General features: G+C 44.3%; 2 protein-coding genes across 2 annotated transcripts; one reads left to right on the top strand and one right to left on the bottom strand.

The window, feature by feature from the left end:
* The first annotated feature begins 13,515 nt into the window (after positions 1–13,515).
* LOC132382801 (guanylate-binding protein 1-like) lies at positions 13,516–25,248 on the top strand. The gene is made up of 9 exons (XM_059953260.1): positions 13,516–13,687; positions 14,164–14,288; positions 14,864–14,973; positions 16,029–16,213; positions 17,045–17,290; positions 18,858–19,138; positions 19,486–19,698; positions 20,990–21,092; positions 24,863–25,248. Exons 1-9 carry the CDS (start codon positions 13,516–13,518, stop codon positions 25,246–25,248), a joined length of 1,821 nt encoding a protein of 606 aa, XP_059809243.1.
* Positions 25,249–35,313: 10,065 nt separating this feature from the next.
* Positions 35,314–69,707, bottom strand: LOC132382800 (guanylate-binding protein 1-like). The gene is made up of 11 exons (XM_059953259.1): positions 69,431–69,707; positions 52,174–52,407; positions 51,566–51,678; positions 50,840–50,949; positions 45,373–45,560; positions 44,298–44,543; positions 42,472–42,752; positions 41,688–41,900; positions 40,316–40,403; positions 37,886–38,178; positions 35,314–35,328 (listed from the first exon to the last, which is right to left on the bottom strand). The coding sequence occupies exons 1-11, from the start codon at positions 69,705–69,707 to the stop codon at positions 35,314–35,316; spliced, it is 2,058 nt and encodes a 685-aa protein (XP_059809242.1).
* Positions 69,708–72,089: the final 2,382 nt, after the last annotated feature.

The following is a 72,089-nucleotide window of genomic DNA, read 5'->3' as shown; positions in this document are numbered from 1 at the left end:
CACAATGTTGATGGTCTTTGTATTTTCCAAAAGAGAATGACAAAATAAGAATTCTCCTTTGATAGCATCAGCATAACAAACAAAAACAAGGAGCTGACTACATTGAGAAATGTCTGTAGTTTCATTCTGAATAAGAATTGTGAGGTTGCCAGTTCCTCAATGACTTGCTTCAAAATGATGAAAGAAATATCATCTATTCTCGGATGTCAGATCATTTGTTCTAGGCCTGTACTCACTGGACTTCAGAAGAATGAAGGGGATCACATTGAAACCTATTGAATGTTCAAATGGTCTCAATAGTGTGGACATGGAGGGGATGTTTCTTATGGTGGGGAGTCACCAGAGGACACAGCCTCAGAATAGAGGGAAGCCCATTTAGGCTTGAGATTACAGAGAGAAGACGAGACATTAGGCCTGAGAAGAAACTCGATCAGCCATGATGGAATAGCAGAACAGACTCGATGGGCCAAATGGCCTAATTCTGCTACTATATCTTATGATCTTATAAGGGATCTGGTTCCAGATTTTCCCTCTTTTCTAGTTCACAGACCAGCTTGTCCATTTCCAATACACATGATTTTACTAAATTCTCTCCAATAGTGTGGGGAGAACATATACGTCAACATATATAACCCTGAGAATCATTTTTTTGAGGGCATACTCAGCAACAAATATATGGAATAATAACTATAACAGAATCAATTAAAGACCACTCAACAGAATAAAGGAAGCTCAATTTAGATCAGAGATGAGGAACTTTTTTAGCCAGAGTGGTGAATCAGTGGAATTTGTTGCCACTGTCGGCTGCGGAGGCCAATTGTTTAAAAACAGAGGTTAATAGTTTCTTGATAACTAGTCTCTCAATATTCTCAATGATATACAGGAGGGGTTAGAGTGGTCTCTTTTTGAATGATTGTAAGGATCTCAACCCAGTGGCTCCTCCAGGACTGTCCAGTCGGACACTGCCCCAGCCACTGAAAAGGCCCAGCTTACGTGTATTCACTCCCCATTCAGCTTAGGGAGACTACCTTCAGACACCGTGTACTTTTGTTTCTTTGCTGGTCTGCAATGTCATTGAAGTTGTGGAATCTGTTGTATCAGATCCCTTCCCATCTATTTTCCCTAATATGTTTCTATCCTGAGCTATACAACTAATCATCTTCCTTTGCAACCAGCCTTCATTATGGAGTAGAGTTCCCGTTATACTTTAACATACTGTTCAGGGCTTGCTGTCGCATTCTCTCGGTGTGCTCGGCTTTTGCTTTTACTGTGGGTCATGAGTGATGCAGTGGCAGGTGCGGTCACTTGGGTCCTCTGCAAAGACACTGTTACCAGGTACACCTGATCTCTTGCTCTGTCTGTGTGTGGTGAGATGGGAGGGGGCTATGACGAGATGGTAAGTCGTATGCTTTAACCTGAGTCCAATGATCCCACTGGCTGCGTCGATATGTCTGCACACAAACACAGCTGTGATTTCCTAGAAGTACCATCTGTGATCCTATCCATCTGTGGGCAAACTCTGCCTTTTCAATCAGCACCCTCATCTTGATTTAATCACCTGGCTGTGGGAGGATTACCTCCTTTCCCTCTGGTTCTCTCTGATCAGCAATGTACTGCAGTGATGAAGTGTTTTGAGAGGCTGGTGTGGAAGCATATCAGCTCCTGTCTGAATCGTGACTTGGATCTGCTCCAATTCACCTACCAAAGCAACAGCAGATGCTATCTCATTGACTCTTCACACAACCTGGAATATCCGGACAGCAAAAATGCATACATTAGGATGCTCTTGACCGATTACAGCTTGGCATTTAACACCATCCTAACCTCAAAACTAACCAGTAAACTCTAAGTCCTGGGCCTCAATAACCCCCTTGTGCAATTGGATCCTGGATTTCCTCACTTGTACACCCCAGTTAGTTTGGATTGGCAAAACCATCTCCTCCACAATCTCCATCAGCAGAGGCACATGGATGTGTACTTAGCCCCCTGCTCTATTTGCTTTACATCCATGACAGCTCCAACACTATAACAAGTTTGCTGATGACACCACTGCTGTAGGCTGTATCAATATATCACTGCTGTAGGCTGAATCAGCATACAAGAGGGAGATTGAAAACCTGGCTGAGAGGTGTAATGAAAAAACCTCCCGCTCAAAGTCAATAAGGCAAAGGGACAGACTTAGATTTCAGAAGAGGGAAAACAGAGGTCCATGAACCAGAGGATCAGAGGTGGAGAGGGCCAGCAACTTAAAATTCCCAGGTGTCACTATCTCAGAGGACCTGCCTTGGACTGATCATATAAATATTATTGTGAGGAAAATATGACAGCACCTCTACTTCCTAGGTTTGGCATGTCATTGAAAACCTTGGCAAACTTCAATAGATGTGTCTGACTTGCTGCATTACAGCCTGGAATAGGAACATCAATGCCTTCAAAAGATAGTGGACTAGGCCCATAAACCCATGGGTAAGTCTCTCCCAACCACTCCCGACTACATGAAACATTACCATGGAAAAGCAGCATCCATCATCAAAGATCCTGACCACCCACATCTCTGCTTGCTGCTGCCATCAGGTAGAAGGTACAAGAGCCTCAGGACTCGCACCACCAGGTTCAAGAACAGTTACTATTCATCGACCATTAGGCACTTGAACAAAAGAGGATATCTAACCTCTTTTAAGGTCTATGTTGTATTGTTATTTCATGTTCGTTATCTATTGCTATTTATTTGTATCTGCATTTGCACAGTTTGTTTCCAATTACTGTTCTATAGATTTGCTAAGTATACCCTCAGTAAAAGAATCTCAAGGCTGTACGTGGTGATGTGTATGTACTCTGATATGAAACGTTACATTGAATTTTTGAACATTAAACTTTTGTGTTGCTCGATCCTTCAACACTTCAACTTGGTCACAGAGGTCCTTCACATACAGAGACAGAATGACTTAGTAACTTCCAGGCTCACCACAACCCATAATCACCCCAGAAGGGAGTCGCATTGCTCGCCCCATCAATAATTTGTAGAGGTTGAGACCCAGCGTGTAGTTTGAGGTTGCTTGTAATTTCTTCAGGATTCCTGGTTGATACATCAACCCATGTTTTGCCTGTCTCTGCATTAGTTAAGGTAGGTTTGATTGTTTGGTTCATTCTTACTACCATTCCTGACCTCTGAGGGTGGTATGGTACATGGAACCATAGTCAAATCCCTAACAGCTTGCACATTTCATTCATTGCTTTCCCTGTGAAATATGCTCCCCGATCCGAGTCCACCTGGACTGGAGTTCCCCCAATAAAACCCTGAACTAGAATCCATGTAGCTGTGCTGGTGGTGCAGGCCCTTGTTGGGAAAGCCTCTGTCACCAGGTGAAATGATCCATGATCATCAGACAGTTGTGTAGGTTTTCACAAATGAAACAAATTGAGGTGATTTATACTTAATGAAAACTGGAACACATTTCATTGAACTCCAAAACCTAAACACAAAAGCACACTAAAAATCCTTACATAATCACATCAGACCAGCCTCTTAAAGTGAAACCTCAACTCAAAGTTGGTGGTTGTGAACTATGTACATTTCTCCCAGTTATGTTACCCTGCACAGCCTCCTTCCCCCGCCCCACAACCAGAATTCATTAAAACTGGTATAGTGAGCCTATCTGCAGGTCAGACAAGCTGCCCACTCAGGCCTTGTGTTCCTTGGGTGGAGAAACAGCAAATGCGTTTGGCTCATCACGAGGTATATTGACACACTGGATCTCCCAGTGGCCACACATTTTAATTCCACGTCCCATTCCCATTCTGATATGTCTATCCATGACCTCCTCTATTGTCAAGATTAAGCCACACTCAGGGTTGAGGAACAACACCTTATATACCGGCTGGGTAGCCTCCAACCTGATGGCATGAACATTGACTTCTCTAACTTCTGTCAATGCTCCTCCTGCCCTTCTTACCCCATTCATGATATATTTAGTTTTTCTCCCCCCTCCTTTTTTCTCTCTCTTTCTGCCCATCACTCTGCCTGTTCTCCATCTCCCTCTGGTGCTCCTCTCTCTCTTTCTTTCTCCCTAGGCCTCCCGTCTCATGATCCTTTCCCTTCTCCAGCTCTGTACCCTTTTTGCCAATCACCTTTCTGGCTCTCAGCTTCACCCCACCCTTTCCGGTCTTCTCCTATCATTTCGCATTTCCTCTCCCCCTCCTACTTTCAAATCTCTTACTATCTTTCCTTTCAGTTAGTCCTTACGAAGGGTCTCGGCCTGAAACGTAGACAGTGCTTTTCCCTATAGTTGCTGCCTGGCTTGCTGCATTGCACCAGCATTTTGTGTGTATTGTTTGAATTTCCAGCATCTGCAGATTTCTTTGTGTTTACTTTACAAATCCTGGGAACGTTGGTTTAAGTTGAGATACTGAAATACATTTGGTTTACCCCTCTTAACTTCGATACGTAAAAGATTTTTCCCTCCGTTCCAAAACACAGGAGAAGCCACCATAAATAGACAATGGACAATAGGTGCAGAAGAGTGCCTTGTCCCCATATCCCTTAATTCCTCTAAAGTGGCCTAAGGGGATGGTGGTGTGCATCCTCCAAATCTTACGGGAATAGAATAAAACCATGGGCAAGAGATTCAAAGCAATATTGCTGACTTTGTTTTCTTTGCTGCAGTAGCCGTTGGTAATCTGATGTAAAAACTGATAATTAATAAATAACAGTACAGTATATACATGTGCGTGAGAGAGACTTTATTAAGATCAATGCAATTGTGTGATTAGGCTCCATAGAATATTAGTAAACGTTGAAGAATTATACTTAGTGTAATCCCAAATGAAAAGGTATCAGTTTTGTTGGATCCCTGTAATTTTTGATCCCTGGTTCTTTTTGGAGTTCAGGAACAAACAAGAAATTTTGATTCATTGATTCTTCACTATCATTCATTTTTATGTTTAAACAAAGATACAGGAGAAGTAATAAGGCGCATGAGAGACGAGAGAAATTAAACAGATTCAATAGATCCGATGACAAGATGGCACCTTTGAAAAATCTATCACCTTTATATTCACGGTAACAGAAATTCCTTAGATTACAGAATCCAATCTAAATCAAATTAAAACAATTATGCAGTGTAGAATGAGCTAATACTTAGCCAACTAAAAATGAAAATGGTAAACCATTATGTAACTGATATACTGCTTTCTGCCACATACTGTGAAAAATACATGGGTTTGATAAAGATACAAATTGTTAAAAGTATAAATTATGGTTTTGTTTTACAGTCATGATTAAAATTATGATTTTAGTCTTGCATTAATCCAACTAATATCTTATAAAAGTTATAAATAGCAACTGTTTCCAACCATATTGAATACACATGCAAAATAAAACTAGCTTTTTAGTCAGTTTTTAGATACATTTTTTAAAAATGCTACTATATGTACAAATTTCTGTTGGGAATAAAGAGTGTGTTCTGGCATTGAACTTCCTTTCAAACCATGGTAAGTATCAGGGATTTAATGGAAGTTGTGGTGGTAGATAGTGATGCAATGTTAGACTTCATATATTCTCGCCTCTCTGCAGTTTAGCCATTTGTGGCAGAATACCCGGTTACAGTAGCTGCTGTCTTCATGCCACCTTTTATAAGTATTATAATACACATGGGTCAGAGGAAGGCAACCATACTGGTGCTGCATTCCCTTGTTGGGTAAGTCTCTACCTACTGCGTGAAGTGATCCATGACCATCAGACTGTTGCTTCTGTCCCAGTCTTTTTGCAAGGGTCCCATACAGTCTATCTGGATCTTTTACCAGGGTCCTCCCAGCACTGGCTGGTTTGGAGCCTCACCTTTATGCCCTCCACAGGGTTTTGCTGTGCAGAAACATACAGGAGTGACAGAAATTCTCAAAATTGTCACCCATCCCTGGCCAACACCAGTCCTGTCAGAGGGTTATCATCCTGCTCTGCCTTCTCTGATGCAACACCCCATGACACAAATTCAGTAGTATCTGCCACAGAGATTCCTGCTTCCCTGTGAGTCCAGATTCCACCTGGAGCCTCCTTTGCTCCCTTTCTCCTCTGCCTTCACCTCTCAGTTTCTTCCTGCCCCATTGCAATTTCAACTGTCTCTTGTTCATCTGCTGCCCTCTTCACACTGATGTCTGCCCACTCATTTCCATTCTGCTCCTTACTCTCCCCTTTCTGGTGACCCTTTACTTTAATCAGTTCAAACTCTGCTGGCAGCTTCACTGCTTCTAACAGATCTTGTACCTATGCTGAATAACTGCTCCTGTTGAGGTTACATATTCTCGATGTCCCCATACCATCAGATAATCATGCACCACCCCGAAGGAATATCTGCTGTCTGTGTATATATTTAATTGTCTCCCCTTGCAGTAGTGCAGTGATTCTATCAGGTCCAGCAGTTCCATCACATGAACCGCCTTGCAATACTCCTCCAGCTAATTTCTCACTGAATGGTGAAAGGACTAGATAGGGTGGATGTGGAGAGAATGTTTCCATTGGTGGTGGTATCCAGAACGAGGGAGCACAACCTCAAAATTGAGAGACGACCCTTTAGGACAGAGGTAAGGAGGAGTTTTTTAGCCAAAAAGTAGTGAATCTGTGGAAAGCTATGCCACAGACTGCAGTGGAGACCAAGTCCATGCGTATATTTAAGACAGCAGTTGATTGTTTCCTGTTCAGACAGGGCGTCAAAGGATATGGTGAGAAGGCAGGTGTAAGGGATAGAGTGGGATCCAGGATCAGCCATGATGGAATGGTGGAACAGACCTGATGGGGTGATTGGCCTAATTCTGCTCCCATGTCTTACAGTCTTATGTTTCCTTCACCACAGCCCACCCAGATAGCTTCCTATCTATGTACCTCTGAGACACATTTATAAGAAAATCCTCCATTTCCCTTTCCAGAGATGTTTCTTTTACTCCAATATCTTCCTCCTGTGGTTTCCATTTGGCACTCGTGTGCTTCACAGTTTGTTAGGATGGTGCTTATGGGGACATTTACTCTTACTGTTCTCACTGACTTGTCTGTAGGATGAGAACTGTCTCCTAACTGCCCTTCTGCTGTCAGTGACTGCTCTCAGCCTCCCCGTATTCAGGAGCTCTAGAATAGTATGGGGAGTGTGTCGTATGTGTTGTCCCATCATCACAACTGGGTCACTTACTCATACAGTCTAAAGTTGTTATGCAGCAGGGAAATTCTGCTACAACATGTGCCTGTTTCATTGAATATTATGCCACTGGCCTTCTTGTGCCCCCATGGTCCTGCATGGTGTTGCAATTCCCTCCCTCTCTGCTTCAGTGGGGGTGAAAGGGGTGAACTGCATCTGGTAAGACCCCATGCCCCCTACACCCATTATGTTTACTGGGCAGGGTATGAAGCTGGTTGCAGAACATCTGCCATCTGACATGTCCTTCCTCCCATGGGAGATCATGTGGGAAATCCTGCCCCCTGACACTCTCGAAGTTCCACATACTGCTAGTGTCTTCCATATTGAAGACTGATGTAAAATATTTATTCACCTGCCAATTCCTTGTCACTAATACTATAAATTTCCAGTGGTCTGATCTCCACTCTCACCTCTCTTTCACACTTCATGTATCTGAAGAAACTTTTCATATCCACTTTATTATTGGCTAGCTTACCTTTACATCCCATCTTTTCCTTCTTTATGTCTTTTGTCATTTCCTTCTTTAGGTTTTTAAAAGCTTCCCAATCTGCTAGTTTCCCACTAATTTTTGCTGTATTATATGCCCTGTCTTTAACTTTAATGTTGTCTTTGACTTTGCTTGTTAGCCATGGTAGTGTCATCTTGCTTTTAGAATACTTCTCCCTCTTTGGAATGTATACATTTTACGCTTTCTGAATTGCTTCCAGTAATTCCAGTCGTTGCTGCTCTGCCACCATCCCTGCCAGTGTTCTTTTCCAATCAATTTTTGCCCACTCCTCTGTCATGCCTCTGTAAGTCCCTTTACTCCACTACAATACTGATACATCTGAGTCATATTTATCAATGGGGTGTTGACTGCATTCATACCTATGCAGACATCTCTTTGATATGGATGTCTCCCGGTCTGTGACTTACTCTAAATATTGTGGTCTTTGAGTTGTATTGATGGAATGGGATGTTGATTGCATTCATGTATATGCAGACATATATCAGTCAATTGGATGTCTCCTGGTCTGCAGTTTACACTAGAATTCAGCTTCAGGAAGACCAGTGCTCCAAACCATATTTTAAATTCAATCTACATTCCCTACTCTGATCTGAAAGTTGTTTGCCATTGAAATTAATATTTCCTAAGGTACCCTAAATCCAGAATACTCCGTAACAATAGATTCTTTATTAGTCAGTGCAAGAAGGGACATGTGGAGAGGCTGGAGATTGGGGCTAAGGGGGAAATGGATTAGCCATGGTAAACTGGCAGAGGATTGGGTCAAAAGGCCCAACTCTGTTTTATGACTCTAATAGAACTCAGTAAATGGCTCTAATAGGAGGAAGGCATGAACATCAATTCCTCAAACTTCCAGAAATTACTCCCACCCTTCACCATTCCCGTTTTGCTCTCTCAACTTATCTCCTTACCAGCCTATCTCCTCCCTCTACTTTTCCTGCTCCTTCTTTTTCTTTCATGGTTTTCTACCCTCTCCAATCAGCTTCCCCCTTCTCCAACCCTTTCTCACTTTCAGCTATCAGCTTACCAGCTTTTTTTTTAAACTTCATCCTTCTCACTCTCTTCATTTCACCCATCACCTACCTCCTTGTACTTCTTCATTTCTTCCTCCCTACCCTCACCTTGTTCTAACTTCTCATCTATTTTCTCCAGTCCTGATGAAGGGCCTCAGCCCAAACCTTCAACTGTTAACTGTTTTCCATAGATGCTGCCTGGCCTGCTGAGTTCCTCCAAAATTTTGTGAGTGTAACATCCAAACACTAACCCTTCCTACCTACACAATGCCCATATCCCTCCATCTTTCTTTCATCCATTTTCCTATCCAAACATCTCTTAAAAGCCTCTTTTTATTTGCCTCTATCACTATACCAGGCAGCGCATACCAGGCATCCACCACATTGAGTAAAAATTACTCCTCACATCCTCTTTGAAACTACCCCCTTCAATGTATGACCTCTTTCTTCCAAACCTGTCTACTTTATATTTGCCTCCCATTATCTTAGATCTTTCACCTGATCTCCCCTCAGTCTCCATCATTCCAGAGAAATCAACCCAGATTTATCCATCCTCCTGAAATAACAAATGCCCTCTAAACCAGGCAGCATCCTGGTCAACCTCTTCTGCACCCTCTCCAAAGCCTCAACAATCCTCCTATATTGGGGAACCAAAACTGTATGCAATACTCCAGATGTTGCCTGACCAGAGCTTTATAAATTTACAACACAACCTCCTGAATATTGAACTCAATGCCTCGATAATAAAAGCAAACATTTCATAGGCCTTCTTAATCAGCATTGTGACCTGTGTAGCCACTTTCAAGGAACAAGTACTTTGATCTCAAGATATCTCTGCTCAGCAACACTATTAGGGATCTTGCCCTTAACAGTATGTCACTTTGCATTTGCCCTTCCAAGGTGCAACACCTCACATTAATATGGGTTAAACTCCATCTGCCATTTCTCAGCCCATATTTGCAACTGATTTATATCATGCTATATTCGCTGCCAGTCTTCTACACTATCCACAACTCCACCATACGTAACCCTCTACTAACCCTCCCATTTACAGTTTCATCCAAGCTATTCATATATTTCAAAAATGTTAGAGATCCTAGAACAGATCCCATGGAACACCACTAATTTCAGTCCCCCAGCTCAAGTAATTCCCTTCAGCCACTATCCTCTGTCTTTTATGTGCAAGCCAGTTAAATCCAAACAGCCAATTTGTCAGGGATCCTAATCTTCTGGATTAGCCTCCCATGAGGGACTTTGTCAAACGCCTTACTAAAAGCCATGAAGACAACATCCACTGCCCCACCTTCATCAGTCTCTCTCGTCACTTGTCAAAAAAAAAATCAGTCCAGTTGGTAAGACATAACCTGACCCACACAAAGCCATGCTGGTTCTCTCTAATTAGTCCTTGAGTTTCCAAATGCTCCTATGTCTAAGAATTTTCTCCAGTAATTTCATTACAACGGACATGAGACTCACCTATCTATAGTTCTGAGGATTTTCCCTTGTTCCTTTCTTAAATAGAGGTACAACACTAGCCACTCACCAGTCCTATGAGATCCCATCTGCAGCTGTAGAGGGCACATAGATACTGGTCAAGGCCCCAGCAATATTACCTCTCGCCTCCTTCAATAACCTGTGGTAAATCCCATCAGGTCCTGGGGACTTATCCATTTTAATGCTCATGAGGAGACCTAACGCTTTCTCCTCCTTCAACTCAAAATGCCCTAATGTATGTATACTGACTCCTGGTCCTCCATATCCTTTTCCTTGGTAAATACAGAAGCCAAGTACTCTTTAATACCTCACTCACTTTCTCCACATCTAAGAAGGTGTTTCATCCTTTATTCTTCAGTGGTCCCATTTGCCCCCTAGTTATCCTCTTGCTCTTGATGTATGTATAGAATGCTTTGAGATTCACCTTAATTCTACTTGCCAAGGACTTTTCATGGCCAGTCCTGACTTTCCTAGTTCCCTTCTTTAGTTCTTTTCTGGGTTCCTCAGACTCCTTGTGTGTTCAGTTTGATCCTGACTTCCTAGGCTTTATATACTTCTCCTTTTTCTTCTTGAATAAATTCATCACCTCTCTAGACATCCAAGACTCTCTGATCTTTCAATCCCCATCCTTCCTTTAAACATATCTTTTCTCCTCTCTGTGCAATTGATCCTTAAACACCCTCTAAAATTGTCAGAAAAAAAGATATTCCCAATTAACTCTTCTTAGTTCCTACTGTAATGCCCTTGTATTTTGCCCTATCCCAATTTAAAATTCTCCTTCAAGGACTTTCTTATCTATAACTATCCTGAACGTTAAGGACTTGTGGTCATTGTTCACCTACTTAAAGAACAGTCACCTGGCCAGACTCATTACTCAACACCAGGTTCAGTACGGCCCCTCCTCTCATTGGACTATCCACATATTGATTTAAGAACCTACCTGGATAACAAATTCTACCCCATCTAAACCCTTTACATTAAGAAGGTCCCAGTTTATATGAGGGAAGTTGAAATCCCCCATTACAACAACCTGGTAATTTTTACACATTTCCTTAATCAGATTACATCTCTGTTCCTCAGTGTCTCAGTGGCTATTGGTATAGTACAGCCCTATCCATGTGATTGCACCCTTTCTATTCCTGAGCTCTACTTGATAGACTTAGTGTCTGATCCCTCCGTGATGTCAAGTCAAGTCAAGTCAATTTTTATTGTCATTTCGACCGTAACTGCTGGTACAGTGCATAGTAAAAATGAGACAATGTTTTTGAGGACCATGGTGTTACATGACAGAATGCAGTTGTGATATTGTCCATGAGTAGTAGCACAACTCCGTCCCTGTTTTACTTCCTCCTCTATCTTTTCTGAAATTCGGTACATTAATCACCCATTACAGTCCCTCTCTCAGCCATGTTTCAGTACAGACAGACAGACATACTTTACTGATCCCGAGGGGAAATTGGGTTTCGTTACAGCCACACCAACCAAGAATAGTGAAGAAATTTAGCATTATAAAACTATAAATAATTAAATAATAACAGGTTAATCATGCCAAGTGGAAATAAGTCCAGGACCAGCCTATTGGCTCAGGGTGTCTGACATTCCGAGGGAGGAGTTGTAAAGTTTGATGGCCACAAGCAGGAATGACTTCCTATGACGCTCAGTGTTACATCTCGGTGGAATGAGTCTCTGGCTGAATGTATTCCTGTGCCTAACCAGTACATTATGGGGTGGATGGGAGTCATTGTCCAAGATGGCATGCAACTTGGACAGCGTCCTCTTTTCAGATACCACCGTCAGAGAGTCTAGTTCCACCCCCACAACATCACTGGCCTTACAAATGAGTTTGTTGATTCTGTTGGTGTCTGCCACCCTCAGCCTGCTGCCCCAGCACACAACAGCAAACATGATAGCACTGGCCACTACAGCCTCATAGAACATCCTCAGTATCTTCTGGCAGATGTTAAAGGACCTCAGTCTCCTCAGGAAATAGAGATGGTTACAACACTGTAGTCCTATGTACTGTTTACTAGCAGGAATGGGATGATAGCATGGATGAATGAATGTCTGAGGATTTGTAGCAGTGTACAGGGTTTCAAGTTCTTGGACTCAAGCACCACTGGTAATCTGGAGGTTACTACTCTGGACATCTTTCTCGTCAGCCTCTTTCTTCACTCCATATACTCACTGCGTAGGATATCTTCCCATTTTCTGCCCCTGGCATTGATGCCAATATGTACCATGACCTCTGGCTCTTCACCCTTCCCCTTGAGAATATACTGCAGCCACTCCAATACATCCTGGACCCTAGCAGCCAGGAAGCAACACACAATCTCCTTTCTGACCTCTATAACTATCGCACTGCCTGACTTTAAGTGTCTTGGCCTGAAACATCAATGTTTACTCCTTTCCATAGATGCTGCCTGGCCGCTGAATTCCTCCAGCAGTTTCTGTGTGTTGCTTAGATTTACAGCATCTGCAAATATTCTCATGCCTGTGAAGCCAAAGCCTTCCCACTCGATCACTGGCACACTCCAATAATAGCCACTCTGCTTGACTCAGTCTTCCTATTATTTGCACCTGAAACCAGGCTTCTTACCACGCCTGTGAAACCGGCAAAGATGGACTTGTCAAATCTGGGCCTTTTCTACACAGTCCTCTCTCCCGATTTCTGTAGGACTACGATAGTCACATTCACCGTACGTGAGCAACTGAAAAATTATAGTTGAAAATCAGTAGGTTTGTAAAAGATATTGGTTGATAGTTTGTCTCCAGAGATGGAGATAGAACAATCAAGAATGTGAAAGGAGGTGCCAGAGATGTACTAAACGAAATTAAGTGCAGGGTGGAAGTTAGAGACAATATTGATATAATTAATGAGCTCAGCATGGGTAAACGAAGCAGCACCAACACAGTGGAGGAAGAGTTGGGGAGTAAAACTGGGCAAGGTTTTGAACATAGACTTTTTTACATAGCCGACAAAGAGGCAGGCGTAGCTTGGGCCCACAATAGTGCCTCTAGCTACCACTTGAGGAACCAAAGAAAAACCTTTTCAGGATCTGTGGTAGAGATTTAAGGGCTGGGTTAAATCCATGTATTGAGAATTGGTTTATACTATAGATTAACAGACCCTGGTGAGTAAATTAAAGTTTGTGATCTACTCCAGGTTCGCGGAATTGAAATGCGGTTGTTTTGCTGATACCTTGTCTGTTTCATTTCCTGTGATTCAAACTGTGTGTGATTCCCTTACTCTGACTTTGTAGATATTTTGGGAAAGCACTGTCAGATGTCAGTAATCTGGGACACTGCTGCCACCAAACAGGAGATGGAGAAACCCTTGCAGCTGGTTTACAACAAGGATGGGAAGCTGCAACTTAACCCAGAGGCTCTGAAGGTTCTCCAGTCCATTGAGGATCCAATGGTTGCTGTAGCTATGGTTGGTGCTGCTCGTACAGGGAAGTCCTACCTCATGAACTGTCTCGCGGGAGACAAGAAGGGTAAGGGCAGTGGCTGTAAACTTCCACCTCTAACCTTTCACTATCTGTCTTGCAGAAATCATCCTGAGACCTGGGACACACAGAGTACACTTGCATTGTCAAGCTGTCAGTAGTGGGAGATGTACTAGAGACATCCATTGGTGTCACTTTGGTGTTCCCATCACTGTTTTGGCCAATGGATCTAGAGAGGTCTGGGGAATTTAAAATGCATGCTTGCTTCATATCTCAGATGCTGAGAGCACACTGGGTCTTGTTCATGGCAATCAGAGTTACTTGCTGTAAAACTGACTCTACACTAACCATCAATCATTCTTTTTCATGAATTCTACAAAATCCCTTTTTTAATTCCCATGCTCCCATCAATTTCATCCAAACCCTATCCCTCACTCAAAAATGTGCATATCTTTGGGCTATGAACATAATAGATTCACTTTTCTACTCACAAACTTTACCTTTCTGTCTCTCTCACTCTGCAGGATTCTCAGTGGATTCAACCACACAGACTCACGCCAAAGGAATCTGGATGTGGTGTCGCTCCCTCCCTGAGAGACCCAATGAGGTCCTCCTGTTGTTGGACACTGAGGGTCTGGAAGATCCTGAGGTCAGTCCCTTCTTTACAACTATCCCCCTCCTCAGAACAGTGGTTTCATTACCAAATGGGTAACCCACAGAGGAATGACCCACAGACCAGAGTACAAATCTCACCACAGGCAGTGTTAATGATTAAGTGCTGTTTACAATCTAGATTTAAAGTAAAAATGAAATAATTAACTAACATTGTCATCTCAGGTTCATTCTGAGCTTCAGGGAAGAATTCTGCTGTATTTTCCATTTGAACTGTATGTAGTCCAAGACCATTACCCTCTCCAAGCCCTGTCCCCACTCACCCCAATTCCCATCCCCATACTCCCAGGTGAAATGGATGTTAAGGTACCATGACAGTGTATTCACACCAGCACTGTTGTGGTGAGCACTGGCAGAGACTCTGTCTGTAAGGCTTCCCTTGGCCATACACCTGCCACTGGTGGCATTGACAGGAAGGATGCTGTGGAGGGAAGCCTCACCCACCAATCTCTGTAAGCACTGAGCATGAACCACCTAGAACTGGGATGCTTATTTATTCAACTGATCTCTGAGCGGGAGCTCTCACTAACCGCTCGTCTGTTCTACTTGCAGGGAGACATCGACAATGATAATTCCATCTATACACTGGCTATCCTTCTGAGCAGCATCCTCATTTACAATGGTCAAAAAAACATCGACCAGCGATCCCTGCAATACTTACAGTATCCTTCACTGGTGTCTCTCAGTCCTTCTCATTCAGGGTGATATCTCTACAGTGACCTATGTCTCTCAGTTCCTCTCTCTCGGGTATAAATACTGTGACCAATGTTTCTCAGTCCCATTCTCTTGGGGAGATATTGTAGTCTGATCAATTTATCTCAGTCCGTCTCTCTCAGTGGGATATCTGTGCACTGCCTGATGTTCCTCTGCCCCTTACTTCTGGCATATTTCTTTTGTACACTGACCATTGTCTCTCAACCACAGAGTCATTGAGTTATACAGCAGGAAAACTATCCCTTCAGCCATGCTTCTCCAAACCGACTAAAATGTATTCACAACCTGATCCCATTTTCCAGTACATTCCCATATTGCTCTGAATTCTCGTCATCTTCAGACCTGTCCACATATTTCATAAATGTGTCTAATATACATGCCTCACCCATTTCCTCTGCTAGCTGGTTCAATATAATCACCACCCTCTATGTATAAATAATTACATCTCAGTTATTTATTAATCCTTTCACTCTAGCCATAATACTATATCCTGTAGTTTTCATTTCCTCAACCTTGCAAACAAAGACCACAGACCCTATGAATGTCCTTCATGATTTTGTTATTACAGCTGTGAGATCACCCCTCAATCTTCTATCCTCCAAAGAAGAAAGGCCACGGTGTCTAACCTCTCATTTTTATGACTCCTGGCAACATCCTTCAACAGTTTCTTTACTCTCATTTTGGTTTAATCTAACCCTGCTACAACCACATGATCAGAACTGTACACAGTACTCCAAGTGTGACTACACCAATGTTCTGTACAATCGTGGTGTAACCACCCATTTCAAACTTAGTGCACTAACTGCCCTGTGCCGTTCAGCCTCTCTCTCTCTCTCTCTCTCTCTCTCTCTCTCTCTCTCTCTCTCTCTCTCTCTCAGGGGGAAATCTGGGGACCAGTGAATCTCATTTCTTCTCTTTCTCGGGGCAGATCTGTACAGTGACTGACATTCCACACTATTTTCCTGCCAACACTTCATTCCTTTATCCTTGATGTCATTCCTAGTTTTGTGACTGAAATGTCGAAGCAGATCCTGTTGAAGTCCCAGCCCAATGTTTGTGACAGTTGGGACTTCGTCCGTTTCTTCCCTGAATTTGTCTGGCTGATCCGTGATTTGACACTGGATATGCACATTGATGGGGAAGATGTGACTCCAAATGAGTACCTGGAGCACAGCCTGAAACTGGACTGTGAGTATGTGGCAGTGCCAGTCTCTGAAGAGATGGGGCAAACTTGGAAAGGGGCCAGAGAAGGGAGGGAGCAGAGGGGAATTCAATGTGTGAGGGGGTGGTGGAGGAAGGGGCAGCCCATTACCTTTGATGATCTGTGCTCAAACTCTCCAGTGTCTCCCCAACCCTTCACATCTCTCACTCCCCACTTACTCTGCATTCCCCTGCCCTGTTCATATTCATATATCCTCAAAATTCCCTGGAGGGTTACATAATTGGGAGAAATGTGGATAATTCACAACCACTGACTTTGTATTGGGATTTCTCTTGTGATGACATTGTTACATAAGGAGTTTCAGGGCATTTTTGGTGTTTAGGTTTTGGAGTTTAATAAAATGTGTTACAGGTTTCATTAAACTTTAAACACCTCACTTTGTTTTGTTTGCGAAAACCTACAACCAATTCCCATGACCTCACAATTCCCTGGAATAACCTGATGCCAGGGTACAGTGTCCTCTGGTTTGAAGGTATAAATGCACCATTCCCATCCAGCTGACAACTCCTTCCCATCACAGTTTCACATGATTGGCAGGGTGCCACACTCAATCAATATGATTCACCGCTACACTGTACGACACCAATGTCACATCATTCTCCTCCATGACAAGTCACCCATGACCCAACAGCAATGCAATGCCCCTCCCACACATCCTGTCCCTCACCATTACTGTGTCTCCTCTGTTTCCTTCCTGTCCTTCCCCTATTCCTCTGGGTAACAGTCACCATGCTGGGAATGGGAGAACAGACTCAGTAAGGGTGATTCCTGCCTGAATCCTAGTTCTTTTTTTCCAGGTGAGATCAGTGAGCAGGATAAGGAATATAATGAACTCCGCAGGTATATCCGCAATCATTTTCCCTCACGTTGCTGCTTTGCATGTCCCACTCCCACATTCCGGAAAAAACTCAAGCAGCTCCAGGAACTGGAGTACAAGGATCTGGATGAGGATTTTGTCAAGGAGCGGCAGAAACTCATCAATTACATTCACACCCACAAGAAAGTCAAGAGAGTTCTTGGAGGTCAGCTGGTCACGGGCAGGAGTGAGTAACCGGGCAAAACTTCACCACCTCTCTTCAGTATAAAACACTAACCTGGCATGAGAAAATGTGCAGATGCTGGAATTCTGAAGCAACACACACAAAATGCTGGAGGAACTCAGCAGGCCAGGCAACATCAATGGAAAAGAGTGGACAATCAATGTTTTGTGCCAAGCCCTTTCATCAGGACTGGAAAGGAAGGGGAGATATTTAGAATAAGGAAATGGGGTGGGGAGGAGGGAGAAGGACAAGTTGGCAGGAGATAGGTGAAAGTGAGAGAGGGGTAGCTATAAAGTAAGGAGCTGGGAAGTCAATTGGTGAAAGAGATAACGGGCTAGAGAAAGGGGTATCTGATAGGAGAGGACTGGAGACCATAGAAAAAAGGGAAGGGGGAGGAGCACCAGATGGAGGTGATGGGCAGGTGAGAAGAGAAGCAGTGAGAGGGAAATAAGAATATGGAGTGGTGAAAGAGACAGGGGTGGTGGCAATTACTGGAAGTTCAAGAAATTGATGTTCATGGCATCAGGTTGCACACCTTCACTCCGTCTGCCACCAAAAGCAAGATTTCCTGGTGGTCACCTATTTCAATTCTACCTCCCATTCCCTTTTCAACATGTCAGTACATTGCCTTCTCTGTTGTCATGATGAGGCCAGTTTATATTCAGTCTGTGTGGCTTCCAACCTGATGGCATGAACATAAATTTCTTGAACTTCTTACTTGCCCATCATCTCCCTCTGTTGCTCCTCCCCCTTCCCTTTCTTCCATGGTCATCCTCCTACTCTATCCCTTTATCTCTTTCACCAATCAACTTCCCAGCTCTTAAAGTCACCCCCCTCGTCCTCTCCTAGTATGACCTATCACTTGCCACCTTGGACTTCTTACTGACTCCTTCCCAACCTTCTTATTCTGCTATCACCCCTTCCTTTCTATTCATTATGTAGGGTCTTGGCTCAAAATACACACCTGGAATGGGAATATACAATTTGAGTACATGGGATTGTGGATAGTGAGATTGAATGGGAAGGTATTGGGATCCCATTGGAAGTGTATACAATGGAAGGGAATGGGAAATGGGCTGAAATCCAATTGGAAGTGTGTACAATTGATGTGAATGTGAAGGGGTGGGATCGCACTGGGAATACTGATGATACAAATGTGTAGGATGGTGTGGGATACTAGCATGAGGGTAGAGGGTAGAAGTGAATGGAAAGAGATAGAGTCCACTGTGAGTGAATGGGAAAAGGGTGGGTTCAAATTGGTAATATCAACTTTGGTATTGAATGAAAAGGATTGGGAGTATTGACTGTGGGATTGGATGGGAAAATCTAGTCCCATTGGGATCATGGACTGTGGAAGTGAATGGGAGCAGGGTGGGGGTCCCATTGGGAGCATAGACTGTGGGATTGAATGGGAAAGGGCTGGGGTCCTATTGGGAGTATGAATGATGGGAGAGAATAGGATCCCATAGGAAGTAAATGAGAAACGGTTGGGTACATTGGGATATGGAGAGTGGGAATTGAGAGTGTGATCAGATCTCTAGGCACTGACCTCCAGAAACATCCCACACAGGATTTGTTGAATTGATCAAGATGTACGTGGACATGATGGCGGATGGGGTCCTACCGTGTGCGGAGAACTGTGTCGCCAAATTAGCGGAGGTGGAAAATGAAGCAGCAGTAGATGAAGCCTTCAAATTCTATGATAATGAAATGAGAATAATCTCAAAATCTGACTGTCTTACTATGAGCAAGCTCATAGAGAATTACAATATGAAGAGCAGAGAGGCATTCAATATCTTCCATAAAAGATCTATGAATAACAACTGTGGAAAATACATCCAACAGCTGGAGGTGAGCTTCTAATATTCGATGATTACCAACTGTCTCATCTCTGAACACCAGTCACTGGACCCAACCCATACAGACATATACTGAGAGACAGAGAGCATAGATAACATCCTGAAAGTGAGGGACTGAGGGACACCAGATAGTATTATTGCTCCAAGTGAGAGTGGTGAAGACACACTGGTTTGTATATAGATCACTTCTTGTCAGTGTAGAGATCTCTCCCTGAGAGAGAGCAACTCAGAGACACAGTCAGTGTGCAGATCTCCCCTAAGAGAGAGGGACTGAGAGACACTGGTCTGTGTACAATACTTGGTATCCTACTTTACTGTTCATCTTTCCTTCAATCCCAGAGGAAGATGCATTCCACTTACAAGTCTGTCATGGCCAAGATCAAGGAAACCTCACAAGAGCAATGTAAAATACATCTAGCAAAAGAATTGGCATCAATAAAAGGAAACCTGGCATCTGGATATTACCAGAGGGATGATGGTTTCCAGGAGCTGAAGGAGGATCTTGATAAGGCCATCAAGGAGTATGAAGAAAAGACCAAGGACGAAATGGAGGTGTGTTCAATATATTACAGCAAGGAATTTACTTTTCAATTCTCATAGCTTTTCTTTCCTCTGCCCTGCATGGATTCAGAAAACCCCCCTCTGCCTCCTTCCATGTCACCCAAAAAATGTGAATTTGCTTTCCTCTCTCTGACATCTGGAATGGGATTAACTTGATGGAGTGAGTCTGTGATTAGGTAACCAGTTATGGCAGGCTATGGGAGGAGTTTCATTGGGTGCGGTTTGTCAGTGATGGGGGTTAGTGCCTGTGAGGTTGTGGAAGGGGTTTCTGTGGGAAGGAAGAGTGTGTGATGGAGGAGATGTTCATGGGATGTGAGTAGTTTCACTGGGTGGAGGGGCAGTAACAGGGCAGAGAATCCATGGGCTGTGGAAATTACCTTTTAATGCCAGTTTTCAAACACTTTCAATCTATCCCTTAAAAAAAAACTTAACCTTCTGCTTCCACTGTGCTTCGATGGAGAGAGTTCCAAAATTCAGTCATGCACTGGGAGAAAAATGTTTGTCTCGTATCTCTGTTGATCAAGCTATCTGTTTCTCTAACTCAGCTTTGTGAATCATGACCATCTCCCATACTCTACCCATCCAGTCTGTGACTTCTAGTTCTGGGATTTTCCACAGAAGTGTCTAGTCACAACCTTTCCTACCTTCTCTAATAAGGTAATCTGTCCTTCCAGGTATCAGTCCAGGAACTCATCTCTGAACTGCTTCCAGTGTGTTATTGATAAAGGAGACCTGTTCTATCCATATTCCACATGTAATCTCACAAAAACCTGATTTAACTGAAGATTTTCTATTTTACTTTTGTTACACACTCTCTTTCCCACTTACTTGCACACAAACATTTTGTGAACCTTGCACCAGGACCCCAGATCCCTCTACATCTCAGAACTTAATTAACTCTCCCATTTGGTTAATATGCTTCTACTTATCTTTCTGCTGTAATGGATATTTTGCATTATCCCACATTGTGCTTGATTTGCCTGATCCTCAAACATTCACAGAACCCACCTCTATTCTTCGTCACCTCTGTGTGTCATTCTTACAACTTGTCCTTGTGTCACCTAAAAAATTTCTGCCTCCATCCAAGACCACAATATAAATTGTATATAGTCTCCAATCATGGTCTTACTAGTTTCCTGTAGATTGGGAAGAGGAGTTTCCTAATTGTGTATCAATCCCCAGCACTAGATGTTTGACAGTGAGAACCTGTCTCTGGTCCCTTGTGGACAGGTGTGGTGGGAGAGAACTGGACGTGAATGATTGTATCTTCTCTTCTCTGTAGGGGTGTGCTGTCCTGACCCACTTCCTGAAAGAGGAAAAACATCATCTAGACCAAATACAAAAGATGGACAGCAAGCTGGGAAAGGAAGAAAACCTTGTCTCTGGTGAGAAAATAAATAAAATGCTCAAAGAACTGTGGGATTGTAGGAAGTAAGGCAGTAAAAAGAGGAGAGCTCAGTGGGGGGGGGGGGGGTGGGGAGAAGGGCTGGAGATACTGGGAGGCATGGGATACCAGGAGTGAATGGGGTAGTATGGTAGAAAATGAGGAGCAGTAGGACACAGTGGTGGCATGAAATAATAACATTACAGTGGCAAAGGCAGTAAACACAAATATCCAATGCATGTTAGAATAGATCAGTAGGTGTGATCAGCAACACTGGGGCTCCACAAGGGACTGTCCTGTCTCCCCTTCTCTTCACCATCTACACCTTGGACTTCAACTACTGCACAGAGTCTTGCCACCTTCAGAAGTTTTCTGATGACTCTGTCATAGTTGGATGCATCAGCAAGGGAGATGAGACTGAATACAGGGCAATGGTGGGAAACTTTGTCACATGGTGTGAGCAGAATCATCTGCAGCTAAATGTGAAAAAGACTAAAGAGCTGGTGCTGGACCTGAGGAGGGCTAAGGCACCAGTGAGCCCTGTTTCCATCCAAGGGGTCATTGTGGACATGGTGGGGGATTACAAATACCTGGGGATATGAATTGACAATAAACTGTACTGGTCAAAGAACACTGAGGCTGTCTACAAGAAGGGTCAGAGCTGTCTCTACTTCCTGAGGAGACTGAGGTCCTTTAACATCTGCTGGATGATGCTGAGGATGTTCTACAGGTCTGTGGTGGCCAGTGTTTGCTGTTGTGTGTTGAGGCAGCAGGCTGAGGGTAGCAGACACCAACGGAATAAAAAAACTCATTCGTAAGGCCAGTGATGTTGTGGGGGTGGAACTGGACTCTCTGACTGAGGTGTCTGAGAAGAGGATGCTGTCCAAGTTGCATGCCATCTTGGACAATGACTCCCATCCACTCCATAATGTACTGGTTAGGCACAGGAGTACATTCAGCCAGAGACTCATTCCACCGAGATGTAACACTGAGCGTCATAGGAAGTCATTCCTGCCTGTGGCCATCAAACTTTACAACTCCTCCCTCGGAATGTCAGACACCCTGAGCCAATAGGCTGGTCCTGGACTTATTTCCATGGCATGATTAACCTGTTATTATTTAATTATTTATGGTTTTATATTGCTATATTTCTTCACTATTCTTAGTTGGTGCGGCTGTAATGAAAACCTCGGGATCAATAAAGTATGTCTGTCTGAATAGGACTTGCTTATTGAGTAGATAGATCAAATTATTCCAGACAATCTTGAGGAGGATTATGTAGAATGCATCTGTGATAGCTTTCTGAAACAGTGTGTTACTGAACCTACAAGAGAATCCACTATCTTTTTCTCATCCTGGGTAACGAGAGTGGAGAATGATCTTGTAGTTAGAGATCATCTGGGAAAGGGTGATCAGAGTATAATTAATTCCTCATACAAATGGAGGGTCAATAGTTTGATCAAAAACCTGGTGAATTGTGCTGAAACAAAGGTGAATACAATAGGATGAGAGAGGATTTGGACAATGTAGATTAGAAACACAGGCTACATGGTGGGACAGTGGCTGCTGGAGTGGGATCCCAGTACTTACACTGATCATGGCTGTGGGTGATGGGAATGGACAAAAGCTGTGGGACACTGACCCCTCTCATGCGGCAAAATAATGGTGCTCCAGTGGTTAGGAGAATTCCCAGTGATTGTGGACAGTCTGCCCATTTCATAACGATGAATAATTTCCCTGGACTTGTTTACAGGGTTCAGAAACTGTGCAAAGGGTTGCAGTGAGGAGACTTGTTCCTTTTTACCTCAGGATGTGGCTCCATATGGACTTTCAAAGCCAGGAACAATGAGGACATCCTTTAGTCTGACCCCTGATGAGGAGAGGGTCCCTCCCCTGTGGTCACCACAGGATCAGACTCCCCTGAGTTGTCTGAGGATTCCTCCACCACTGATCCTGGGGTTAGGATAGTGTTGGAGATGGGACAAGCTGGTGGCAGATTTACTGCAGAGTGAGGAATGCATGTGTCAGCGATGAGTGGCTTCTGCCTGGAGAGAGACAGGTACTTGTAGTAGTTGGGGGTTTTGGTGTCCATTGACTGTGAGAAGATGGACTGTTGTGTGACTTGTATGATAACTCCTCTCATCCTAGATCCTGCAATAAGCCTCCACTGGCTATTGACTTTAGGTTGGAAATGGCAGAGCTCACGGGGTGTGTCTGTAACATTCTCCAATACACCTGCTGCTGTGCTCGGACAACCACCGGTTGTGGACAAAGCTCATTCTATCATACATGTGGGCAGGGTCCACATACTGGAACTTTAACAGGCTGGAGAACAGCCCATTTGCAAGGTCTGTTCTGACTTAGAAGGACAGCAGAGGAGCTCCCCTCTCCAAGGGTCATGGGCAAAGCTGACATTTGTCTCTTCTGTCAGGAGTATATCTGGGTGCTGACCAACGAGTAGAGAAGATTGAGGAAGAGGACAGAGATGAGACTTTAAAAATGTTGTTGTTGATTGCATGTATATTTGTAAACAATAATCTGAGCAATATCTAAAAATCTTTGTTAGAAGCAAAACAGTTTGAACACTGATGTCCTTCTTCAAAGAAAGGGATTCCCTCCCTCCTTTATTGATCCTGACCTCACCCACATCTCTTCCATTTCCAGATTATTCACACTTACCCCATCTTCCTGCAACCTGTAACAGTGATACAGTTATTCTTGTCCTTGCCCACCACCCCAGGAGTCTCCGCATTCATCTCATCATCCTCTGCAACTTGCACCATCTCCAATGGGATCCTACCACTAAACATATCTTTGCATCCCCCTCCCTCTGCTTTCCACAGGAATCCCTCCCACCACAATTCCTTTATCCATTCATCCCCATGGACCCCCAAATAATACCGTCCTCCATGCAAGCAGCCTAAGTGCCCATACACCTCCATCATCTCATTCACGGCCCCAAACAGTCCTCCCAGGTGGGGCAACGCTATAGCTGTGCATCTGCTGAAGTCGTCTATTGCTTTTGGTGCTCCAGATCTGGCCTCCTTTACAATGGCGAGACCCATCGTAAACTGGGGGACTGCTTTGTCAATCATCTCTGCAACAGCCGCCTCTAGCAGGTCTTCCCAGTGGCCAAACAATCTCATTCCGTTTCCCATTCCTGTTCTGACATGTTGGTCCATGGCCTCCTCTTGTGACAAGAAGAGGCCAGGCCACCCTCAGGGTGCAGGAACAACACCTTATGTCATGTCTGGTAAGCCTCCAACCTGATGGCATGGATATCGATTTCTCCTTCTGATAAACAAACATCCCCCCTCCCCCACTCCTTCTAATCCCCACTCTGATCTTTTACTTCTGTCACTTGCCTGTTACTACCCTAAGTTCTCTCCTCCTTCCCTTTCTCCTATGGTCCACTTTCCACTCCTATCAGATTGCTTCCTTTCCAGCCCTTGACCTTTCCCACCCACCTGGATTCACCTATCACCTTTGAGATAGTATCTTTACCTTTCCCCTCCTCCATATTCTTATTTTGGCACCTTCCCCCTTCCTCCTCAGTCCTGAAATTGGGACTCTGCTGAAACGTTGATGGTCTATTCATTTCCATAGATGCTGTCTGACATGCTGAGTTCCTCCAGCATTTTCTGTGTGTTGTCTTGGGCTGAACAGTGAATGAATCTCCCTCTGAATGTCCTGTCACACACATCTCAAGAAATGACCACTTCAACACTCTCTGCATGGACTAACCAATTCATCCTCTGCCCCTTTTGTCAGCTTGGGAAGAGGAACTCTCAAGGGTGAAACAGGAGATGAAGAAGATGGAGCAGGAGAGGAAGGCGGCTGAGGAATGCAGGCATAAGGAGATCAAGCAGCAGATCAGGAAGAGGATTGAGGAGGGTAAAAAGTGCAGTGAGGAGGAACTGAAGGAAGCCATGGAGCATACGAGGAGTGAGATGGAGAAATACAAAGTCGAAGGCAGGGAGGAGGATGCCGAAAGGGCTCAGCAGAGATACGAGTACCTGAAAAAGAAATATGAAGAGCCAACAGAATGGAGTTTCATGAATTTCATGAAATTTATAAGGGAGCATGCTCCTGATATTATTGATGTGCTCATGATTGTGATGGTTGCTGTAGCAGAATACAGAAGGGTGTCATCATAAAAGATGCGTACATTTAGAAATGTGCCCACAGCACCAACCCTGTGACGTCCCAAACAGCTTCCGACCACCCCCCCCCCAGTCTGATCAATGAACTAGACCCCAAATATTGTCTGCCCCACACATTTCACATCCAATCCCCAGCCTGATCTTGCGGCGCACACACTGGAACATTTAAAGCGGGGTCAGGAATTCCCCCCCAGTTTATCCAGCTGGTGAATATCAGAACCCCAGGGATGTGAATGAGATCATCATTTCCCTAATCCCAGTAATATGTCCCACTCACTAAATCTTCTACCACAATCCATGGACACTCACCCTCACTTTCTAAATCCCCTCTCTCAGCCCACAGACACTCACCCCCATCACTGAATCCATTCTCAGAGCCCACAGACATTCACCCACATGACCAACTATCCCCACTCACTGAATCCTCTCCCGCAGCACCAATCTCCCCAATCAGCAATGTCACCACCCATCACATCCTCTTTCACAGTCCATGGACATTCTGCTCCATCACTGACTGCCCTCACCCACTGAACCTCCCCCCACAGTCCATGGACGCTCTTCCCAATCACTCTCCCGCCATCCACCAAACAGATTCCTGCCACTTCACAGACACTCTCTCCAATTACCAACTACCTCACCTCACAGAATTGCTTTGCATGTTCAATGTATGGTCTCTATCATAACCACTACCACGTAACAACTCAGTTAGTCCTCTCCCACATCTGATGGGAACACTGTCCAATAACCTGCTCTCCCCACCCACCGAAGCCACCCCACAATCTCGCAGACTGTCTCCCTCATCATCAAATCCCCCACCGACTGAATCCCCTCACACAGCCTACAGACACTCCTCCCAATGACCAGCTCTCCCCACCCACTAAATCCACTCCTGCAGGTCAAGGACATTCTTACCCACCCATTGAATTCGCCCCCACGACCATAGCGCATGAACACTCTCCCCACTCATTGAATCCTTTCCACAAGTCAGGGACATTCATTCCTAACCACTGAATCCCCTCCTGCAGCCCTTGGACACTCTCCCCAACCCATTTAATTCCCTCCCACAGCCCATGGACATTTCCCCTCAATACTTACCCCACTCCCGTCACCCACTGAATCCTCTATTTTGTTGGTGGGGGTGGGAATAAAGGAATTGTTGACGCTGGGTCAAGATCATATATTAGAACTGATAGAGGTGTCCTTAGCACCGGGTCTCTGCCAAAAATGTCAACCATTCCGTTCCTACAACAGATGCTGCTTGATCCACAGAGTTCCTCCAACAGATCATTGCTTTATATAAGTTGAAGAATCGTTTTCTTTAATAGATATGGTAAGTAACATAGATGTTAATTTTAACTTTTCTTTTTTTAATAAGTAAGTGATCTTTCCAATTAGCCAAATAAATATAACTGCAAGAACAAGAATCAAGATATGTGAATTATAACCCAGATCTTTGTAGATAAGAATAAAGATTATTGTTTCAAAGGTTCGTTTATTTATCTCTGCAGTATAGAATTCTGAGATTCCTCTTCTCCAGATAGACACAAAACAAAGATAAACCTTAGAAGTCAGTTCAGTGAAAATCAGCCAGCTTCCCCCCAAACAAAACAAGAACAGCAACCTGATCATCAAAATCCCAAACCCCCTCCTGTCGTATGAAGCACAAGAAGAACATCAGCCCCAAGTCCCTCTCCCCTGCACAAATCTGATGGAAACACAATATGAACATTGACATCCAAACCTCCCTCCCCTCATATAAAATGCAACAAGAACATTGGCTTTCATATCCCTCTCGTCCACATAAACACAGCAAGAATATCAAACCCCCAGACCCCATCACACAACAAAAAATGCCACAAGAACATCTACCCCCAAATCCTCCACCACCCATGTTAGGGAAAAATTTGCAAAGGAGTTACAGTCAAAGTTGGTCACAAGTAAATTGGACATGTACTTTGAAGAAGCTAGTGAATACACTTATTCATGAATAAGGGAGGATGTGGCTCACCAACAGTGTGATTGCCAGTCTTCCAAAGAGCAATAGTCACAGCCTTTTTTTATACATTAATCCTATGTAATTTTTGATATTCCACAAAAGGTGAGAGACACCAGCCAAAAGCCAGTCTGTATTGTCCCACAGCCTTTGGTATTTCCACAATTCATAGAACATAGAAAACCTACAGCATAATACAGGCCCTTTGGCTCATAATGTTGTGCTGAACATGTACAGTATTTACTTTAGAAATTACCTCGGGTTACCCATAGCCCTGTATTTTTCTCCATGTACCTATCCAGGAGTCTCTTAAAAGACCCTATTATATCTGCCTCCACCACTGTCACTGGCAGCCCATTCCATGCATTGACCTTTCTTTGCGTAAAAACCTTACCCCTGACAGCTCCTCTATACCTACTTCCAAGTGACTTGAAACTCTGCCCGCTCGCACTAGCCATTTCAGCCCTTGGATAAAGCCTCTGACTATCCACACAACCAGTGCCTCTCATCATCTTACACACCTCTATCAGTTCACCTCTCATCCTCCATTGCTCCAAGGAGAAAAGGCCAAGTTCACTCAACCTATTCTCATAAGACATGCTTGCCAATCCAGACAACATTCTTGTAAATCTCCTCTGCACCCTTTCTATAGTTTCTACATCCTTCCTGTAGTGAGGTGACAAGGACTGAGCGCAGTACTCCCAAGTGGGGTCTGACCAGAGTCCTATAGAGCTGAAACATTAGTTCTTGGATTTTGAACTCAGTCCCACAGTTGAAGGACAACACACCATATGCCTTCTTATAAACACTGTCAACTTGCACAGCAGCTTTTAGTGTCCTGTGGATAAGAACTCCGAGATCTCACTGATCCTCCACACTGCCAAGAGTCTTACCAATAATATTATATTCTGTCTTCAAATTTCATCTACCAAAATGAACAAGCTCACACTTATCTAGGTTGAACTCTGTCTGTCACTTCTGAGCCCATTTCCACATCCTATATGTGGCATGCTATAACCTCTGACAACCTTCCAGATTATTCACAACACCCCAACAACAAACCCCTGTGTCAACAGCAAACTTACTAACCTACCATTCTACTTCCTCATCCAGGTCATTGATATAAATTACAAAGAAGAGGGGTCCCAGAGCAGATCCCTGCAGAACACCACTGATCACTGCCCCCCATGCAGAGTATGAACCATCTAAAACCACCTTTTGTCTTCTGTGGGCAAACCACTTCTAGATCCACAAAGCAAGGTCTCCTTGGATTGCATGCCTTAGTATGTTCTGAATGAGCCTTGCGTGGGAACCTTATCAAATGCCTTACTGAAATCCATATGCATTACATCCACTGCTCTATCTTCATCAATGTGTTTTGTTACATCCTCAAATAATTCAATTCAGCTCAGTTCATAAGGCATGACTTATCCTTGACAAAGCCATGCTGACTATCCCTAATCAGATATGTCTCTTCATAAATCTTGCTTCTCAGGACCTTCTCCAACAACTTGCCCAGCACTGAAGTAAGACTCACTGGTCTATAATTTCTACAAATTTCTGGGTTATCTCTACTCCTTTCTTGAACAAGGGAACAACATTAGCAAACTTCCAATCCTCTGGTATTTTCCCGTCCCTATTGATGATGCAAAGATCATTGCCAGAGGTTCAGCGATCTCCTCCCTCACTTCCCACAGTAGCCTGGGGTATATCTCATATGGACCTAGCAATTTATCTAATTTAATACCTTCCAAAAGCTCCAGCACATCCTCTTTCTTAATGTCTATACACTCATGCATTTCAGTCCATTGTAAGTCATCCCCACAACTGCCAAGGTCCTTTTCACTGGTGAATAATGAAGCAAAGTATTCATTAAATACCTCCTCTAACTCCTCTGGCTCCATGCCTATTTTCCCCATTGCTCCTGATTGGTCCTATTCTCACATGGCTCATCCTCTTGTTCTTCACATACTTCTAGTATGCCTTAGGGTTTTCCTTGATCCTGTTCACCAAGGCCTTCTCATGGCCCCTTCTAACTTTCCCAATTTAATTCTTGAGCTCCTTCCTGATACCCTTGATATTTTCTAGAACTCTAGCAGTACCTAGTTTCTTGAACCTTTCATAAGCTTTTCTTTTCTTTTTAACTAGATTTTGTGTCCTTTGTACACCATGGTTCTTTCACCCTACCATCCTTCCCGTGCCTCAATGGAACATACTTACGCAAACTACCAAGTAGATGTTTCCTGAACATTTGTCACATTTCTGTTGTGCATTTCTCTGAGAGCATCTGCTCCTAATTTATGATACCAAGTTTCTGCCTAATAGCATCATATTTCCTCCTACCCCAATTAAATGTTTTCCCAAATTCCTTCTCCAGTGCTATGCTAAATGAGATAGAATTGTGATCACTCCCTCCAAAATCCTCCTCCAGCAAGAGATCTGACACCTGACCAGGTTCATTTCCCAATACCAGATCAAGTGCAGCCTCTCATCTAGTTGGTTTATCTACATATTGCATCAAGAAACCTTCCTGAACACACCTAACAAACTCCACCCCATCTAAACTCTTGCTCTAAGGAGATGCCTGTCAATATTAAAAAAGTTAAAATCACCCATCACAACAACCCTATTATTATTGCACCCTTCCAGAATCTGCCTCCTTATCTGCTCCTCGATGTCTCTGTTACTATTGGGGGATCTATCAAAAACACTTATTGCCCCCTTCCAGTTTCTGAATTCCACCCACAATGACTCAGTAGGCAATCCCTCCATGACATCCTCCTTTTCTGCAGCCATGATACTCTCCCTGATTAGCAGTGCCACTCCCCCACCTCTTTTACCTCACTCCCTGTCCTTTCTGAAACATCTGAAGCCCGGCATACTCAGCAGCCGTTGCTGCCCCTGAGACATCCATGTTGCACGAGGTGACTGAGGAGAACCCAAGTGCAGGACACCGGCATGTCAGCTGAGTTGGGGAGGCTGGCGTAGACGTGAACGTAGAACAGCAAACTGGAGGAATCTTGACAAGGAGATAGTATTTACAGGGACTATCTTGAAAATGGAGCTGAATTTAGAACTAATGGTTCTAATCGGACAAGGAAATGAAGTATCACATGAGAATAGACCAACAAACTGGCAACCTGTGATAGTGACGCCATTGTACTTATTTCACAGTCTCTGATTAAAACCAGGTGTACTGTAATTAAGATAGATAGATAGATAGATAGATAGATACTTTATTCATCCCCAAGGGGAAATTCAACATTTTTCCAGTGTCCCATACACTTATTGTAGCAAAACTAATTACATACAGTATTTAACTCAGTATAAATATGATATGCATCTAAAATCACCCTCCCAAAAAGCATTAATAAATAGCTTTTAAAAAGTTCTTAAATAGTTTACTAAAGTGCATTGAGTGGTAACTTAAGCTCAGTCCTAACCCCGGCACTTTAACATGTCTTGCCCCTGGTGGTTGAATTGTAGAGCCAAATGGCGTTGGGGAGTAATGATCTCGTCATCCTGTCTGAGGAGCATTGCATTGACAGCAACCTGCCACTGAAGCTGCTTCTCTGTCTCTGGATGGTGCTGTACAGAGGATGTTCAGGGTTTTCCATGATTGACCGTAGCCTACTCAGCACCCTCCGCTCTGCCACCGATGTCATACTCTCCAGTTCTGTGCCCACGACAGAGCCCACCTTTCTTACCAGCTTATTAAGATGTGAGGCGTCCCTCTTCTTAATGCTGCCTCCCCAGCACGCCACCACAAAGAAGAGTAAACTAGCAGCAAATGGAAATCTAATGACTGTAATTAGGGCAGAACCAGGGAGTAAAGGGCTTTAAAAGGGAACAGCCAACCAGAACTATGACAATCCAAGTCCCTGTAATAGCCACAACATGATAGTTCTGCATATTGATCTATTTACCTTTTCATCTGCCTTGCTTATGATACCCCTGGCATTAAAATAGACACATCTCAAACCATTTGGCTGAGTGCATCTTTGCTTTATCTTCTGCTTATCCTTCCTCACAAACTCACTACAAGGGGTTTCTACTTGTGCACCAACCTCTTCACTTCGTTGCAAATAGCATTAGCAAACCTCCCTCCCAGGATATTGGCTCCCCTCCAGTACCCATCCCACTTGTACAGGTCACCCCTTATCCAGAAAAATGTTCTAATGATCTACGAGCTGGAAACCCTGCCCCTGCACCACCTCCTCAGCCATTCATTCATCTGCGCCATCTTTCTGTTGTGAGCTTCACTAGATCGTGGCACCGGGAGAAATCCGGGGATTACCATCTTGAAGGCCCTGCTCTTCAGCCTCCTTCCTAACTCCCTAAACTTACTGCGCAGGACCTCTAACCCTCTCCTGCCTATGTCACTGATACCAACATGTACCACGACCCCCGGCTGCTCACCCTCTCTTCAAGAATATTCTGCAACCACTCTGAGACACCTGGGACCCTAGCACCCGCGAGACAATGCACTATCCTGGCGTTTCGTTTGCTGCCGCAGAATATCCTGTCTGTCCCCCTAACTATCGAGTCCCCTATGACTATTGCTCTGCCTGACTTCACCCTACCCTTCTGAGCCTCTGAACCGAGTACAATGCTATTGGTCTGGCTGCTGCTGGCTTGCCCAGAAAGGTCATTCCCATCAGCAGTATCCAAATGGGTATAACTATTGCTGAAGGGAATGTCCACACGGGGACCCTGCACTGACTTCCTTCTCTCTTTACCTCTCTCCGTGTTCACCCATCTACTCCCCGAATTCTGCACTCCGGATGTAACCACCTGCTCAGAAGTCGTTATCTAGCAATTGCTCTGTCTCTATTATCGACAGCGCCTCAGGCTATTTCAGTATATTGTTGACCAATGATTGTTTCTGATGATCAATGCGATTTATTGTTCGTGTTAGAATGCTTTTGTGGGATTATGGTGGGAAATTCCAGCTCCTTTATTGTTACATTTTAGCTTGGGTTATACAGTTATTCACCTTGTTATTTGTGGGTCACCCTAACTGTAAATGGGGTGTGCAATGGTCACCTCCCCCCGTCTGTATGCAACTGGTCGGGTTCATTCTCCGGGTCATGGTGTCCGGTCTGTTTTCTATTTATCACAATAAAATGCTTGTTGAATTCAACGAGTTTCCTCGCCTGTCATTATGGACCAAATTCTCGCCACAATATATATATATATATACTATTTTACTATGTCTAGGGGTTTCTCATCTGTGCGTATCTGCGCTGTTGGAGCACTTGTCAAAGGGGGATTAGAACCCGTGGGGAGAGGTCTTCCCGTCAATACTTCAAAAGGGGTCAATTTAGTGGACCTGTGAACATGATTTCTTAAAGTACACGGAGCAATCGGCAGCGCCTCAGGCCATTTCAATCCCACCTTTGGCCAGAGTGTTTTACAGTGCTCCATTCATCCTTTTCACTGTTTCCGATAACTGGTTGGTAGGGCACTGCCACTCCAGGAGAATCCCAGAGCTTGTCCCGATACTTTAGTTAATTTCCCCGTAATGTGCTTTGCTATGTCACTATTAAATTTACTTTGAATCCCAAGTTGGGGAATAATCTCCTTCACCAATAATCTGGATACTGCCCTAGTGTCATATTTTCCTATGGGAAAAGCCTCTACCCATTTAGAAAACATGTCCAATATTACTAACAGATACTTATATCCTCCACTATGTATAAGTCTGCAGGTTCATTAACGGTGCCTCTGAGGCGTGCAGATCATCAGATTTAGCAGGGGACATCTTCCGATTATTTCTTTGGCAAATCTCACAAGTTCTGACCATTTGTTCTGCTACTGTTAACCCTGGTCCAGACCACTGTTGTCGTATTTAGTGAGTTACTTCTCTTTTTCCTACATGTTTTTAACCGTGTACCAGTCTTCAAGGCATAGAGGAAACAGCATGGTCATCAGGGTGCAACCATAATTCACCAGTATTACTGGTGCGGTGTTCCTCTGCCTCGCCGCCTGCTGAGCAACCAGTGAGGAGGTCAAGAGTCTGGCTGTAGACTGTCGTAAATTCACCGAGATGCCTCTGGCCTCCCCAGAAAGGGCGGCGTGTTTAGCGGGCACATCTGCTCAACATTACCCTTTGTCACCTGGTCGGAGCGACTCATGCCATTTCGATTCCAAAATCATTAGGTTCACGTGATGAACCATCAGTAAAAAGAAACCGATCTGGGTTATCTAAAGGAAGTAGAACTCAAATCAGGACGAGGGAAGGTAGTGGCTTCCACGGTTAATACACAGTCATGTCGTTCGGCGCCACTATGAACGCGAACAAGCGAGGCGGATTAAGAGCAGTTGCCTTTTTAAAAAAAATCAAAATTGGCTTTGGTAATAGCAAGCTCTCATGCCTTGGTCGCCATGCCGCTGGGAAGTGTTGCGGCGTAGCTGCTGAACTGAGGTGTAGCATTACTGCATGAGGAATCAACACTGTGCAGGAATGGTCCAATATTACAGGCGTCGCCTTTTCAACCATCACTGCTGCTGCCGCCACATCTCGGAGGCAGCCAGGCAGTCCACGGACCACGGGTGGCAATTGATGCGACCGGGCTGTTCAAGCCACCGTGGGTCCGGAGTCACGGTGCTTGCAAATGCCTTTTCATTAGTATATAACTGGAAGGATGTAGGGTAGTCAGGAATGCCCAGGGCTGGTGCGTGTGGCAGTTTCTCTTTCAGAGTCTCATATGCTTGTTCCATTTCCGAACTCCATTGAATTTGAGACAGCGCATCCACAGCATCATAGATTCTGTATTCAGGAACACCGTCGATAGTAATTTGTCATTCGGAGAAATGCAAGCATCCGTTTTTTTTAATTGTTCTGGTCTGGGAGAGTATACGATTGCGGATATACGTTCCGGACCAAGTACTCTAGCGTCTTACTGCAGAACATCATCCAAGTATTTAACAGCTGTTTGTCAGAACCGTAACTTAGACAATGAGATTCGGTGTTTATGGTTTGCTAGGTGGTTTAACAATTCTACACTCTTCCTGGTAATCCGCCAGCGTCTTGGAAGCCAGCGGCAGATCATCAGCATATTGTAAAATTACTCTAGTGTCTGGCAACAGTAACGTGTTCAAATCGCCTTGTACTGCAGCTGCAAATACTGATGCGCTCTCAGTATAACCCTGAGGCAACTTCGACCAGTTATATTGAGCCCATTTTAGGTAAAGGCGAACAGGTAATGTGCAGAGGGACCGAGAAGATGGCAGAGCAGAGTTAAATCGCAGTGTACCATCGAGATTCAAGATGAAATTTGGGTCCGGTACAACAGGGAAAATGGGCTGTACTAGCGGTTGACAGCCCGCAAATATTGCATAAACCGCCATTCATCCGGCCTGCTGGGTTTTGGGACTGGCAAAATGGGGATATGGAGAGGGCTTTGCGTCATGGTCAATTAACATTGCCCACATTCTCTTTAGCACAGCCTTTGACAAGCTCCCGCGTGTCAAGCTGGTCCGGAAGGTTTGAATGCATATAATTCAGAGAGAGTCTGCCAATTGACTTCGTAATTGGCTCAGTGGTCAAAGATTGTCTCTCCTACTAGAGACCTGTCAGTAGTGATCTTCCTCAGAGATTGGTGCTGGCGCCTTCATAGTTCATTATTCACATAACGTCCAAGGCACAATCAGTAAGTTCGTGGATGACAGTAAAATAGGTAATATCGTAGAGAGTGAGAAGGGTTATCAAAAATTACAATGACATCTTGAGCAGCTGGGATAAGTGGGTCCAACAATGACAAATGGCTTTCAACTTGGATAAGTGTGAAGTGTTGCATTTTGGGAAATCAAAACAGGGTATGACTTTCACAGTGAACAGTAGAACTCTGGAGAGTGTTGTAGAATATAGGGACCTGGAACACAGGTATATAGTTCACTGAGCGTACAAGCGTACAAGGAGCCGGCTGGATTCAAACCTGGGACCACTCGCCTCGAAGTTTGGTGCAGATGCCACTACACTACTGGCTGGCTGTTATTCATTAGTCAGGTCATTTAATATAGAATTTAATGGGGTATGTTGCCACTGAACTAGACACCAGTGTTCAGTTTCGGTCGTTCTGTTACAGAATAAAAAGACGTCATTAAACCAGAAACAGAGCAAAGAGGTTTATGAGAATGCTGCCAGGGCTCAAGAGTCTGAGTTATGGGGAGAGGCTGTGTAGGCTAGGAAGTTATTCCTAAGAACACAAAAGACTTTGTATAAAATCAAGAGTATAGATAAGGTGTATGGCCATGGTTATTTTCCCAGGGAAGAGGAACTAAAACCTGAAGGACACAGGTTTAAGGTGAAAGATATAAATGGGACCTGAAGGGCAATTTATTCACATAGAGAAAGAAGCATTTTTGGAAAGTACCACCAGATGATTGAAGCAGGTACAACTACAACTTTTGAAGAATATTTTGAAAAGTAAGAAGATAGGGAAGTATTAGAAAGATATTGACCAAATTCCATATTTGAAGTACTATTTACAGTTTTGACACCCTGTTTTAGAATGGCATGGTTAAATTGTAAAGAATGCAGAGAGGGTGAGGTTGCTGCTATTTATAAGGAGGGCTTGGTCAGGCAAAGTCTTTATTCTTGGAATGTAGGAGAACGAGGAGTGACTTTATAGAAAGGTCTTAATTTATGGGACAGACCTATCTAGAAGGCTATGCAAGAGTTCCCTAAATGTCCACATTTCTGCTGTGCACTTTTCTGAGAAGTCCTGCTCCCTATCTAGGCTCCCGTGTTACTCCCATTGCTAATTGACTTGCCCTTTCCCAATTAAATACATAGGTCTTGTTCTGAAACATCAACTGTTTATTTATTTCCATAGATGCAGCCTGACCTGCTGAGTTCTTCCAGCATTATATTTGTGCTCCTGTAGATTTCCAGAATCTGCAGAATCTCTTGTATTTAACAAAGCTGAATGAGTTCTACCAGGGCAAAAAGCATATGTTGCTGTATTCCTCAAAAATGTTATGTGGTAGCTTATTGTAAGCAACTTTATTTTATGCATTCCACAGTCTGATTACTATGCAAGGATGTATTTGATAGTGGCACTGAAGCCTGTGAAGGTATCGTACATCCAGTTGCATAACAAAATGTGAACTGAATCGAAAGTAGTGTTTCCAAGGGAAAGAAAGCATACATTTCCAATGTCCACAAAATCACTCACAGGTACTACACTTTGGTTAAAACAGTTTTATCTAACACATTTAATGATGGAGTGCTTAGTTGCCTGCACTTATAATAATAATAATTTAGGCTTAGCTAATGATGATGCTACCTGAACCAATATGTCAAGTTGCTGGGTGTGTATGGAGATTCATGCACATACAGGTGGGGTGTGCCTTTATGACCAATACCCTTCAATAAAAAGGAACAGGAATGCTTCCAGGATATAACCAAGGCCCAAGGAGCACACTACTAGCCAGCTGAAGGGAAAGAATGGATAACAAAGCAAGCTGACAAATAACAAGTTAATAAGTCTGAATGGTTATCAATTTCTGGGAGTAATTGCTTGAAAGGAATGTTGTATGCCTGATTAGAATTTAACAAACCCTAATGCGCTGAAGTCCAACAGCTGCTGAAGAAATGTCCACAACCCTAACTTGGAGAAGAACTCACTGCATTGAAATCTAAAACTGTTAACCTGGAGCAGGTAATGTATGAACACAAGTAGAGGTTTTGAGACTAAGAAGTAACAAGAATTGTTTGAAACTACATGCTAAAGCATTGACAAGTTTGAACTAATGATTAATCAAGAAAAGTTATCAGGCAAAATTATTGTGAGGCTTGTTTCTCATGCAGTGTATCGAATACAAAACAGGATTCAGTGGGTGGGTGGAAGGAGTGATGGAAGAGAATGTCCATGGACTGTGGGAGGGGATTTAGTGGGTGGAGACAATTAGAAATTGGGAAGTGGGCCTATGGGCTGCGGGATGGGATTCAGTAGGTGTGGGAGTTGGTGATGGGAAAGACAGTCTGTGAGCTTGTAGAGTGGATTCAGTATGTGGAGAAAGTGTCTATCAATTGTGAGAGGGGATTCAATGAGTTGGTGGGTGGGGTTTGTGATGAGGGAGACCAGACATTCATCATACAAAGGGCTTTGTGGGGTAGGTAATTGGAGAGAGTGTCTGTGAGATATGGGGGTCTGTTCAGTGGATGGTGGGAGAGTGATTGGGGAGAGCATCCATTGTAGGGGTGGGGAAAGTCAGTGATGGGGGAGAGTGTCCATGGGCTATGTGAGAGGATTGAGTGAGTGGGACATATTACACTGGGTAATGGGGAAATGATGATCTCATTCACATTCCTGGGGTTCTGAGATTAACCAGCTGGAATCTGTGGATAAACTAGGGGAAAATTCCTGACTCCTCTTTAAATGTTCCAGTGTGCATGCTCCTGATAACCAGCTGTGGATTCGATGTGGAATGTGTGGGGTGGACAATATTTGGTGTCCAGTTCATTGACAGACTTGGGTAGGGTGATGTGGAAGCTGTTAGGGATGTTACAGGGTTGGCGCTGTGGACACATTTCTTTTGTGACTACTTTCCTGCTTTGAATCATTTGTATTTTACAAAGCCCACCATAGTTAGCAGTGCAGGAAAAATCACAGTGGCAGACTTCATTACGAATTTCATGAAACTCCATTTTGTTGCCTCTTCATGTTTCTTCTCCAGGTACTTATACATCTGCTGAGCCCTTTCTGCATCCTCCTCCCTGCCCTCGACTCTGTATTTTTCCATTTCACTCCTCATATGCTCCATGGCTTCCTTCAGCTCCGCCACATGGCACATTTTACCCTCCTCAAAGCTTTTCCTGATCTGCTCCTTGATCTCCTTATTCCTGCATTCCTCAGCAGCCTTCCTCTTCTGCTCCATCATCTCCATCTCCTCTTTCAGCCTTGAGAGCTGCTCTTCCAAAACTGACAAAAATAGCAGAAGATATATTGGTTAGTCTGTGCAGAGAGTGATGAAGGGGGTCACATCTCCAGGTGTGTGTGACAAGACATTGAAAAGGAGTTTCACTCACTGTTCAATTAAAGAAACACACATAAAATGCTGGAGGAACTCAGCCAGTCAGGCAGCATCTCTGGAAATGAATAGACATAAATGTTTCACTAGAGTCCCTATTTCAGGACTGAGAAGGAATGGGGAAGATGCCAGAATAAAAAAGGTGGGGGGAAGGAAAAGGTACTACCTGGAAGGTGATAGGTATATCTAGGTGCGTTGGATAGGTCAAGGGCTGGAGAGGAAGTAATCTGATATGAGAGGAGAGTGGACTATAGGAGAAAGGGAAGGTGTAGGGAACCCAGGGGGTAGTAATAGGCTGGTGAGAAGAAGTAAAAGGTCAGAGTGGGGGAAAGAGGAAGGAGTAGGTGGAAATTTGTTTATCAGAAGGAGAAATCAATATTCATGCCACCAGATTGGAGGCTTACCAAATGGAAGACAAAGTGTTGTTCCTCCACCCCTGAGGGTGGCCTCTTCTTGGCACAATAGGAGGCCATGGACCAACATGTCGGAACTGGAATGGGAATTAGAATTAAAATGTTTGGCTATTGGAAAGTCCTCTATGTGGCAGAAGGTGCAGAGGTGATCGGCAAAGTGGTCCCCCAACTTATGGTGGGAGTCATCAATGTAAAGACCGCATCAGGAGCACCAGACACAATGGACAACTCCAGTAGATTTGCAGGTGTAGTGCTGTCTCACCTGGCAGGATGGTTTGGGGCCCTGAATGGAAGTGATGGAGGAGGTGTATGGGCAAGGGAAACACTTAGGGGAGATATTTGGGGGGGGCATGGGGATGAATGGATAAGTGAATAGTGGAAGGAGTGATCGCTGCAGACAACAAAGAGAAGGGGATGTAAAGATATGTTTAGTGGTAGGATCCCTTTAGAGATGGTGAAAGTTGAAGATGATGATGTGTTGGATGCAGAGACTCCTGGGGTGGTGGGTAAGGACAAGAGGAACTCTATCACTGTTAAAGCTGTGGGAAGATGGGTAAGTGTGGATATTCCAGAAATGAAAGAGACGCAGGTGAGGTCAGTATCAATAGCGGATGGAGGGAAATTTCATTCTTTGAAGGAAATCATTGGTCAACCTGTTTTGGTACCAAAAAGTTATATTTTAGATATTTCTCAGATTATCCTTTACAAATACACATGTAATCAACAGAAACATATTTAATGTCAACAATGAACAACCTCATGAGCTGTGCCATTTCCAACCTAGAAGTCAGTAGCCAGTGGAGTCTTATTGCAGAACTAGGATGAGAGGAATCATCGTACAGGACACACATTTGTCCATCTTCTCACTGTCGATAGATACCAACACCCCAACTACCACAAGACCCTGTCCCCCTCTCATCTCTGTCCTCCTTCTCAATCTTCTCTGCTCAGAAGACCCTCCTCCTACACCTGACCCCCACCCCACCTCCTGCCATGTCTTCAATAAACTGTCTGAACTTCCTCTCTCTGAAGCGGAGAGTTCTTTCCTCAGCCAAGACCTTTCCTTCTCCATGTGCTTACACCTCAATGAGTTCAGAATAAGCTTTATTATCACCAATAGATGATGTGAATTTGTTTTTGTGTGACAGAAGTACAGTATAGGGCAAAGACATTTCATCTATACGTTTCAAAAATAAATGAACAGTGCACAAAAAAGGGTTAATGAGTTGGTATCTATGCTCGAGTTCCAATGGCATCACATCCCAAGCCTTTCTGTTGTCTCTGTGCCTACATCTCTTTGACATGGATTACCCACTCCTCACTGATGACCCGTACTCCAGCCTGAGATCTACCTCTCCTCTTGGGCACCCCACTCTGGTCTTCTGTTTATGTTCTTCGAGAGAACCAACACCAAAATTTTTCTTCATGTGAACATGTCCAAAGAACATCAGCACACCCCTCCCTGATCTCACTATGACTTATGTCCTTCTAATGAACTCTATGGTGAAGTACCCAGCAGGAGAGTCTCACATTTTTAGTTTTCAGCCAGAGTTAATTTTAAATATACAGACACACCCTGACCTCAATATTTTGAGTACTTTGTTTATTTTCTCACCAGAGGAATGCATTTGTTCCTCCATCTCTTGTACCTGGTCTAGATGAGGTTTTTCCTCTTCCAGGAAACTGGCAAGGACAGCACACCCCTACAGAGAAGAGAAGATACAATCATTCATGTCCAACTCTTTCCTAACACACCAGTCCACAAGGGATCAGAGACAGACTCTCACCATCCAACATCTAGTGCTGGGGATTGATACACAATTAGGGAACTCCTCTTACCAATCAACAGGTGTTTGGTAAGACCACAATTGGAGACGACAAACAATTTATACCTTGACCTTGAATAAAGGGAGAAAATGTTTTTAAATGACACAAGGATAAGTTCTAAAAATGACACACAGAAGTGACGAAGAGCAGAGAGATGGGTCTTGTGTATGTTCGAGGATCAGGCAAATCAAGCACAATGTGGGACAATGCAAAATATCCATTATGGCAGGAAGGTAAATAAAAGCATATTATCCAAATGGGAGCGTTTGTGAAGTTCTGAGATGTAGAAGGATCTGGGTGTCCTCGATCAAGATTTGCAAAAATGTTTGTGTGCAAGTAAGTGGGAGAGTTAGAGTGTGTAACAAATGTGGAAGGGAAATGCTTCAGTTATATTAGGTTTTGTTGATATTACATCTGGAATCTGGACAGTATAGGTCTCCTTTAACACTAACATACTGGAAGCGGTTCAGAGATGGGTTCCTGGACTGATATCTGGAAGGACAAATTATCTTATTAGAGGAGGTAGAACAGGTTTTGACTAGACATTTCTGTGGGAAAGTCCAGGACCAGGAGTCATGGACTGGATGATTAGTGTAGGGGAGAAGGTCATAAAGCGCAAAACTGAGTGAAGTAAACAGGTAGCCGGATCAATGGAAATATGAGCCAAGCATTTTTCTCGTGATGCATGATTGGATTTTGGAACTCTCCCCATTGAAACACAATGGAAGCAGAGAGTGAAGATATCTGAAGGGAGAGATTGGAAGGCTCTTGAATACCAGCGTTGAAAGAAATTCCCACAGCCCATGGAAACTGTGCCCCATTACGTCCTCTCCAACCACTCAATCCCCTCTCATATCCAATGGACATCTGCCCCATTTTGAATGCTTTTTACCCACAGCTTCACAAGCACTTGTCATCATCATTGACAAATTCCACCCACTGAAATTCCACTACAGCCCACTGACACTTATTTCCTGATCACAAATTCACTCCACCTATTTAATCCCATTTCAGATGTTACAGAGAGTGGAAATTACATTTGTTGGGTGACATGGAAGGAGACGGGAGTGGGTGGTGTTTTTCGAATCCATACAAGGTAGAGGAAAGAAAAGCTATGAGAATTGAAAAGTAGATGCCTCGCTCCATAATATTGGACACACCTCCATTTCATCTTTGGTCTTCTCTTCATATTTCTTAATGGCCTGATTAAGTTCCACTTTCAGCTTCTGGAAACCACCAGGTCTCTGGTAATAGCTAGATGCCAGGTTCTGTTTTACTGATGACATTTCTTTTGCTAGATGTACTTTACATTGCTCTTGTGAGGTTTCCTTGATCTTGGCCATGACAGACTTGTAAATGGAATGCATTGTCTTCTGGAATTGAAGGAAAGATGAACAGTAAAGTAGGATATCAAGTATTGTACACAGACCAGTGTCTCTCAGTCTCTCTCTCTCTCAGGGGAGATCTGCACACTGACTGTGTCTCTGAGTTGCTCTCTCTCAGAGAGAGATCTCTACACTGACAAGAAGTGTTCGGTATACAAACTGGTATGTCTTCACCAATCTCACTCAGGGAGGGATAGTACTCTCTGGTGTCCCTCAGTCCCTCATGTTCAGGATGATATCTATGCTCTCTGTCTCTCAGACTAAGTCTGTATGGGTTGGGTTCAGGAACTGGTGTTCGGAGATGAGACAGTTGATAATCATTGCAAGTTGGTAAATATTACAAGCTCACCAGCTGTTGGATGTGTTTGCCACTGTTGTTGTTCATAGATCTTTTGTGGAAGATATTGAGTGCCTACTGCTCTTCATATTGTAATTCTCTATGAGTTTGCTCATATACTTATGCTCTCTGTCTCTTGGTCTATGTCTGTATGGGTTGTGTCCAGCGAATGGTGTTCGGAGATGAGGTAGTAACAATGTACACTGAATGTTAGAAGCTCACCTCCAACTGTTGGATGTGTTTGTCACTGCTGTTGTTCATAGATCTTTTGTGGAAGATATTGTATGCCTCTCTGCTCTTCATATTGTTATACTCTATGACTTTGTCCATAGTAAGGCAGCCAGATTCTGAAATTTTTTTCATTTCATCATCATAGAACTTCAGGGCTTCATCTACTGCTGCTTGGTTTTCCACCACCGCTAATTTAACCAGACATCTCTCAGCACATGGTAGAACCCCATCCGCCATCATGCCCATGTATGCCTTGGTCAATTCAGCAAATCCTGTGTGGTGTATTTCTGGAGGTTAGTGCTTGGGGATTTGATCACAACCTCAACCCTCATGCTTCAGATCCCAATTAACCCAATCCATTCTCATTTATGTCCACCCACTGCCTTCCTCCAGTTCTTTCCCATTGTTCATAGTCTCAATGGGATCCCGCCTCTCACATTCTATCCCACAGTCAACACTCACAATCTGTCCCATTCAATATCACACTTGATATTCCCAATGGGATCTCACAACTTCCCATTCACTCACAATGGACTCCATCTCTTTCCATTCACTCCGACTCTCTACACCCATGCTGGTATCCCATACCAACCCACTTATTCCCATCATCTGTAGTCCCTATGGAATCCCAACCTCTTCCCATTCACTCCCATTGTACCCACATACAATGAGACCCCAAAAATTTTCACATTCACTTCCATTGTACACACTTCCAATGGAATCTCAGCCCCTTCCTATTCTCTACTATTGTCAACAACTTTAATGGGATCCCAACTTGTTAACATTTAATACACTTCCAAGAGGATTCCAATCCCTTCCCATTCACTTCCATTTTACTCAAGTCCAATAGCATTCAAATCCCTTCCCAATCAATCTCACTGTCCACACTCCCATGTACTCCGGTAGTATATCCCCATGCCAGGCGTGTGTTCTGGGCTGAGACCCTGCAGCTGGACTGGAAAGGAAGGGGAGATATCAAAATAAGAAGGTGGGGGAAGGGGGAGACAGAAATCCCAGGTGGCAGGTGATAGGTGATAATGGGAGAGGAGGTGGGGGTGAAGTAAAGAGCTGTAAATTTGATTAGTGAAAGAGCTAAAGGCCTGGAGTATGGGGAATCTGATAGAAAATGGATGAAAGGAAAGGGGAAGGAACAACAGAGGGAGGTGTTGGGCATGTAAGAAGTTTGAGAAATTTAAGTTCATGCCATTAGGTTGGAGGCCACACAGACGATATAAGCTGGCCTCAGCATGCCAGTAAAGAAGGCCATGGACTGACATGTTAGAAATGGAATGGGATAGCCACCAAGAAATCTCACTTTTTGTGGCAGATGCAGTGAAGGTGCTCAACCTGATGGTATGAATATCAATTTCTTGAACTTCAAGTAATTACCACCACCCCCATCTCTTTCAACATTCCCCATTCTTGTTTCTCTCTCACACCTTCTCTTCTCACCTACCTATCACCTCTATCCGGTGCTCCAATCGCTTCCCTTTCTACCATGGATGCCAGTCCACTCCTATCAGATTCCCCCTTCTCCAGCCCATTATCTCTTTCACCAATCAACTTCCCATCTCCTTTTTCAGCCTTCTCCCTCTCCCAGTTTCACCTTGTATGTCTTCCTGCCCACCCCCATCTTCTTATTCTGATATCTCCCCTTCACTTCCAGTCCCGTTCAAAGGTCTTGAAACAAGATGTCGACTGTTTACTCTTTTCCATAGATATTGCCTGGCCTGCTGACCTCCTCCAGCATTTTATGTGTGTGGCTTTAGATTTCCAGCATCTGCAGATTTTGTGATGCGTTTTGCCCAGTTACTCACTCCTGCCCGTGACCAGCTGACCCCCAAGAACTCTCTTGACTTTCTTGTGGGTGTGAATGTAATTGATGAGGTTCTGCCCCTCCATAACAAAATCCTCATCCAGATCCTTGTCCTCCAACTCCTGGAGCTGCTTGAGTTTTTTCCCATGTGTGGGAATGGGAAATGCAAAGCAGCAACGTGAGGGGAAATGATTGCGGATACACCTGCGGAGTTCATTATACTTCTTGTCCTGCTCAGTGCTCTCACCTGTAAAAAAAAAGAACCAGGAATCACCCTTACTGGATCTGTTCTCCCATTCCCAACATGGCTGTGGAAAGAAATGGGGAAAGACTGGAAGGAAACTGAGGGGAGGTAGTTTGAGAGATGTGATGTTAGGGGACAGGATGTGTGGAAGGGACATCAAGTGCACAGTCATTGGGTCATGGATGACCTGTCATAGAGGGGAATGATGTGACATTGGTGGCATACAAGTTAGTTGAGGACTATATTGATTGAGTGGGGTCTGTGTGTGGGAGAGTGGCAGCAAGTGATTCAGGTGAAACTCAGAAGGGAAGGAGGTGTCAGCTGGGTGGGAATGGTGCATTTATACCATCAAACCAGAGGACAGTATAGATTGGCATCAGATTATTGCAGGGAATTGTGAGGTCATGTGAATTGGGTGTAGGTTTTTGCGCAAACAAATGAAAATGAGGTGTTTGAAGTTCAACAAAACCCGTAACACTTTTTATTGAACTCCAAAACCTAAATACCTTACATAATGATGCTGTCATGACTGAAACCCCAACTCAATGTCGGTGGTTGTGAATTACGTACATTTCTCCCAATTACTTTATGCTCCAGGGAATTTTGAGGTAATGTGAATGTGAGCAGGGCAGGGGAATGCAGAGTAAATGGGGAGTGAGAGATGTGAAGGGTCGGGGAGACTCTGGAGAGTTTGAGCACAGATCAAAGTTAACAGGTTGCTCCTTCCTCCACCACTCCTTCACACATTAAATTGAACTCTGTTCCCTCCTTTCTCTGGCGCCTTTCCAAGTTCGCCCTATCTCCTCAAAGACTGGCACTGCCACATACTCACTGTCCTTCAGTTTCAGAATGTGCTCCAGGTACTCATTCGGAGTCATATCTTTTCCATCGATGTTCATTCCCAGTGTCATATCACGAATCACCCATACAAATTCCGGGAAGACACGGACAAAGTCCCACCTGTCACAGCCATCATGCTGGGACCTCATCTGGATTCGCTTAGAGAGTTCAGTCACAAAACTGGGAACAACATCAAGGATAAAGGAATGAATGGTTGGCAGGAAAGTAGTGAGGAATATCAGTCACTATACAGATCTGCTCCTGAGACAGAGTTACTGAGAGACACTGGTCAGTGTACAGATCTACCATTGAGAGTTAGAGAGAGATAGTGAGAAATTACTAGGCTTACCCATAGACCTCTATTTTTCTAAGCTCCATGTACCTATCCAAAAGTCTCTTAAAAGACCCTATCTTATCTGCCTCCACCACCGTTGCCAGCAGCCAATTTCACGCACTCACCGCTCTGAGTAAAAAATTTACCCCTGACATCTCTTCTGTCCCTACTCCCCAGCATTTGAAACCTGTGCCCACTTGAGGCAACCATTTCAGCCCTGGGAAAAAGCCTCTGACTATGCATAGGATTAATGCCTTTCATCATCTTATACACCTCTATCAGGTCACCTCTCATCCTCCATCGCTGCAAGGAGAAAAGGCTGAGTTCACTCAATCTGTTTTCATAAGGAATGCTTCCCAATCCAAGGAACATCCTTGTAAATATCCTCTGCACCCTTTCTCAGGTTTCCACATCCTTCCTGTAGTGAGGCGACCAGAACTGAGCACAGTACTCCAAGTGGGGTCTGGCCAGGGTCCTACAGAGCTGCAACATTACCTCTCGGCTCTTAAAATTAATCCTACGATTGATGAAGGCCAATGCATCCTATGCCTTCTTAACCACAGAGTCAACCTGCACAGCTGCTTTGAGCATCCGTCCTATGGACTCGTTCTGCAAGATCCCTCTGATCCTTCACACTGCCAAGAGTCTTACCATTGATACTTGATTCTGTCATCTTTTCTTCTTGACTAGATTTATTACAGTCTTTGTACACCACAGTTCCTGTATCCTACCATAAATTCCCTGTCACATTGGAACATACCTATGCAGAACTCCACACAAATGTCCCCTGAATATTTGCCACATTTCTTCTGTACCTTTCCCTGAGAACATCTGTTCCCAATTTAAGTTTCCAGTTTCCTGCCTGAGAGCCTCCCTGATAATTCCCCTTACACCAATTAAACACTTTCCTAACTTGTCTGTTCCTATCTCTCTCCAATGCAATTGTAAAGGAGATAGAATTATGATCACTATCACAAAAATGCTCTCCCACTGAGACATCTGACACTTGACCAGGTTTATTTCCCAATACCAAATCAAGTACAGCCTCTCCTCTTCTAGGCTTATCCACATAGTGTGACAAGAAACCTTCCTGAGCACACCTATTAAACTCCTCATCTAAAGCCCTTGCTCTGGGGAGATGCCAACCAATATTTGGGAAATTAAAATCTCCCATCATGTCAACTCTGTTATTATTACACCTTTCCAGGATCTGTTTCCCTATCTGCTCCTTGTTATACCTGTTACTATTGGGTGACCTATAAATAACACTCAGTAAAGTTATTGATCCCTTCCTGTTCCTAACCCCCACCCAGAGAGACTCCGTAGACACTCCCTCCATGACATCCACCTTTTCTGCAGCCATGATATGATCTCTGATCAACAGCCCCATCTCTTTTGCCTCCTTCCCTATCCTTCTGAAACATCTAAAGCCTGGCACTTGAAGTAACCATTCTTGTCCCTGAGCTATGCAAGTCTCTGTATTGGCCACCACATCATAGCTCCAAGTACTGATCCTTGCTTTAAGCTTATCCGCTTTGGTCACAATACTTCTTGTGTTAAAATAAACACATCTCAACCATTGGTCTGAGCACGTCCCTTCTCCATCACCTGCCTATCCTCCCTCTTGCAATGTCTACAACCTTTCTGTATTTGTGAGCCAACCACCTCTTCTTCAGTCTCTTCGGTTCAGTTCCCACTCCCCAACAATTCTAGATGAAACTCTCTGCAGTAGCCTTAACAAACCTCCCCGCCAGGATATTGGTCCCCCTGGGATTCAAGTGCAACCCATCCTTTTTGCACAGGTCACACCTGCCCCAAAAGAGTTCCCAATGATCCAGAAATCTGAATCTCTGCCCCCTGCTCCAATCCCTCAGCCACACATTTATCCTCCACCTCATTCTATTCCTATACTCACTGTCGCGTGGCACAGGGAGTAATCCCATTGCAAGATATCTTGGATGCGATCTGAAACATCCCAGACCCTGGCAACTGAGAGGCAAACTACCTTCCGAGTTTCTTTCCTGCATCCACAGAATCGTCTGTAGGACCCCCTAACTATAGTCCCCTATCACTACTGCCTTCCCCTTCCTTTCCCTACCATTCTGTGCCAGAGGCACGGCCACTGGCGCTTCCCCCAGCTAGGCTGTCCCCCTCCCTAACAGTACTCAAACTGGAGTACATATTGTCAAGGGGTACAGCCACAGGGGTACAGCCACAGGGGTACTCTCTAGAACCTGACTCTTCCCCTTCTCCCTCCTGACTGTGACCCACTTGTCTGTCTCCTGTGGCCCCGGTGTGACCACCTGCCTATAATTCCTTTCTATCACCTCCTTGTTCTCCCTGACTTGATGAATGTCATCTCCAATTCACTAACGCGGTCCTTTAGGAGCTGCAACTCGACACACCTGGTGCAGATATGGCTGTCCAGGAGGCTGGGAGACTCCAGGACCTCCCACATCTGACAGCGAGCACCGAAAAACAGCCTCACACACATACTATTTCCTTTCCTCAATTAACACAGTTAAACCTACTTTGCCTTGTACTGTTACCACCTAAGCCAGTTGAGCCAAAGCCCTATCACTCTGCTGTCTCACATTCTGTTGCCAGCTGGATATGGCAGTCTTTATTTTAGACATTTCTCACTGCACTGGCTGACGTCACGTGCCTTCGCAGTCTTACTTCTCTTTTACCCTGAGTAGTAAAACTGCCTTCACTCCGGAAATCCTTAGCTGTTCACCTGCAGTCTTCTTGCTCCGAATCAAAAACCACTGAAGATTTCTTGCCTGCTTTTTGGACCGAAACACTGGTCAGCGTATAGATTTCCCCCTCATAAAGAGGGTGATTAAGAGACACCTATCATTGTTGAGATATCCGCCTGAGAGAGAGGGTCTTGATGAGTAAAAGGCAAAGCTGCTGGTAGTTGAGAACCTCGAATATCAAGGAATATTGTAATTTTGGTCAAGAAAATAGGAGGTGTCTTGATTCAGGTGCAGGCAGCTGGGATCAGGTGAATCATTGAATACATATAGAGGATTCCAAAGTAAACTCAGGACGGGAATTTTGAGGGCAGAAGAGAGCATGAGGTGACTTTGGCTAAAAAAATTAAGGAGAATTCTAAGTGACTTCATAAATATATTAATGAAAGAAGAGTAATGTGGGGGTGAATAGGGCCGCTGAAGGAGCAAGATGGAAATACATTTGTGGAACTGCAGGAGACGGATAAAGTTCTCAAGCATTATTTCACTGTCACAGCAGACAGTGAAGAGGAGTACCAGCAATTACAGTGGGATCTTGGGCAGTGGGGTAATTGGGCTTAGGAATGTCAAATGGAATTCAGATAAGCACATGGAGTTACATTTTGGAAGGACTAATCATTGTAGGACTTTTGAATACAAAGATTCTAGATACTTTTGTACAACTGAAGACCTTGGAGTAGAGGTGCATGGTTTTTTTAAAGGGAGTCACAAGTAGGGAGAACAGGGATGTGAAGAAGGTTTGTGGCAGGCTGGCGTTCATCAGTTAATGCACTAAGTTTGAGTGATTGGTCACACTTAGAGTATTGTGTACAGTTTTTGGTCACACAGTTATAGCAAGGATGTGATTAAACTAGAAAGAGTGCAAAGAAACGTTTAGAAGGATATTGCCAGGAGTCATTGAATTGAGTGGTTGGACACAATAGACAATAGATGCAGAAGTAGACCATTCGGTAGACCTCGAGTCTGCACCGCCATTCTGAGATCATGGCTGATCATTCACTATCAATACCCAGTCCCTGCCTTGTCCCCATATCCCTTGATTCCCCTATCCATCAGATATCTATCTAGCTCCTTCTTGAAAGCATCCAGAGAATTGGCCTCCACCGTCTTCCGAGGCAGTGCATTCCACACCTCCACAACTCTCTGGGAGAAGAAGTTTTTCCTCAACTCTGTTTTAAATAACTGACCTCTTATTCTCAATCCATGCCCTCTGGTACTGGACTCTCTCAACATCTGGAACATATTTCCTGCCTCAATCCTATCAAATCCTTCAATTATCTTAAACGTTTCAATCAGATCCCCTTCTCAATCTCCTCAATTCCAGTGTGTACAAGTCCAATCTCTCCGCGTAAGACAGCCCTGCCATCCCAGGAATCAACCTAGTGAATCTACGCTGCACTTCCTCAATTGCCAGAATGTCCTTCCTTAAACCTGGAGACCAAAACTGTACACAATATTCCAGGTGTGGTTTCACCAGGGCCCTGTACAAATGCAAAAGGACATCCTTGCTCTTGTACTCAATTCCCCTTGTAATAAAGGCCAACATTCCATTTGCCCTCTTCACTGCCTGTTGCACTTGCTCATTCACCTTCATTGACTGATGAACTAGGACTCCTAGGTCTCTTTGCATTTCTCCCTTACCTAACTCTACACCGTTCAGACAATACTCTGCCCTCTTGTTCCTGCTTCCAAAGTGGATAACTTGGATACACCTTGGCCTTTATTCATTGGAGCATAGAAGAATGAGGGGTGATCTCACAGCTGTAATATCAAAATCATGAAGGGCATTGATATGGTCAGTGGTCTTTGCAAGTCTGGGGAAATGAAAGCTACAGCATATACTATTACAGTTAGAGTGAAAGGATCAATAAGAACTGAGATATATTTTTTATTGACAAAGGGTGGTGATTATATTGAACCATCATCAGAGGAAATAGGTGACGCACGTACGTTAGACACATTTACGAAGTATGTGGACAGGTGTGAACATGACAACAATTCAGAGGGATATTGGAACATGCTGGAAAACAGCATCAGCTTGAGAATACATTTTAATCAGACTGGATAAGCATGGCTGAAGGGATACTTTCCCTGCTGTACAACTCAATGACTCCATGATTGAGAGACAGTGATCAGTGTACAGATATATGTCAAAAGAAAGAGACAGAGAAATGTAAGTCTGCACATAAATTCCACAGAGAGAGGGTCTGAGATAAACTGGACAATGTACAATATATCCCTGACAGAGTGGGACTGCGAAACATTGGTCGCTGAATAGATATTCCAGAGAGAGAGGAACTGAGAGACACTGGTCGCTGTCCAGATATCACCATGGAAGAGAAAGATTGAGAGACACCAGTGAAGGATACTGTAGGTCTTGCAGGGATTGCTGGTCTATGTTTCTTTTCCCATTGTAAATGAGGATGCTGCTCAGAAAGATTGCCAGTAAATAGATGGAACGATCATTCTGGTTGTCTCCCTGCAGGCAGAACAGACGGCCAGTTAGTGAGACTGTCACTCAGAGATCAGTCTGATAGATAAGCATCCCATTTCTAGACATTTCTTGCTCAGTGTTTACAGAGGTTGGTGGCTGAGGCTTCCCTCCACAGCATCCTTCCTGTCAATGCCACCAGTGGCAGGTGTATGGCCAAGGGAAGCCTTACAGACCAATTCTCCACCAGTGCTCACCACTACAGTGCTGGGGGCAATCACACTGTCATGGTACCTTAACATCCTTTTCATTTGGAGGGAAGGGGATGGGAATTGGGGTGGGTAGGACAGGAAAAGTAGAGTGGGTAATGGTTTGGATCACATCACAACTGTATGGAAAATGTGGCAGAATTCCTCCCTGAAGTTCAGCATGAACCTGTGATGACAATGTTAGTTAATTAGTTAACTATAACTAATTAATTAAATTTTATTTTAAATCAAGATTGTAAACAGCATTTAAATGTCCACACTGCCTGTGGTAGTATTTGAACTCTGGTCTGTTCACCATTCCTCTGTATGTGGAACACTGATTTGGCAATGAAACCACTTCTCTGGGGTGGGGGGGAGATAGTTGAGAGGGAGGGACTGACCATTTCAGGACCTACAAAACACTCAGTGTCCAACAACAGGAGGACCTCATTGGGTCTCTGAGGGAGGGATCGACACCACATCCAGATTCCTTTGGTGTGCGACTGGAGGGTTGAATCCACTGAGAATCCTGCAGAGGGAGAGAGACAGAGAGGTAAAGTTTGGAAGAATATCATTTTGCAAAGACAAAAAATGTGCAGGCTGTGATTTCCCTATGCCTTGTTTGTGTGTGAGGGATAGGGTTTGGGAGGAATTCTTGGGAACATGGGAAGAATAAAATGGGATTATTGTAGAATTCATGAAAATAACAATTGATGGTCAACACAGAGTTGGTTTTGCAGCAAGTGACCCTGGTCACCATTAACGAGACCAGCGTGCTTTCTACATCTGTGATATGAAGCAAGCATACAGTTTAAATTCCCCAGATCTCTCTAGATCCCTTGTCCAAAACAGTGATGGGAACACCAACATGACACCAATGAATGTCTCCAGTACATCTCCCACTACTGACAGCTTGACAATGCAAGTGTGCTGTGTGTGTGCCAGGTCTCGGGATCATTTCTCAAGACAGATAGTAAACAGAGGTGAAAGGTTAGAGATGGAAGTTTACTGCCACTGCCCTTACCTTTCCTGTCTCCTGCAAGACAGTTCATGAGATAGGACTTCCCTGTACGAGCAGCACCAACCACAGCCACAACAACCATTGGATCCTCGATGGACTGGAGGACCTTCAGAGCCTCTGGGTTAAGCTGTAGCTTCCCATCCTCGTTACAAACCAGCTGCAAGGGTTTCTCCATCTTCTGTTTGGGGGCATCATGGACCTTTGTGCCTGACATCAGACAGTCCTTTCCCAAAATGTCTACAAAATCAGAGCAAGCGAATCACCCACTGATTGAATCAGATTAAATGGATAGACAAGACACAAAGCTCATCAGGCAAACACCTACATCTTGATCCTGAGCCCCTGGAGTAGATCACAAACTTTAATTTACTCTCCAGGATCTGTTAATCTATGGTACATACCAATCCCTGATACCGTGGATTGGAAACCAGCCTCCAGATCACTACCAAGTTCTTTTATTTCATTATATATTCCCTCCTGGAATAGATTATGGCTGATAATTTACTCCTAGGAATCTGTTATTCAACATATAATCTCCCCACACCCCTGCATCACATCCAAGCCGCTAAAGCACTCCCATGGAGCTGGTAATTTTCTATATAGAAAGCTCCAAACCACTGGATTAGATCTCACCTTGTAACTCACTCCCAGGAGTCTATCATTGTAGAGCATAACACCCTAAAGAACCCTTCTGTTACTCACTCCAAGAGATCTGCTGTGATATTGTCATGGTCCTGACTGAACTGCGGCAGGCCTCCAAGATCCTGCGCTCCAATTCCTCAGAGTATGGTTATCCACCACAGTCCATCAGAGACTCAGACTGCCAAATACTGCCTACCGCATTCCTTCATGGAAAGTCTCTACTTAAAGGCCGTGTGCCGACCACTCAGTGCTCAATCAGAGGAGTTCCATTTCTAGTACTACTATTTGTTGATTTTGGCTTTGGATTTTGTTTGTATCATCTTGTTTATTTTGAGTCTGAATTAATTCTGGACCTTACTCTGCACTTGGGTTAACAACCATCTATAGGTCTCTTGTTACAGCATGATTGAGCCATCATGAACAGGAGTGGCTGCCGGTTTCAGGTATGCTCAAGCTGGAGATTCTGTCAGTACTCATCTATTCCTCATCAGGTCGGCCTCAAACCTGTCTGCTTCTTTCTTGACACAAAAAACAACCAATTCCCTTACACCACCACCTTCTGACTGACAGAACTAGTTCTGACCATGAACAATTATTTTGTTAGGTCCTCCAACTTTCGCTGAACCCAAGGGTAGGTTCGGCCGCTGGCATGGGCCCAATATATGTAGAATACTCTATGTTTGAAACCTTGCCCAGATTTAATCTGCAGTTCTTCCTCCATTACATTGATGACTTTGTTAGTGCTGCTTCATGCACCCATCCATGTCAGTAAGTGAAGGATCAGTCCAGAAGTAGGTATCAGGGAAAGTGATCAACTGCAAAATTGAAATAACAGGTATGATGGGTTGAATAGTTTGAAGTGTGTCTATATTAATACTTGGAGTATTGTGGGTAAAGTTGATAAACTTAGAACATGTATCAGTACATGGAAATATAATGTTGCAGCCATTACTAAAACTTGGCTGATAGAGGGGCAGTAATGGGTGATTAATGTACTGAATTTTAGAAAAGATAGAGGAGAAAGTAAAACAGGGGTGGAGTTGTGCTACTACTCATGGACAATATCAAACCTGCACTCAGAGCGGTCAGACACTGAGCCCATTGGGCAGAACTCAGGAACAGGAAATGGGATTCTACTGTACAACCGCTGATAGCCACCGGAACATTAGGAACAGATAAGTAATCAGATTAAGGAAATGTGTAAAAATTATAGGGTTGTTGTCATGGAGGATTTCAAGTTCCTTGATGTAAACTTGGGCCTTCTTAGTGTAAGGGGTTTAGATGGGGTGTAATTTGTTAAGTGTGAGGGATGATTGATAAGTTCGTGGGTTAAGGTAGAAGGTGTCAATTTTAGAAAACCTAGCACATTTATTTTTCAACATAGTCCCCTCCTACACTTACACACTTAGACCAGCGGTTGTGGAGCATACGGATCCTTTCTTTGTAGAAGTCAGTGTCTTGGACCTCCAGAGGTCCTTAGCAGAGGTGATTGATAAGTTTGTGGCCTAAGCTAGCAGGAGCTGAGTTATACAGCTCTTGTTACGTGTATGTGCAGATCAACCATTTCAGTGATCATGCAGAAAGTTTGAAGTTAATAACTTCAAATGGGATCTGTATGCTCCATGACCGCTGCCCTGTGTGCAAATGTAGCAGGGCACTATGCTGAAAAATAAATGCGCTAGATTTTCTAAAACTGACTCCTCCTACCTTAGGCCATGATCTTATCAATCACCCTTCGTACATCCAGGTAGGTTCTCAAATCATATGTGGACAGTCCAACAAGAGGAGGGGGCATACTGGACCTGCTGTTGGGTAGTGAGCCTGGCCAGGTAACTGACCTTTCATAGGTGAACAGTAACAACTCCTTAACATTCAGGATAGATATAGATAAGAACAGGCATGGTGCTTGCAGGAGAATTTTAAATTGGAACAGGGCAAATTACAAGGGAATTAGAGCAGGAACTAAGAAGAGTTAATTGGAAACACCTTTTGTTATGGTAAACCCACATCAGACATCAGTTTAATGATCAATTGCAGAGAGAGGAGGAAAGTTAAGTTCCTGTTAGAAGGAAGGATGGGGATGCAAAGATAAGAGAACCTAGGATGTCCAAAGAGGTGATGAATTTAGACACGAAAAAGAAAGGAGAAGTAAGTAAAGCTTCCAAAGTCGGGATGAAACGGAGCACATGAAGATTATAATGAATCCAGAAAAGAACCAAGGAAGGGAATTAGAAAAGCCTGGACGGGCCACAAAAAGTTCTTGGCAAGTTAAGGCATTCTATACATACATCAAGAGCAAGGAGATAACAAGGGATGGGCTGGGACCACTCAAGGTAAAGTGGGGAACATTTGTTTTGATGTGGAGAATGTGAGTTAGTCCCTAATGAGTACTTTGCTTCAGTATTTACCAAGGAAAAGGATATGGAGGACCAAGAGATTAGGCCATATAAATATGTTAGAGCGTTTAGAGGTCAAGGGGAAGGTTGAGTCTCTGAATGTGAATTAAGCTGGATAGGTCCCCAAGGCCTGATGGGCTTTCCTACAGATTATTGAAGGAGGCAAGATGCGAGATTGCCAGGGCCTTGACCAGTATTTTCATGTCCTCTCTAGCCACAGGTGAGGTCCTGGAGAACTGGAGAGTGATTAATGTTGTACCGGCTTTTAAGAAGGGAACGAGGGAAAATCTTGGGAACTATTGACCGGTGAGTCTCATGTCAGTTGTAGGGAAATTGCTGGAGAAAATTAATAGGGACAGGATATATTAGCATTTGGATTTCATGGCCTAATCAGAGAGAGTCAGCATGGCTTTGTGCAGTGCAGATTGTGTCTTACTGAGTGGACTGAATTTTTGAGAAGGTGACAAGAGAGATTGATGAGATAATCCTTGTATCTATCTGAATATCTAAATGACATTTAAAGTGTTAAAACTTTGCATAAATTGTAATGTCTGCCTTAGTTTACTTACTTGGCATACAAATTTCTTGAATATCTTACACCAGTTAATTAACATACAGATTACAATTTTCTTTGCAGATTTATCAAATTACTTAAAACCCACAAAAATACTGATTTTAAATATATCAGTTGAATCAAATATTTCATTTTAGCTATATTTACTTTATACTTTTATGGACCCAATTTAAGTTTAAATGTGGAAGAAAATGAAAATTTGAGACACTTCCAAAACTTGGATTTGCTATTTCATAAAACACTTTTCTCAAAGCATCCTATAATTACGAAGAAAGCATGGCAGCTCCTCTACTTCCTTAGGAGTGTGAAGATTCGGCATGATACTTAAAACTAAGAGTCTTTTGTAGATGTGTGGTGGAGAGTATATTTACTGGCTGCATCACAGCCTGGTATGGAAACACCAATGCCCTTGAATGGAAAATCCTACAAAAAGTATTGGATATGGCCTAGTCCATCATGGATAAAGTGCTTCCAACCATTGAGCTAATCTGCATAAAACTCTTGCAGGAAAGCAGTATTCATCATCAGGCACCCACACCATCCAGGGCAAGCACCCTTCTTGCTGCTCCCAACAGGAAGAAGGTACAAGAGCTCCCTCGTTCCCTTCTTAAAAATTTACACAAATGGAGCTCCTGCGAAGCTTGGTAATACATCAGGATTTGGGACTTCAGCGAGAAAGTAATCTCCTCACATTGTCGTCACTCATTGCCATTTACACAGGTTTGCACCAGTAACAAAGGCTCTTCCAACAACTCTAAATGAAGTTCTGTCAACAGGCATAAAACTCATCAACTTTATTACAAGCAGAATTCTGAATAATCATGTTTTAAAAGACTTCATCAAGAAATGGGCATAAAATATGAAGTGCTTTTTTTACCATACAGAAGTTTGTCGGCTTTCAAGAGGATCAGTCTTGAAGTGTATTTTCGAACTAAGGGTAGAAGTTTCACTTTTTCTGAAAAAGAGAAAATCCATTTTTGGGACAGTTTGAGAAAAAAAGACAGGACTGTATCCATGGCAGATATCTTTATCCAATCGAATCAAATAAATCTTTCAGTTCAAGGTCCTGAAGCCACCATTATGGATGCTACTGAAAAATTACAAGCTTTCTTGGTTAAGCTGTTGATATGGAAGAAGGGAGTAGAGGCCGACACTTTTGCAAGCTTTCAAATACCGAGGGAAGTGCTTCACCAAGATGGACCTGAGATACAAACTCCTCTGTCAATTTCTTTGCAGAGAGACATCTACAAAGACCTGGAAACACTTCAGAATTCCTTCAAAAACTATTTCCTTCTTGATGGCCATAAAATTGAACCATCCATCCACAATCCCTTTCCTTCTGATATAAAATGTATCAAAGTTGTTGATCTTGCCAAAGATGATCTCTTTGATCTTGGGACAAAAACCTGACTGCAGTTCCAGTTTACCTCAAAGTGCCTTGGAGAATTCTGTTGTCCCTTGACAGAAGCCTATGCTAAACTTGCAAAGTGAGCGATGGAAGTGTGAATTCCATTTGCAAGAACACATAATTGCAAACCAGTGTATTCAATTAAAACCATTAGAAAAAAAGTCAAAATTGATAGGATGTCCAGTATGACCATCCCACGTTAATGTTCTCTTTAAGGCTAAGCAGCAACAGTCTTCACACTGACATGTCTTAAAAAAAATGAAATATAATTTTAGCTGGCCTAAATTTTAAGTGCAGAATCAAGTTATTTAAAGTGTTAATAAAAATACATATATTACTATACCTCAAATTTGTCTTTTAAAAATGTTGATAATTTATATTTCAATGTAATTGGTTTCTTTTGTATCCTCTGAACTGAATACTATTTATATATCTAAATGCATTATTCTGAGAAGAGGTCTATAGGCTTCACCCAACTGCCAAAGAGGTCCATGACATTTTTAAAAAATGGTTAAGAACTCCTGATCTAGATGATAACCTCACTTTCTTCCAGTCTACTCTGGAACAGGCTGAGCAACTCTGGCAAGTTCTACAATAACTATTCAAGAATCAATTATTTGTCAAGCATGAAGATCAAATTTCATGTAACAATAGTTTCATTCCTTGGGTTTGTTATTTCTAATGGCAATATAGAAATGGACCCCGATAAGATCCAGATTATGCGGAAATGGCCACAACACCTCCATGAAAAGGCTCCAGGTGTTTCTAGATTTTGCCAGTTTTTACAGGCAACTTATCTGCAATTTCATTTCAGTGGTGGCAGTTTTTGAAAAGTTAAAACAAAGTTTCACGTCCCATCCTCATTCCACCAGACCCAGATTAACTTTTGTGGTGGTGGTCAATGCATTGGATATGTGTGTTGGTGCTATCTTGTCCCAGTGACCTCCTCCGATCACAAACTACAACCCAGGCCTTTCTATTCGACACATCCTTCTCCTGCAGAGGCAAACTATGACATTTGGAATAGGTAGCTGTTGGCTGTTAAACTGGCACCTGAGGAGCTGAGGCACTGGTCAGAGGGGTCTAAACATCTGTTTGTGATGTGGACTGAACACAAAAACCAGCCTACAGGATGTGAGGAGGTTGAATTCCAGGCAGGCACATCGGACCCTATTCTTTAATAGGTTCAAATTTCTTATTACTTGTCACTCAGGATCACAAAATCAATAACCAGACAACCTCTCTCGACAGTTTGAAGCACCAATCAGGGAAGAGAGGATTCAAGAAAAATTTCCAGGCAGCCCTTAAGTAGTGGTGCCCATCTGCTGCAGCACAGATTTGATAGCACTCTGAACCCAAGAGCAACATGGGGCAGACCCTGGTAATTATCCTCACGAATCTATCTTTGTTCCTGAACCTGTTTATTCGGAGATGTTCAGCTGGGACACGCTTTGAACCAGGCTGGGATTTCAGGGTGACTCACATCCTAGAGCTCGTCAAGAAACATCACCGGTAATCAGGCTTGACTAAAGATATCTGCAAATGTGTGACGTCTGTGCATAAAATAAAGAATCCCGAGCATAGCCTCAAGATTTGCTTCAGCCTTTCACCATTCCAACTAGACTTAGATCCCACATTTCTATGGACCTTGTCACTGGTCTTCCAGGATCTCGGGGTTATACAGTAATCATAGTGCTCATAGAACAATTCTCCAAGGCCTGCTGCTTCATACCCATTCCCATCTACCATCAGCTTCAGAGACTGCCAAGCTCATGTTGCAACAGATCTTCAGGGTTAATGGTTTCCTCCAGCACATTGTCTCCAATGGTGGCCCCCCAGTTTGACTCCAGGTTTTGGAAGACCTTTTGCAAGCTCATTTGGCCCTCTGCTAGGATCCATCTGTAGACCAATGGGCAAATGGAGCGGGTCAGGCAGGGCCTAAAGAGAACACTCAGATGTCTAGCCTTGGGGAACTCTACCACCTAGAGTGGCAACCTGATCTGGGTGGAGCTTTTGTACAGCACACATCAGCATTTTTATATTAGGAAGTGCCCTTTCCAATGCAAATTTGGGTACCATCCTCCAGTGTTCTCAGAACTAGAACTGGAGGTTAGGGTTCCACCAGAGCTGTATCTGATCCAGAGATGTCTACTTAAATGGGTTAAGGTGAGAGAGATGATCTTGGCCAATTCATGTCAATAACAAGATCAGGCCAACCTCCGGAGAAGACAGGGACCAGCATTTCTTTCTGGTCAGCAGGTCTGGCTCTCAACTAGAGATCTCGCCATGCAGACTCAATCCAAAAAAAAAAAAATCAGTCCCTTATTCCATCAGTCCATTCAAAATCCTGCAACACATCAATCTGGTTACCTGTTGTCTCCAACTACCAAGAAACATGCAGAATCATGCCACCTTCCAGAAATCTTGCCTGTAACGTTTGGGTGCCAACACCTTGGTTCCAGCTCCCAAACCTCCTCCACCTCCCAGAATTGTTGAGGGACAACCCACCTATACATTATGGCAACTTTTTGGACACCTGCATAGTTTGAGGTAAAAGGCAGTACCTCGTGGATTGGGAGGGATATGGCCCAGAAAGAAGAACTTTATTTGTTCATGCAACATCCTGGACTTTATGCTGACTGAGGACTTTCACCTGGATGATCATGATCACACTGGGCCATCAGGATTTGGCCTAGGAGGTAGTTCTATCATGGTCCTGACTGAACAGCGACAGGCATCCAAATTTTGGCCTCCAATTCCTCAGATTACGGTCAGCTGCCATTATCCCTTTAGGACTCTAACTGCCAATAATTGTCTGCCACATCCCTTCATGTAAAGTCTCATGCTGAGCACTCTGTGCTCAATCATAGGATTTCCATTTCTAGTCTTACTGTTAGTGATTTTGCCTTTGGATTTTGTTGGTGTTGTCTTGTTTATTTCCAGTCTGAGACTAAGTCTAGACCTTGCTCTGCACTTCAGTTCACCACACTCCATAGCCCTCTCATTACAGATATAACATGTAACCCCCTCACTGTGGGCTTGTAATGAATTAGCTATTGGTATGAATACAAGCAAACAGCAACATAACTCAACAATGCATTGGAATGATGATGTAAAGGCCATTTCCAATAAATAAACACATCTTGGGTAAATATGATTCAGGTAAATTCAAACATAAAAGTTTGAATGTCCCTTTAAGGGAAAGTAGGACTCTTGCTTATATGAATACTGACACACCCATGGATAAATATTCAACAGGAAGTGATAATTTAACTCACTCCAGTATAAACTTAAACTAAAATTGTATAGACTTAATATTTTTGATTGTGGTGTAACCAATCCAGTTTGTTTCCTTTAATTTGCACACAGTGTTGAACTGGTTTTGCACTGAAGAACCTATCCAAGGGGAAAAAAAATTACACAAAATCCAATGAAAAGGCATTGAACTTCTCCAAGGTTGTGCGGTAATCAGCTAACTAAAAGTTATCCGCACATTCTCTGTGAAACCAAAATCTGTATAAATATTTTCCAACAGCAGAAAATATCTGTTCTTCCAAATGGATTCTGTCAGTATTTCAACATGTTCTTCAACAATGTTTAATGTCCATTTCTAATTTCCTTCTTTCTGTTTCTTCTATCCTATGCTCTCTCTGAAGTGGCTATCCCGCTCTTTTTTCCTGCGCAAACTCTTGAAAATAATGTTAACAAGACAAATCCTTTTGGCTAATATAACAGGCCTAACTTAATCATCTGAATTTTTATTTTAAACAGCAACAATAAAATACTCAATTTTATAATGTAATTTACAAGAACACTTAATAGCATAACTGTATTAATAAAGTAAATTATGGTCTTAAACCAAGATATTACTAATAAAACCTCAACCCCTTTAGACTCCTGGGTTAGGACTCAGCCTGTAATTCACTCTCGCCTATCTGTTGCTCTATGATATAAACTGCAGCCACACCTCAGCCCTATTGATCCCTGATGTCCCTCAAACTCACTGTTATGAAGACCACTGCCCTTGTACAATTACATTCCTTCACAGAATTAAATAACTGATCGTGTATTTTATGTGAAGCTGCCTGAATTCCTGTACTCACCAGAACTCCTTTCACCATGGAGGGCACTGAGTCTTCACCAGGATCCAGATTTATTTTCAATGTTGTTAGCATGTACACGTCACCTGACTGTAATGCCACACCTCTGTCCAGAAAACAACTCCCTGAGAGGGAATTTACACTTTATGGCGTGCCACCTTAAAACCACATTGCTTGTAGTTTCAGTCAGGTAGAAATAACAAGTATGGGAAATTAATCCAGGATGACACACTTAGATGACCACAAAAATGCACCTCTGCTTTCTGCGGTGATCAAACACTTAAATGCCAGTCAGTAAATCATTGTAGGTATCTATTATTGAACATGCCAGATATCCCATCTACCTCTCACCAAACTCGGGATTAGAAACCATCATGTAATCCATTCCCAGTGATATGTTCTACCCCAAAAGCCTAAATTACATTTCAGTCTGTAATCCACTCACAGGGGTAGGTTATTCTATATGTAAACCGATGAACCCTTAAATTGAATCCCATCATGAACTTCCTTCTGGGCATCAGTTATTCAATATATAACCCCTTAAACCCCTGTGTTAAATCCCAGCCTCTAACCCACACCCGGTGATGTGACATTCTATTAATGACCTCATGAAACCCTGGTGAGGGATACAATTCCTAATATAATTATTATAATCAACTGTTATAATGTCTCTTGTTAATTCCTGTAAATAATACATAATTTGCCTCTCTCTGGTCTATCCCACATTACCTGCCCTTTTTGATTTAAAGTTCAACATCCATTCACATGCACAATAGATTTCCCAATTTGAACAATGGTGATCTCACCAGAATTGCTTATTGAGGTAAAGGTGATCCATGGTCTCCTCTTGTGGCCACCCTCAGAGTGGAGGAGCAACACCTTATATCCCGTCTGGGTACCCTCCACCCTGATGGCATGAACATCAATTTCTCCTTCCAGTGAACAAATTCACCCACTTCTATTTCCTACTCTGACCTTTCACCTCTCATTGGGTTATTTACCACAGGTTCCCTCCCCCTTCCCTTTCTCCTATTGTCCACTCTATCAGATTTTTTTCCTCCAGCCAGTGGCCTTTCCCACCCATCTCCCAGCAGCTTCTTCGACTCCTCCAACACTTTATTCACACATGCTCGTCCCTTTCCTTCTCTATTCTGAAGAAGGGCCTTGGCCAAAAACATTGAATATTTACAGTTTTTCATAGATGTTGCCTGAACTGCTGAGTTCCTCCAGCATTTTGTGTGTGTTGCTTTGGATTTCCAGCATCTGCAGACTTTCTTGTGTTTGTGATTTAATACACGTGAGGGATTGCTGCACCTGCCAGGTGGTATGACAGCAACCCTAAAGAGTGCTGTGGATTCTCGGTACAAACCTTCTTGGCCTTCGTGTTACAGCCATTAAGTTCCTGTCGGAACTCAGTCGGGTCACTTATATCATCTGTCTCCTTCCTGGAAGAACAATTCCCAGCTCCCCACACTCTTGGGGAAGTGTTCCACCAACTAGAGTGCAGACCCTTTGTTAGGGTCCGGTCCGGAGCCCGCCTTCCAGTCTTGCTCCGGTCTGCGCACTCCGGACTGGGCCTTGCAGGCAGCCCTCCTGTCACCAGGAACCATTGGATTATCTTGGCTTAAGGAGGTACACCTGTCACCTATTAGGGGGCAAGTGTTTATAAGGGGCTCAGGGACTGAGCCTAGTTGGGGGGTCGTCCTGTTCTGAAGCTGGTTTAACCCACTCTGTACCTGGTTTGTCTGTGCCAAATCCTGTTCTGCCCTGGTTGCTGGCCTATTCTGTATCCTGTTCTGCCCGAGTTCTGACCTGCTCCGTATCCTGTTTACCCTGACTGAGTTTTGTCCTGCTCTGTATTGGTTCTGTCCAGGTTTGTCTTGTTTTTCTGCTTCTCTCGTGTGCGCTGGTCCTGCTGTTCTGCCGTATTCGCCTTGCCTGTTCTGTCACGCTGTCTGCTTACTTCCCCCTATTTACTGGTGTATCCTGGTTGTCCTGCTGCTCACCCTGGACCCAGCTCCCTTCTGTTCCCTTGCCTCTGTCGGGTAAGCCAGGTTGTCGCTGTTACCCCTTGGGTGGTTCTGTCACTTCCTGTCCCTTGCCTCTGTCGGATAAGCCAGGCCATTGCCATTACCACTGGGGTGATTCAGTCCCTTTCTGTCTCTTGACTCTGTCAGGTAAGCCAGGCTGTCGACGTTACCCCTTGGGTGGTTCTGCCCCTTTCCTCCGTTGGGGGAGGCAGGCCATCTGCCATTGCCCGGCAGGGGGAGTTGGACCCCTTCCTACCCCTCACCTCAGATGGGTTGTGCCCCACACCTGCCCAGGTGTCCGTGCCTTTCCCAGGCCTCCGTGTTTCTGCCTGGGAGGCGGCCCTGCCCAGGAGTTATGCACCCGCCCGAGGGGGCTCTCCCGCCCTGTCTAAACTCTGCCTCACCTGAACTCTGGGATCCAGACTCGCCTGCATTACCCCTTGCATGCCATGGCATCCCCATCCTGTCCTACCCCTAGTGCTTCACAGCCTGCATCCTGAATTTGGGTCCATTTCATGTCCGCTTATGACACCCTTTCCAGAAACTTAGAGGAGGATGTTTATCACCCTATTGGAGGACATGGGTCTGTGATAAAGCTCCTCAACTTGCGCCAGGGGTATCGGTCTGCAGCTGATTATTCTATAGAATTTTGTTCCTTGGCCACAAAGAGCAGTTGGAATATGGAAGCACTAACTGATCTATTCCATAAGGGATTGAGTGATGAGCTAAAGGATGCCAAAGTGGCCTGAGATCCAGTGGATGATTTAATCCATCTTATGGATCTGGGGATTTGACTCGATAATCAATTAATGGAAAGAACGGACAGACAAAGGGGATTGCATTGAACAGACTCTCCCTTTGACTGACCTCTCTCTTGTTCTTATACCCTGGACTAGGATTCCTCCTCAACCACCGTAGACCCCAGCCTCTGAGGAACCAATGCAAATAGGCGAGATAAGGCTCTTTCAAGCTGAAAGGGAGAGGAGGGGGGAAATTTGCTGCACTTACTCTGGAAAAGCTGGAAATTATTGGACCTCTTCTCAAACTGCTGGGAAACTCATGGGTCCATCCGGAGTAGGGAGGGCTGTGATTGTTGTTAGCCTTGCTCTCAGTTCAGCTTCTGCTGGCATGGTGCTCCCCATGTCACTGCCACAGGGAGATCAGAAACATTCCCCAGCCACCTGAAAGACTCCTGTGCAGTGGGAAATTTATTGGAGCACAGACTGGCCAGAAAATTGAAAGTCCCCATTGACATCTCATCTAGCGGCTCCTTGCTAGCGGATCTTTGGTGCCGGGACAGACCAACCACCAAGTTTCCCTGCTCATGCTGAATATTGGTCAGCATGTGGAATCAATCCAGCTCCATCTCATTCGTTCCACAAATACCACTCATTCTGAGTCATCCCTGGCTGTCATTCCACAATCGGAGAGTCAATTGGACTACTGGCATTGGTTTGGGCTGGTCAAATCAGTACAAAAGATATGTCTCCAAAAGAGGTAGGACACCTTCCAAAGCACCTCCTGAATTATCTGTTGAATCTTCCACCTCTAACTCCAGTGCATCTGATTGGTCTAGATACATCCAGAATATTCAGATTTATGGAGGTCTGCTCGAAGAAACTAGCTCACCAGGACTATGACTGTGCCATCTGTCTGTTACCGGGTACTTCCCTCCTTGGGGACAGTGCTACTCTCTATCTGCTCTACATCCAAGAAGCTGGGTTTATCAAACTGTCTACGTCTCCTGCTGTAGCCTGTTTTTTTCTTTGTCACCTAGAAGGATGGTGGATGAAGAAACTGCATAGGCTATACAGGCTAAATAAGAGCATTTGTCAGACCATAATATATAGGAGCAGAATTAGGCCATTTGACTCATTAAGTTTAAAATTGTATTGACAAAATATTTTAAACAATACAAACAAAATAAAAAGGGCCCATCATGTATGCATATTATTCTATGCATTATTCTATTATATTAATCATTTCAGTTCATTGTTGACCAATCAGTCCAGTTTGCTCATTTCCTTTACTTATGGTACTGAAATGGTTATTCCCTGTAGAAATCATCCCAGGAAAAAAAATATATTCACACAACATCCAAGGAAAAGGGCTCAAATTTTCTTCAATGTTGAGTGCGAACTAATTAACCATAAGTTAACTGCACATTCTCAGTGAAACTACAATCTGTATGAGGATTTTCTGACAGCAGTAACTGTCCTTCCAAATAGATTCTGTGAGCATTTCAACATGTTCTTCTGCGATGTTCATTCTCCACTTCCATTTTCCTTCTTCCTCCTCCATCAATTTTGCACTCATCCTCCATTGTTCCAAGGAGAAAAGGCTGAGTTTACTCAACCTATCCTCATAAGGTATGCTCCCCAATCCAGGCAACATCCTAGTAAATCTTCTCTGCACCCTTTCTATGGTTTCCACGCCTTTCTGAAGTGAGGCATCCAGAATTAATCACAGTACTCCAAGTGGGGTCTAACCAAGGTCCTCTATAGCTGCAACATTACCTCTTGGCTTTTAAACTCAATCCCACATTTGATGAAGGCCAATGCACCTTCTTAACCATAGAGTCAACCTGCGTAGCAGCTTTGAGTGTCCTATGGACTTGGACCCCAAGATCCCTCTGATTCGCCACACTGCCAAGAGTCTTGCCATTAATGCTATATTCTGCCATCATATTTGACCTACCAAAATTAAGCACCTCAACTTGGGGTCTGCCACTTCCCAGCCCAGTTTTACATCTTATGAATGTCCCGCTACAACCTGTGACAGCCCTCCACACTATCCACAACACCCCCACCTTTGTGTCATCAACAAGTTTACTAAACAATCCCTCCACTTCCTCATCAACGTCATTTATAAAAATCACAAAGAATAGGGGTCCCAGAACAGATCCCTCAGGCACACCACTGGTCACCTGCCTCCATGCAGAATCTGATCCGTCTACAACCCTTTTGAGGGCAAGCCAGTTCTGGATTAACAAAGCAATGTCTTCGTGATCCCATGCCTCCTAATTTTCTCAATAAGCCTTGCATGGGTTACCTTATTAAAACCTTGCTAAAATCCATATACTCTACATCTACCTTTCTTCCTTCATCAATGTGTAAATTTTTTGAGAATGTGATTCAATCAGGCTCATAAGGCAGGACCTGCCCTTGACAAAGCCATGCTGACTATTCCTAATCATATTATGCCTCTCCAAATGTTCATAAATCCTACCTCTCAGGAACTTCTCCATCAACATAACAACCACTGAAATAAGACTCAATGGTCTATAATTTTCTAGGCTATCCCTACTGCATTTCTTGAATAAGGGAACAACATCTGCAAACCTCCAATCCTCCAGAACCTCTCCCATCCTCATTGATGATGCAAATGTCATCGACAGAGGCTCAGCATCTCCTCCCTCATTTCCCAAAGCAGCCTTGGGTACATCCCATCCGGTCATGGAGACTTATCCAACTTGGTGCTTTCAAAAAGCTCTAGCACATCTTCTTCCTTAATATCTACATGCTCAAGCTTTTCAGTCCATTGCAAGTCATCTCTACAGTCACCAAGATCCTTTTCCACAGTGAATATTGAAGCAAAGCATTCATTAATTACCTCTGCCACCTCCACCAGTTCTATACACACTTTTCCACTGTCACACTTGAGTGTAAGTGGGGAACAATAACGTTAGTGGTTCAGGGAGCTGACAAGCCAGCCATGGATTTTGAAGAACATACATATTGAGTGTTTGAGGAGCATTCATGGTTGGATAGTCCAGGGAGGGATGATCCAGTCTTCCTAAAAATGCTGAAGGATGGCCTGAGAGCTCACCATGATGTTTTAGACTTGGGGAGAGAAGTGGTATCGACCTACACTGAGATAGCATCATGGCTCAGTGTGAGACCAGGGGAGGGGGAAGAGAAGACATAAAGTAGCTGCAGTGCATGTAGCAGGTGTGATGTCACAGAGAAATTTCTTTGTGTGCTGCCAACCAGGAACTGGATGAGGAATTGTGGAATAGACAATTGTGGAATAGAGGGTAAAGGAGAGGATTCATCAGAGCTGTGTCTTGAGAAGAGAGGAAGTTGTGAGAATCACTCACCAAAGCCATCAGAATCCACAGCAGGGCGCTTTCTGTCTGATTTAACTGGTGGCCAGTTGATAGAGCGGGTGAGGTCACACAAACAGCTGATAGTAGCCTCCATTGCCAGTGCTGCTGATGTACAGATGTACACAATATCACTGTTAGATGGCCGGCAGTACAATATGTCAGTCAACACAGGGGCATCAGTATTGATAACTAATCTACCCTTACTAATGACTGGACAGGCTATTCATATTACAGGTGTAAGAAGGAAAACAGTGAGGGTAGAAAGAAGCAAATCACAGATACTTGAAATCAACAGAGTGCAGCTTCCAGTGTATTTCTTGATCTGTCCAAATAATAAGTACACTATTCTTGGAATAGGCACCCTAATGGAAGAGGAGTCGTTATAGATTCCAGAAAGGGAGAAATAGTATGGACAAGTCAGGGGCAGTGAACACATCAATAGAGTATAAAAAATGAGCCAGCATCTGCTCCATTTGATCTGATCATTAGGGACTGGAGCCAGGATGGTGTCTATGGTTTACTTTGTCAGCAGCTCACAGTTTTCAAGCAAGATTATGGTCAAGTAAAGATAAATCAGTTAAAATAGAGGGTGACCTGCATAAACCCTATAAGGAGTATCCTATAATAGCTGATGCTCTGACATCTGTTCAGAGAACAGTGAAGTACTGAAAAACTAGGAGATACTGAGAGAGACTGTGTCAACCACTACCTCACTGATATGACTAGTGAAAAAGCCAGATAGATCATATCGGTTAACGATAGACTATATTGACTTTAATAAGACCACACCAAGATTGCATCCCATTGTGGCAAGCCCTGCAACTTTTATATGAGCGGTGCAGTGGACGAACCCAAGTGCAGAACACGGGCGTGGAGGCAGAGTCGGGAGGCGTTATTAACGTAGTGAGCGTGGAGTCGGTATCCAGGAGTGATGCTAGACCTAGAACTGGTAGTCCTAAGAACCATGAAATGAAGTTACTCACACCAGAGTCGAGCAATGAACTGGCAGCTCCTTGCTGTGGTCACAGAGTTTTAATCCTGCATTTGCTGATGGAAAGCAGGTGATTGTAATTAGTGGAACCTAGGAGTGAATGGGAACTAAACTAGGTGATTGAGGCCCAATTCCTGAGGAAAATAGCGGGGTTGGCGATTGCCAGAAGGGACCATGACAGCACCCCTCCCTCAACGGGAGCTCCAGGCGATCCTCCAGGCCTGTCTGGATGGTCCTGATGAAAATCCTGGCTGAGGGAAGGGTCTAGCATGAAGGAGTGGGGAACCCAGGAACGCTCTTCTGGACCATACCGTTCCCAGTCTACCAGGTATTGGAGACCCCTGCCTCTACAGATGGTGTATGCCGAATGGTGGTCGATGATACGGGCAGGTGGGGGAAGTCTCAGCGGGGGGAGGGGCACAAGGGACTGACAGAGACTGGCTTTAACTAGGAAACATGAGAGGTCGGGTGGAAGCGCATGGATCTTGGCAATTTTAGGCGGACCGCTGAGGGATTGATAAACACTTTCGATCTTGAATGGTCCCAGGAAGCGATGAGCGAGTTTCCTATGCTCGTTCTTCAGCGGGATGTCCTTGGATGAAAGCCACACTAAGGCGCCGGAGTCCGGTGTCTGTCGGCCGTCTTCTTATTATGTTTTGCTGATCCGAGTAGGGCCGTGCGTGTCTCCTCCCACACCTTAAGGCACCGATCGATATGGTCCTGAACCGATGGTACCGCAATATCCTCTTCCTGCGCGGGGAACATCGGGGTTTGGTACCCCAGGAAACACTCAAATGGAGACCTTACAATAGCCGAGCTTACTAGAGAGTTTTGTGCGTACTTAACCCATCGGAGGTGGTCGCTCCAGGTCAACGGGTTGTTTGCCGTTCCACAATGTAGCATCGCCTCCAGGTCTTGGTTGACCCGTTCCGTCTTCCCGTTCGTCTGGGGGTGGAAGCCAGATAACAGGCTGACCGATGCAACTCAGGCTTGACAGAAGGCCTTCCATACCTGGGAGACGAACTGGGGACCTCGATCGGAGACGGAAGACGAGGCGGACGAAAAGGTCTGCGATTTCCTGAGCAGAAGGGAGTTTAGGGAAGGCTACGAAGTGCAGCGCCTTGGAGAATAGGTCTACCACGGTGAGGACTGTGGTGTTTCCGCTGGAAGGGGGTACATCGGTGACGAAGTCTAGGGCGATGTGCGACCAGGGGCGTCCAGGGACCGGTAGAGGGCAATACCCACAGATAGCCGATGAGAGGCTTTTCCCCGGGCACGGATGGAACATGCCGAAACATAGGAGCGGGTACCCGCCTCCATGGACTGCTACCAAAAGTGTTTTTTCTCAGGAACGCTAGGGTCCGATCACTCCCGGGGTGGCAGGCGAACCGAGACTTGTGCCTATTGAAGTGCATGGGACCTGACGGAAACGGGCGCATACAGGCAAACGCCGGGGTCATCTCGCTGGCTTTCTTTTACTTTCGACTCTAACAGTGAGGGTGGCAACCACGCAGGTTGGTGGGAGGATAGTCCCTGGGCTGGAAGTATCCTCCTTGGAGTCGTATTGACGTGAGAGCTTCCCGTTCTTGGACCCTGGAGGATATGTGAGGGAAAACTTGAACAGTCCGAAAAATAACGCCCAAGGGACCTGGCGGAAGTTCAAACGTTTGGCGGTCTGAATATACCCTATGTTTTTATGATGTCCATATCACAAATTGGTTGTTCTGCCCCCTCCATTCTTCCAATGCTAGTTTGACCGCCAGGAGTTCCCGGTTCCCCGCATCGTAATTCCAATCGGCGGGGGACAGTGGGCGAGTATAGAAGGCGCAGGGGTGAAGCTTTTCGTCCGAACTTGATTGTTGGAACAGGACTGCTCCTACCCCGGAGTCAGAGGCGTCCACCTCGACAATGAATTGACGGGCTGTGTCCGGATGGATCAGGATGGAAGCGGTGGTGAACCGCCTCTTCAGGTCGGTGAACGCCGAGTCAGTTTCAGAGTCCCAGCAGAAGGGGGTAGTAGGCGAGGTAAGCCGGGTAAGGGGGGGGGGCACTCGACTGTAGTCTCTGATAAACCGGCGGTAGAAATTTGCAAACCCCAGGAATCGTTGACGTTGTTTGCACGTCGTGGGCCCTGGCCATTCTTCCACTGTCCGGATCTTCTCGGGGTCTGCTCTCATCTGCCCACTCTCGATGATACAACCCAGGAAACTGACCGAAGGAACGTGGAACTCACATTTCTCCGCCTTCACAAATAATTGGTTTTCCCATAGTCTCTGGAGGACTTGACGGACACGGTGAACGTGTTCTTGCGGGGGGCTAGAAAATATTAGGATATAATCGAGGTAAACGAATACGAACCAATTAATAAAGTCCCTCAGTACGTCATTAATGACGGCTTGAAAAACGGCGGGAGCAATGTTGAGGCCAAACGGCATGACCAAATATTCGAAGTGGCCCAGAGGTGTATTTAAGGCTGTCTTCCAGTCGTTCCCTCCCTCACCCTGACTAGATGGTATGCGTTCCGAAGGTCCAGCTGTGAGAAAATGGTGGCTCCAGGCAGTGGTTCAAAAGCCGAACCAATGAGGGGTAAAGGGTACTTGTTCTTAACTGTTATACTGTTTAGGCCTCTGTAATCAATACAAGGACGAAGCGACCCGTTCTTCTTTTCTACATAGAAGAAATCGGTGCCTACCGGGGAAGATGAAGGTCTGATAATGCCCGCCGTGAGGAACTCGCTGCTGTATTTCTCCATGGCCTCTCTCTCCAGTCGGGATAGGTTAAAAATGGTGGGTAGCGAGGCCCCGTGGAGAAGGTCGATGGCACAATCATATGGGCGGTGTGGAGGCAGGGAAAGAGCCCTCTGTTTACTGAATACTGGTCCCAGGTCATGGTATTCTGTGGGGACTCAGGACAAATCGAGGGGCTCCGGAAAATGTGGGGTCGCGGTAGCTTCCCTGGGAGGTGCGGCTGACCGCAAACAGTTGGCGTGGGAAGACCGGCTCCATTTGGCTATCCTCCCGGTAGACCAGTCGATGTGGGGATTGTGTTGGGTCAGCCACGGGTACCCTAGAACTACCGGGGCTTGAGGTGAACGAATGAGACTGAACCGTACCTCCTCCCGATTTTGCCGGATAGGATCAAGGTCAGGGGAGGCGTACAGTGGGTCACCCGAGCCAGCAGTCTTCCCTCCAGGGGTTTAGTTAGCGGCTCGTGAGGTATTCCAGCCTGGGAGGCTATGTCCTCGTCCAGCAGATTGCCCTCGGCACCGGAATCCACCAAAGCGGATAGGGTCAGACACTGCAATTCACGGTAGCCGGGATCTGCATCCGAGTCTGGGGGGGGGGGGGGGGGGCTGAAGGGAGTGCTGTCGGACTCACCAGAACAGTCGGAGCGGGAGATCTGCGAGGTGGACCGTGGGATGGCCAGATGAACAGGGTAACCGGTCTTCTCTCTCAGACGTCCTCGGAGTCGGTTGTCCAGTATGGTAGCTAGGGAGACCACTGAATCCAGGCTGTTAGTGTCACCCCTAGCCGCCAACTTGTCCTTACTTTGTCACGGAGGCCTTGCCGGAATGCCTCCTGAAGTGCCTCATCATTCCAGCCCGAGTCGGCCGATAGCGTCCGGAACTCCACGGAGTATTTTGCAACACTGCGTGAGCCTTGACGGAGGG

This window comes from Hypanus sabinus, chromosome 29, assembly GCF_030144855.1.
Source record: "Hypanus sabinus isolate sHypSab1 chromosome 29, sHypSab1.hap1, whole genome shotgun sequence".
In the NCBI taxonomy this organism is placed as follows: Eukaryota; Metazoa; Chordata; class Chondrichthyes; order Myliobatiformes; family Dasyatidae; genus Hypanus; species Hypanus sabinus.
This window is presented reverse-complemented; position numbering and strand designations above follow the sequence as displayed.

Coding starts and splice junctions, on each gene's coding strand:
- LOC132382801 (XM_059953260.1), top strand. CDS start 13,516: ATGGAGAAACCCTTGCAGCTGGTTTACAACAAGGATGGGAAGCTGCAA. Junction 19,139..19,485: donor AATACATCCAACAGCTGGAG/GTGAGCTTCTAA, acceptor CTTCAATCCCAG/AGGAAGATGCATTCCACTTA. Junction 19,699..20,989: donor AGACCAAGGACGAAATGGAG/GTGTGTTCAATA, acceptor TCTTCTCTGTAG/GGGTGTGCTGTCCTGACCCA.
- LOC132382800 (XM_059953259.1), bottom strand. CDS start 69,707: ATGTTCCATCCGTGCCCGGGGAAAAGCCTCTCATCGGCTATCTGTGGG. Junction 52,408..69,430: donor GTCCCCAGTTCGTCTCCCAG/GTATGGAAGGCC, acceptor CTGATTTTGTAG/ACATTTTGGGAAAGGACTGT. Junction 38,179..40,315: donor GGAACAAATGCATTCCTCTG/GTGAGAAAATAA, acceptor TATTTTTGTCAG/TTTTGGAAGAGCAGCTCTCA.